A 71,554-nucleotide genomic window follows, 5' to 3' on the forward strand; every position below is an offset into this window, starting at 1 on the left:
TCTTCCGAGCCGCCACCGAGGCCGCTGCTGCTGCTGGCGATGGAGGACAAAGAATGGCATAGGGAGACGGGCGGTCGTCGCCGGACTCACCCGGCGTCTCGGATAGCTTTAGCTGTTCGGGGCCAATTATTGAGCCTTCTCTCCCTGCCATCTTTTGGCGCTTCAAATCCCAAGTCTGTAACCTTTTGTTTTTTTGTTTCCTTGCTTTTTGTAAAGCTTTGGTAGGTAGAGTTTAGGCTATCCTTGTGGGGACGGCCGTCGTCTGTACTCTCCTTGCAATTATTTTCGCAAAGTTTTATCTGTTCGGTCCTCGGCTTGGCCGGGACTTTGATCACGACCCTTTGCTTTTCTTGCGTTATTAATTGAGTGCCTTCGTTTTTACCGTCGCATGGCCGAGGCGGTTAGAATACATATCTCAACCGTGTAACGTCTTTAGCATTTCTTCTAGCGTACGGTCATTGTATCCCGTCGCTCTCGGCTAAGGCCGAGGTAATCGGGGTTATGGCTCGATAGCAATTCTTCTAGCGTATCGGTCATTGTATCCCCGTCGCTCTCGGCTAAGGCCGAGGTAATCGGGGTTATGGCTCGATAGCAATTCTTCTAGCGTATCGGTCCTTGTATCCCCGTCGCTCTCGGCTAAGGCCGAGGTAATCGGGGTTATGGCTCGATAGCAATTCTTCTAGCGTGCACGGTCATTGTATCCCCGTCGCTCTCGGCTAAGGCCGAGGTAATCGGGGTTATGGCTCGATAGCAATTCTTCTAGCGTAACGGTCATTGTATCCCCGTCGCTCTCGGCTAAGGCCGAGGTAATCGGGTTATGGCTCGATAGCAATTCTTCTAGCGTACGGTCATTGTATCCCGTCGCTCTCGGCTAAGGCCGAGGTAATCGGGTTATGGCTCGATAGCAATTCTTCTAGCGTACATCGGTCATTGTATCCCGTCGCTCTCGGCTAAGGCCGAGGTAATCGGGGTTATGGCTCGATAGCAATTCTTCTAGTGACCGCCTTTGTGGCAATTATGGAGAGGACAAACACTTCGATGGAAAACTTGGGTGATTCATTTGCTTGTCATGATCGTGCGTTGGGGTGTCCACAAGGGGTTGGACACCTCCGCCGCTATACAAAGTATTTCCTTAAGTTATCGGTGTTCCAATGGCTCATCAAAGGTACACCTTCCATGTCTGTCGGCCGGTATGTGCCCGCCTCATCTCTTCCACCACTTTGTAGGGACCCTCCCGATTGGCCGTCGACTTACCATGAATATTTCCTTTGTTGGTGGCAACCGACTTTCTTAGGACTAGGTCTCCCACTTTTAGGTCTCTTTTGTGGACTCTTCGGTTGTAGGTTCTTTTCATCCGGTTTTGATATACTTTGCCAAGTTGAGGCGTCTTATCTCGGCTTTCTTCGACCAGTGTCTAAGGAAGCTCTCGTGCCTTCCTCGTTTTCAATCAAGTTAAAGGTAGCCGTTCAATGTTGGAACCGCGCTTCAATCGGTAGGAGGATCGCCGGAACCGTAGACTAAGTGGAAGGGGGTGTACCCCGTTGCTTCTTTCTCCGTGGTCCGAAGGGACCACAGGATACCGGCGCTTCATCGGCCCACCTTCCCTTGAGGTCTTCGACTGTCTTCTTCAAACCGTTTAGGATTGTTTTGTTGCCGCCTCACCCCGTTGCTCGTGGGTGGCGGAGACGGAGGAGTACGCAAACTTGATGCCAAGCTCTTCTAACCAGTTCATTATCAGGTCGCTCCAAAACTCCCGGCCGTGGTCAAATACCATAACTTGGGGTAATCCGAAGCGGGTTATAACATTTTCCCATTACCTTTCGACGGCCGGCCGTGGGTCTTCGGCCGGTATCGCTACGCTTCAACCCATTTGGTGAAGTAATCAACGGCGACGATCAAGAACTTCCTTCCTCCGGAGGCCGTTGGGAACGGCCCTAGCATGTCCATCCCCCACGGTGCGAAAGGAAGGGGACTAAGCACCGGTTGTAGGTCTCTGGAGGGTGCGTGTATCACCGGGGCATGCATCTGACAGTTCGTGCACTTCTTGGTCTTTGTTCTGGAATCTTGAAGCATGGTGGGCCAGAAGTGGCGGCGTGTCCGGCATTATTGGCATCCCGAACTCCGGTTGGATTACTCCGCCGGTGGAGGGCTGCACGACTCCAGAATTGTTGAAAGTGTCATCGTGGTAGAATGCGGTTTCGTCGGTCACGACTGCGTCTTGTTGTTTTGACATCTTAGCTTTTTGGGTGGGTTTTTGTTGTTTTTTTTGTTGTTGTTTGGGAATGAATGTGACTAGCTTCTAGTGTCTTTCCCCACAGACGGCGCCAATTGTTCCGGGTGTAATTCCAGAGCAAGTATAGTTACCACCCGTGGCTTGTTGAATGATGTCTTGAGTTGGATTCTCCTTTGGTCTTAATCGTTCCTCTCGGCCTCTCCTGCAACAATGAACGAACTGAGGGCTTGGCTTTGTGCCAAGCGTACTCACTCCGACGCTCAAGTCAGTAAACTTAAAGGGTAAGTTGTTACTTGGCTGAATGTGTATTGTAGAGAGATAAGGAAGATATTACCAGATGAATAGTGTATTTAGGTTTAGTTGTGTATATCATGGATCCTTTCCTCAATGAAGGTTGAGGAGTATTTATAGGCTTTCACCTTTTGTCACGTAGTGGCCAAGTGGCCAAGTGGCTAGCAGGTGGAAAGACTGATCTACCCCTCGGCCGAGGGACCTATGGCAGGCCGGCGGGCCTTGTTGACCCACCGCCGAGGGGTCTTGGATGTGACTTGTGAGTACGCGGGTATGTGTCCCGGCTGGCAGGTTGTCATGCCGAGACCCAGGCTGACCGGCCGATAGGCTGCATCGGCTAGGCTATCTAAGTCGTTGACTTGCTGTGGATATCTTTGACCTTGTTCAATATGTTGACTTGGTCAGCGGTGCAGAATATGCCCCATCATTGTATTAAAAGGTAGAAAAGAGATTGTTCAACACTTTTACTTCGTATAAGATTGTCGGTTTCACTGAAATTGTTTTATTAACTTTGTTTTAAGAAAACATTGTTTCTAATTATATCACTATATCCACTGAAAGGGTTATATAAACAATTAAAAAAAAGTAATCAAAATTTAAGTTTTCATATAGTATGGAGAAAAGATGGATATTAAGTTAAAGTGTAAAAAAAATATCATAAGTAAGTTTTTTTTAGAAGTAAAATAGTAATAACAATTTATGATACTCTCAACCCGTAGTATGTTTGTATCAAAAGATAGAATAATAGAATTAATTAGAAAATGTTTCCTAAAAAAATGTTCTTGGTCATAATATTTAGTTTTAAAAACAATAATAGTAAAATATTTATATCACATTGTACATATAATTAGTGCAATTTCATGTATGTAACAAAATAAGAATATCCCGTTAATATGTCTATGCAAGTTAAATATGGTCCAGTTGTAGATATGATATTATGAAGCCCATTTATAGCTTAAGTCGAAATTAATCAGGATGGCCCAGTTGTAGAAATGTTGTTATGAAGCCCATTTATAGCCTAATTCATTTAGGCGGGAAAACTTTAGAAATCTCTTATTCTTTTAGTTTAAGGGGATGGATCCACTCTTTCATAGATAAAGATCTATATTTTATACCTTGAATGAAATTTTGGTAATGATTCTGACCCTAAAATTGCATTTAAACCCTTATAGAGATGGCCGCAAAGAAAAAAAATGGTCTCAATTGCGCTTGTGTTTTGTATTGACTTTCGTGAGCTTGCTACGTTCAGGGAATCAAACTACGCCGATATAACTATCCTGAGGTATGGCGCGCGAATCGCGTCATACAACAACTAGTTAGCTAGGCCTGTTCTTTTGATCAAACTAATCGATCTCGAATCGAATCGAACTTATAGGATTTGAACCGAATCGAATCGAACTTATAGGATTTGAATCGAATCGAATCAACTTATAGGATCTCGAATCGAATCGAACTTATAGGATCGAATCGAACTTATAGGATCTCGAATCGAATCGAACTTATAGAATCTGAATCGAATCGAACTTATAGGATCTCGAATCGAACTTATAGGATTCGAATCGAATCGAATCAATTTATAGGATCTCAAGTGAACTTAAATTAAGTGAGGTATAGGATCTCGAATCGAACTTATAGGATCTCGAATCGAATCGAATCAATTTATAGGATCTCAAGTGAACTTAAATTAAGTGAGGTATAGGATCTGAATCAACTTATAGGATCTCGAATCGAATCGAATCGAACTTATAGGATCTCAAGTGAACTTAAATTAAGTGAGGTATAGGATCTCGAATCGAACTTATAGGATCTCGAATCAATCGAATCAACTTATAGGATTCGAACTAAACTTATAAGATCTCGAATCAATCGAACTTATAGGATCGATCTCGAATCAATCAATCAATCAATCAATCAATCAACTTATAGGATCTGAAGTGAACTTAAATTAAGTGACTTTAAGTTCAAAAGAACAGGGCCTAAGACACCCAAAAATAAATTAGACTAATAAATAACCGAGATGGGGAGAGTAACCAACAAGTCAACAACGTTCGTTGAAGCAGGCTACACGCTTGCAGACCTCTTTTGTGCACTCTTGTTTAATTAAAGTTGACTTCTAGCAAAAAGTTCAATAAAGCCTCCTAATTTCGCGACCATACGTCCATACCCTTCTTACGGAGGACCAATTGTATTATATATCTCCGCGCTGCTGCCTTTCGACACCGGCAACCACCTAAGGTACTGCCTTATACGCCTCATTTTTTTTGTTGCTTAATTGAGGTGTACTCAATTTGCCTTTTCAGCTCCATTTTCTTTAATTTAGTTTTTTTTTTTTTTTGTATGATTTCAGTTTATTGGTAGCCATCTCGAATATGTTCACCAAGTGTTTGATGAATTGCCGCAACTAAAACTATGCATGCTTACAACTGTCCCATATAAGTTTGTCTTCTTTTTGTGTGTGTTCGTAGTTTTACTAGCTAAGCAATTGTGTGAAATTGTGATCACTGAAAATCGTGTTGATCATTTCAATGAATCGATGACATTGTTTGAAAAGCAATAAAAAATGAATTAACAATTTAGTTAAGAAACCCCTTGTCGCATTTTCATGTCTTATAGAAAAGATCGGTGTCCATAGTCCATAATAATAGGATATTGTTCGCTTTGGGCCAAGTCTTCACGGATTTACTCTTGGCTCCTTCCCAAAAAGTCTCGTACTCTTATATTTTCTGGAATGAATCGGGTGATTGGAGATATTTACTTATCACAATTGCTTTTACGAATCACAAATTCTCATTATAGACGGATACTATCCGTCTATACGTATAGACGGATAACATTTCCCCTCACAAAATACCCATTTGCCATAAAGTGGGGAGCACATGGGGGTGTCCCACCTTGTCCCCCTACCCATTTTATTAGAAGTCTTTACCCGTCTGTTCGCCCAACCCGTCTATATCAAGACCTATTGTTTACGAATATGCTCGCCAAGTGTTTGATGAATTGCCGCAACTAAAACTGTGCATGTTTACAACTTTCCCATATGAGCCGGTCTTCTTTTTGTGTGTTCATAGTTGTATTAGCTAAGCAATTTTGTGATCATTGAAAATTGTGTTGATCATTTCTCTATTTTTCGGAAGGATATTAACCAGCATCACGCATCAACGATGAGTCGATGATATTGTTTGGAAAGCGACAATAAATGAGTGAGAAATTTAGATTAGAATCCTCTGTCGCATTTTCATGTCTCACCGTGTGTCTTATTACCTTTTCTTCAAACACGTAATCCTTGATCATAGAAAGATCGAGTATCCTTGAGACACAAGATAAAACACAAAAGTGGGACGAAGGATTCACTTTCGTTTTTGCTAGTTATTAATAACTTCAAACTTCAAAGTGTGAACAAGAACAACACACTTCCCATTCATGTCTTTATTATTTGATTCAACAATACATTACCAGCCTGTGGAATGAGGTCGTCGCGTCTGTGTTTCTGGCTCTTATACCCCATTTTTTCGTCATCACCAAAACCCGCGTGACTCTTGATTTTTCTTGAATCAATGGATATTCTGTACTTAGGGTTTTGTTTGGATCCTAGCTTTTTCCTTGTTTCACCATAACATTTAGAAGGGTATTATTACTATCAGGGCCTCGGTTATGTCGGAATGAGGTACTCACTATGTTTGTTTAACTGATTGGATGCGAATTTCATTGTTTTTTTAGCTGATTCTCCTCACAATCGAATAGACCTCACACATTGGCGATGTAATCATAGTTTCAGTTATCATTTTAAGAAATTGAAGTACCAGACTAAGGACTGCTTTTTCTTAATGGGGTTCAGTAGTTTCGAAATAATGCTTACTTGACTGTTTATCTTTTTTTTTAACATTCAAATATTGGTTACTGGTATCTTGGTCTGCTAAAACAGCATATTTACAGGATTCAAGATATCCTTTTATGGTTTGAGCCGTTACGTTAAAAGATTTATTATAGAGATAACTTATGTTAGTGTGGAAATATCAAGGTCATTATATTTGACAAATTGAACGCGACAGTTGCTGGTCTTTAAATTGATAAGAGTTTCATCTGCTAAAATAAACCAAATTGGACTTTGTTGTACATGTTCTGATTTTATTCTGGTTTGCAGATAACACTATGTAAATTCGACATTGAAGCAACTGCTGTATTGGGGGAAGGTTTATGCGTACATGGTCTCAGCATCTTTGGACTTCCCTTAGAGGCCATAGTTGATAGCCGCTGTTAGAGTCACTCAACAAGCACCTTCCCTTTTTTTCTCTTTTACAGTTGTTACATTTCTTTCCTCACTAACCCGACCTCCCTTGAATTCTATGGCTTGGCGCATATTTACTGCCTTTTGCAAGGTTTACCACAAACCCTTGTCTCCCAAAAATGTAACTCTGAGCGGTCCCATTTTCCCTGCCTTCCTGACCTCTTCATATTCTACCTCCTTTCTCATCACTAAAACCCCTAAAAAATTCAAAAAGAAACGTAATAAGCCCAGCGCTCGAACAACCCTTGTTCACCACCAATCCTCTCTAATTGCCCACTTTGAGCGAATCGTGAACCGTGATAACCATTTTCGCTTTCTCATTCGGTCCAAACAGTACCTTACCAAGCAACGTGAACATATCCTCCTCTTGGATAATGCTGGAAAACTCTACCGGGAACTGGGATTTCCCCGTGGCCGCAAGGTTACCAAGTTTGTTGCCAAACATCCTCTCCTCTTTGAAATTTACCGGCACAATGACAACAAGATGTGGTTGGGATTTACTGAGTTCATGGAGGGATTACTTGAGGAAGAACAAAAGATTATGGAGTCCATGGAAATGGAGAGGGTAAAAGTGGTGAAGAAGTTATTGATGATGTCAAAGGAGAAGAAAATGCCTTTGAGCAAGATTTACCATTGTAGATTCTTATTTGGCATTCCTGATAATTTTAGGGACTGGGTTTTGAACTTCCCCGAGGATTTTCGGGTTGTTAACAGTGATGATGGGAGTCGTACTCTTGAATTATTGAAGTGGGATCCTTCATTAGCAGTAAGTGCCCTAGAGAAAGAGTTCATGGTTGATGAGGAAAAAGTGAAGAGGGCATTTAAGTTTCCTTTGAAACATGGGAAATCCTTGGATTTAGATCATGATGAGGTGAACCGATTAAACTTGTTGAATACGTTGCCACTGGTTTCTCCTTATTCAGAAGGGTGGAAGCATGAACTGTTTACATTGGAAGCAGAGAAATACAGAGTTGGCATCATACATGAATTTTTAGGATTGACATTGGAGAAGAAGGCGTCGATACATCATATAGTGGAGTTCAAGGAGGAGTTCAGTCTCACTAAGCATACTTACCAAATGCTTTCGAAGCAGCCAAGGGCATTTTATTTGGCTGGTACTGAGATGAATTGGGTTGTTTTCTTGAAGGATGCTTATGACGAGAATGGGCATTTGATAGAAAAAGATCCTCAAGTGGCCTTTAATGAAAGACTTTATACATACGCTCAGATGCAGCAACCGCCTGAAGAATTGAGTCAGACAAACAGAAATGAAGATTAATGGAGGTAATATCTCAATTTTGTCGTCCCATATGGTACAAAGTACAGTATACTTGTATAACAGTACCGTTTTCATAACATGCAATAATGAGACTACTGTAATATTTAAGTTTACTTGTGTCCTCCGGGAGGACGTCCTCTTTACCCTCAAAGTAGGAGGATCATCCTCCTCATTTCCATTTTGGCCTCCTCCTTTGAGTGTAAGGAGGACGTCCTCCCGGAGGACACAAGTAAATTCCTTATTTTGTTTACTCTAACTAATGCATGCGTGATTACTGTATTCATTATTCTCTTTTGTTCACCCATGAATAATTTGAGCTGCGTTTTTGTTTTACTGTTTTGTTAGCGTGTTACGGTAAAACCTGAGAACCATATGGAATCAATGTCAAAGAAGAGTAGAAGTTGTGAAAGTAATGAGGATAGGTTGAGTGTCATGCCTGATGAAGTGATTCTACATATACTCTCATTAATGCCTACTCTAGATGCTGTTAGAACAATGTTACTCCGCCGATTTGGAGACCTTTGGACTGTGATTCCTGCTCTTACTTTTGATTTTGATAAATACTGTAATAGAATGCCTCACATGGAGGATGAACTACCAATCATTTTTGACGAATTTTTGAGCTATTCCCTCTGTGTCCGAAATGTGCTGATGCTTCACAAACCTATCTCTTGCTACGCTGACATTATCTGGATGTACGATAGAGCATTATGAGTGCCTATCTCAACCCCACATGGGAGTGTTGAGAAAATTATTGCTTAAAGACGTTAGTGGAAGTACTGAGGCTTACAATCAGTTGATATCTGGATGCCCTTCTCTACGAGAATTGGTTATAGTTTGTGCTTTGGATCTTGAAATCTTGAATATTAACGCTCCAAGTCTTTTAAAGATGTTACAAGTCTTTTAAATTGTACCTTTGCCAGTTAGACTGCCCGTGTACCCTTAAATGTCCCAGATTGAAAATGCTGGATATTGGTGTATTGGTAACATCATCACGTTTTCAGCTCAGTGTGATTGGTGTGTTATATCTCTTCAAGAAGTGAATGTGGTTTCCCGATTCCTATTAAAAGACTTGTAACATTGAGCCTTCTTATCTAAATAATGGCAGGGTGACTGTGAGTTACTTTGCCCAGAGTTAACTGCTTGTGTGCTGCCACTACTTAAGACGGTCACCATTCATGGGAATCATGGCTACAAAAAATGGTGTGAAGGTCAGCTCCAAGTAATAGAGTTTTTGCTGAAAAATGGAGTCGTATTGGAGAAATTGGTAATTACCTTTGGGAAGAATAAATTAACAGTCGAGAAGGTTGATTTGGTCAAGCAAGTATCAACATTCAGGAGAGCCTCCTCAGATGCAACTGTGATCTTTGCTTGAAGAACAAAGAAAGGTCACTTAGGAATTCGGATAGCTTGGACAAGGGAAAATGAACTGTTGAAATGACGTATGCAGTTAGTGGCGGATCTTAGGCTTAGTAGGGCTACAGTGAAATACCCGGCCATTTTGATTTTCATATACTGATACTTGTATGAGCAGCAGATATTGCTCGCTTAAATGGTTGTAAAGCTATGCAACTTTTGTATGTAAGAAGTTTCAAGTTCAAATCTCGTTCTTGTATTTTTTGCAGAAATTCCGCCACTGCCCGAACTGCCTTGGGTATCCCGTGATTTGAATTTGATAAAATTGGCATTGCGGCTAATCAGGAGTGATATTCGGCGAAAGCTGGCACTTTTGAAAACCTGTAATCACCACAGCTCTGAACTCATTGCTGCAAATTTGAGCACTTGATTAGTTAATTTGCATGGTGACAATAATGGTGAGATTATGTCGTTAAGTAAAGATGATAAGTTTCACTGAGAAAGCAATGATTATTATTATGGATACGATACTAAAGTTGGTTGAGGTGAGTGATACAATTCCTGATCCTTCTCCAGTTTTAGTTCTTTCGAATTAAAAAGGAAACTTGGGAGTGGTTTACCGATTAATTTGTTGTTGGTATTCATTGAAGAAATCGTATGTAAATGGTACTACGTAACTGTCCTCTATGTCACGCCTTGGTTACTTTGACACTAGAAAACCAAGCTCGTGTGCCACTTAACCCGCAACCTTTGCAAGCTAAGTCAGGCAATTCCTTTGCAGCGGAATATTATAAGTATGGGATATTTTCTCGTGTACCCCCGAACTTTTTCGTTTTCTATGGTGTACCCTCGTTTTTTGCAAAAAAAACTTTGACCGACAATAATTCTCTGTTACGAGTTCAGAAAACGGTAATTTTTTTTTTCAAACCAATTATCTCGTCAAGGCCTTCAATTTGAAAAAAAAAAAATCACCGCTTTTTGAACTCGTAGCCGGTAGTTATGGTTGGTCAAACATTTTTTAACGAATAAACTTTGACCGACCATAATTCCCGACTACAAGTTGAGACGTCGGTGAATTTTTTTTCAAACGGAAGACCTCTTAAAGACAGTCAATTTGGAAAAAAAGTTTATCGTATTTTGAACTTGTAGCCAAGAGTTATTAACGGTCAAAGTTTTTTTTTTGCATGAAAAGAAGGGTATATCATAGAAAATGAAAAAGCTGAGGGGTACACGAGAGAATATCTCTATAAGTATTATGGAGGATAATTGTCGGATAAGAAGGCTAGACACTAAGTGTGGAAAGGTTGCTTATATTACACTTGAATACTTAAGAGAATTACAAGACTTGGATACAATGTTTGGTGTGTGTGTGTTTGGTAGGATGGTTGGCAAATGATCCCCTTACCCCTATTTATACTACTCCTATGGAACTCTCTAGAAGCGGGACCTTCTGGAATGCTCTGGACATCACAACCCCAGAAACTTCCGGAATGTTCCAGACACTACTAGATATCTTTACCCTGTACATGAATGTTCTAGTACCTACTAGAAGATTATGGACCCTTCTAGACAATTCTAGTATGCACTAGAACAATCTAGAATAACCCAGAAGACTGCACACTATTCTAGAATATTCTACACTTCTAGAATATTCTAGTTGACTCTACTATCTTCTACAAACTTCTAGACATTTTTGGATACTTCTCTAATCTTCTAGATTCTTCCTTGAAGATTGATCCTTTGAGCCTTAAAGCGCTCCCAGAACATGAACCCCGGTTGTACGGAAAGTCAACCGTGACATCTAGCTAAGATTTGGTGTATATGAGTATATGACTATAGATTTGGCAAAATTAACCTGAACCTGAAAAAATAATCGAAATGAATTGATAACCAGACGAACACCCGATATGAGTAGTCTGAACTGTACCCGAAACCCTACTCAATCCAAATCGAATCAATATTGGGTTTAATTCAACAACAACCGAATGTTACACGAATCTGATTATATCTAAACGGATAAAAACTTAACCGATTGACATGAATTAGTAATACTTATTTTCTAATAAAAACACTTATATTTTAATTGTTCTTTCATTGATTCTCTATTTAATAAAACTAGGTTTGTGACCCGTGAAATTCACGGGTTTATCTGTTTTAGCTTTACTATTTTATCGTATTGTTAAGATTTGTCCGAGCAATTAGTTGATCCATTTAAAAAGATATAGTCTTAAAATACATGAAAGTTGGTTAGCTAGTGCCTTATTTCTTTGACTACTTTGGTTTATTTTCAAAGTTATATGTTCTACTTTAGTTATTATTTTGATTAATATACTAATAGCATGTGGTTTTTTTTAATAAAAAATAACTTCAATGAGTCCAGTAATTCATGACACCCATGTGAAAACACATTCAAAAAATTCATGAGTAACCCAACCAATTGATCAACATCCGAGCAACATGCCCTAATCAAATAGATATTGTAAATTAAATAAGATGTTAAAGTTGGTTTAAATGATGTTTATGCTACTAAAATTGTTGAAACTACACATACTGTACTGGGCCGTCACATCTCATCTTTTAATAATTTTGCTTTCTCTCTTATAAACTATTTATATTTAAACGTCCGTGAGATGAAAGTTATTTTAACTTGGCTTGAATAAAAACGTGTCAATAACCATTGAAACTTTACATTATTGATCCTACAATTATAATTATTCGGCTTCAAAACCCTCAGCAACATGGGTCCATGAACAATTGAACATGAACAAAATTAATTATAAATAAGTATATTAATGTAGTTTTTTTAATAATTTAAAGTAGTTGTCATGTGGCAAAACAATAAATGTTTACGGTTGCCTTTTAAGTAGATTGTATAGATAGATTGTGTACTAAATTTTCTATGTAAAAGTTTGAACGTCCCTTTGTTATCTAGGTCAATGAAGTTAGTGAAAACGAAAGGACAAATTAATGCATTATGCTGAATTTTTTCTTTGTTTTTTTTTTAGAATGATAAATCTTTCAATATAAGGAGCTTAAAACATATAGAATTAGAGTAATTTTTATCTTCCAAATATTTTAATTCTCATAAATCATTTTTTTTTTATAGTAGCATAGTTATGAAGTGTAATAAATGCTAGTCTTAATATATCATTTATATCAATTTGTCAGACATTCTAAATTTTAATTATTTGCAAAAATGATAAATTGAGTTAAATAGTAGTCTACTACAAATCTCATTGCAATCTCATTATGTGTTATAAGACATATACATTAGATAATATGACACGTGCGCATAAATATTAGATCATAATATACATTTAAGTATTTAACCATTATCAATGTCAATAGGATTTACTTTGTCCAACTTGTTAATAAGATTGAGATCCTCACAATTCAAATTTCACACTATAAGAGCTATTTTTCAAAGGGAAAATGATGAATAAAAAAACAACACAGGCCAAAATAAAAAACTACATTTGAAAGTTTCTGAAATACTAATTTTTTTATGAAACTAAAAATAATTAGTCCTTTAAATTCATGTTGTCAATCTTATGTTAGTTTATAATATTGTATTGAATGGAATGGGGGGAGTATTTATTTAAGCAACTCTAGTTTTTTTTTTTTTTTTTTTTTGCAAGAAATTCATGATCCTTTTTATTCATCCACCAAGAGGTAAGAAAAAAATTATATAATACAAGAGAACAATTATAGTATTTTCCTTCTTCATATAGCTTTCTTTCTCCAATGAACCAACCCTACAAAAAAATCCATTGAGTGATTAATAACAAACAAAATGGTGGAGTTTGATTTATGTAATATTAATCTTATCGTTATTAATTTAAGTTTTTCTTTAAATAATGAAAAAAAGGGCATTTGATTCATAAAGATGTAAGTATATTTACTTTTAAATAACACAACTTCACAAATTTTGATAGCCCCTAAATAAGAGCAAAACAACATACTCCGTATATGTGAAGGATAAATGTGTGATGAGTAATTCATAACCAATGAAACTTAAAAATAATTAAATAAATTATTAATTTAAAACATTAATACATTTACCTTGATACAATGATATGAAAGATTATTGACACATACAATTCTCTTGGTGATGAAGGAAAAAAAATATTGACCTGAATTTTGGCTCACAAATATTGCCTTCCAAATATTTATAGCCAGTTAAGGATGCGTTTTATGACTTTTGGATGTCTTTTTTTTTTAATTATTATCAAATTTAATATATTCATAAATATGTAGAAATGTTTTATGACTTTTAAGCATCTTTTTTATTTATTATAGAAATAAATATAGAGTAGGGAGAAATGAAATGTAAAAGGTTTGCTTTAATTTTTTTTTACTATTTTTTTTTTTTTTACAAAATCCACTTTGCATGAGAGTTGTTTAGGGAGTTATCTTACGAAACTAAAAGATGGTACATACTTTACCTTGCCTTTTATTTATAGATTATATTTATTTATTTTTTGATTAGGCATAGATTATATTTATAGATTTATATACTATATATCTAATATAATGAAATTTAGCAAGTTTATAGCAGTAAGACTTAAGAGGGAATTGCACACATAAACAGTTTAAAATTAGAGTACATGATGAAAATTTTTATTTGGTTTAACCTATTCTATTTTTAAAAATTAAAATGCAAAATTTAAAAAATATTAATTGAACACAAAAAATAAATTAATACAAACTCTTTATTTTCCTCTCATAAATTTGGTTATTAATCTACTTATTTATTTAACTTTTAATTTCTTTTATTTAATAGGATGATTTTTTGGTTTTCTCTCAGCATCACTATAATTTGTAGTTATCATAATTTTTTTTACCTCCCTTTTAATTCACAAAATGGTTCCTCTTCCCTCGAATAAATTTTTCAAATTAATCAATAATTAATAACAAAAAGTATTATGTGATATTGATTTGTTGCTTAAAATACTCTAACAATAAACGTCGAAATTTAAAATTTAGTATGAATTTTGATTTTTAATTGTTTTTTAATTTATCTAGAAATTAGAAAGACCTAAATTTAATGTTTGTTATGCTAATTTATTTTTTATATAAATATTTTTTTAATTTAGGTATCATTTTAAATGGATCATTATACGAACATGAATTACTCTCTTAATTAAACATGTCATACTACATGGAGGATTGGTGACGTGGAATTTTGGTAATGTGATGTGGCATTTAGTAATGCGAGGTGGCATTGTCGTGACTTTTAAGGTTTACCCTTTTAATAATATTTATAGATTATAGATATTATTATGAATAATTACGTTCAAATGGAAGAGTATAAGTTAAATTGAAGTTAATTTCTTGACTCTCATCTCAAGAAAACTATAACCTCAAAATCAATGGAATTGGTATTGACCCAGTCTGTACCGTACCCAATTAAAGATAGAAAAAAAACCGATTAAAATTACTAACCAAAATAAACTCAATCGAAATCGAACTAAAACCCAAAATTAAGTTAGTTCGAGTTAAATCGTACCGATTTGATCGATTTAACCTAATCTGAAACCGAACCGAATGACTAAACAAAAATGAAGAGATGAGTAAATTGGGAGGATCACAAAACCCACAGTTGTCTGCATTCGGAGCTCAAAATTCAGCAATTTATCTAACTAGTTTTATTCCCGTGCAAAAAATGCACGGGTCTTAATAGTAGACACTATCATTAGATACATGAATATATAATTGAGCGTGATTAAGCGTTCAATACCGTGACAATATAAATAGTCCATATTTGGAGATTTGAATATCAGATATTATACAACCGTATTTTGTTAAAATTATATTAAAGGTATTTGACATGTTAAACCCGTTGAATGTATGTAAAATTGTAAATTGCAACATTTATGTAAATTGTGACATTTTAACATAAGCAATTAAGATAGAAATAAGAGAAATTGGTTTGAGGAGAGAAGGTAATTAAATGGTATAGGAGATATGGCGGGGCCCACATTTAGAAACTCAACAGCCAATCAAAAACCAAGAAAAAACTTGGCTTTTATACTATGTAGATTTGTTCATCATAATCTCTCCCTTTAAAACAATCCCTCTTCTCAATCAGGTATTTGTTGCATTTCTCCTCAAATTCATGTCATTTTGTTCGCTTTAACTAATGCTTTAATCACTATATTCATGATTCTCTTCTTTTATTTTGTTCTTAACCAAGTACTATTATTGTTCAACATTGATTATGTTTGTACCGGTTAATTATTTATGTATTTCATTTATGTGTGTTTAGTGTTAGTCAATTGCTACCTTCGTCTAAATCATTTGTTTACCTTTGAATTAAAATACCCCTGACATGAATTGGGACGGAAAGAGTATTTAGGTTGCGTTATTTAGTGGAGTCTCACACAAACCATGTGCAATTTATTTCGTATTTGGTCTTTGTGCCAAAAGCAAACGTAACAATTTAAGATGGGTTTTCTCGGAAATTTGATTTAAGTTTTTGTTTTACAGCTGTTATTAGGATAAAACTTGAGAACCATGGAATCCGTGTCCAAGAAGAGTATAAGTTGTGAAAGTAATGATGGTATCGAGGACCGGTTGAGTGGCTTGCCTGATGAATTGATTGTGCATATACTTTCATTAATGCCTACTCTAGATGCTGTCAGGACAATGTTACTTCGGCCATTCCGAAATCTCTGGACTTTGGTTCCTGCTCTTAGTTTTGAATATTATGGATACTATTGTAGAATAGCTGATAAACCACCCAGCACTCATGTGTCTTACTCGAGTTTCACGTGCTTTGTCCGAAATGCATTGTTGCTTAACAGAAGGTCCACCATTGATAGTTTTCGCCTTTGTATTTGCAACTTGGATAAAAAGTCGACAGATACGAAGATAATTGGTGATGTTCAAATGTTGCTGAGATATGCTATTGAAAGAGAAGTGAAAGATCTATATTTCCATTATAATGCTCATTTTTTCGATCCACCTGGTTGCGTTTTCACAAGTCAATATCTTGTTACGCTTACACTCTTTTGCTGTACGCTCGAGCATTATGAGCATCAGTCTCAACCTCAAATGGTAAATTTAAGAAAATTATCGCTTCTATTTGTTGGTGGAAGTAATAAGGCTTTCAATCAGTTGATATCTGGATGCCCTTGTCTACAAGAATTATTTATTAATACCGCTTTTGGTCTAGAGTTGGTGAGTTTGAATATTAATTCTCCAAGTGTTCGTAAGCTGTATCTTCGCGTGTCTGATGGAAGTTATAATCTTAATTGTCCCAGCCTGAAAATTCTGGATATCGCAATATGTGAAACAGATGTTAAACTGAACATGATTGGTGTCATATCTCTTCAAGAAGTGAATTTCGAGGATTTACCATGGGATTGCGATTCTGGTGAAATTAATGCATATTTTAGCCTAAGTCAAAATGCTGAGCTTATTTCATTCTCATCTGTAGCTTTTAAGGTATGATTTACCTATTTGTTCGAAAGTTACTGAACTTCTATACATTTGATTAATCTGTTTCTTTAAGCTAATTAAGCATCATTCATATATTGATTCCATACTGATCGTGAACTTTTATACATTTGACTGGAACAAACAATGCGCGAATCTGAAAAACACGTAGTAACCCTCTTTCATTACCAGTTTGTTTCCACCGGAAGAGTGTAATGCAGATTAATTATACTCCTAGAACACATTCATGTTTCAATTTGTGTTGTAATTCTGACCCGTCAGTTAATGTACTTTAAACTACGTCTATTTCAATCTAAAGGCTACTGGTAACACAGTAGCAAGATTGTGCCTAGCTTAAACCCTCCCTATTCCACTATTTGCAGGGGCCCTTGAGGCACCGCGTATTATTATTGTTGTTGTATTACTTCATTAATCATTATTATTGTTACTTAAATTCCTTTTTGCCTAGTTTTTCACAATGAATGTATTATACAACTGGTTGTACATACAACCCATTTAATGTAGATGAGCTTTATTATAAAGTTATCGAGCTCTAGTAACAAAATTATCGAGCTATGATCCAAATTTATTGAGATTAACATAATAATTATTAAGCTCAATAACTTCGTAAAATAACTCAATAACTTGTAAAATAGATCAACATCTTTGTGTAAGAGCTCAATAACTTTGAGGCGGTTGTATAATGCTACTATACAACCGGTTGTAGGATAGTATTTGTGAGTTTTTCATACATGTAGATTGTAGACTCCTTGATTGGTTTTTTTAAACTGCAATTCAAATCTCACATTATTCAGCAAGTGCTTACGGAAGTCAATTAGGTGACTAACTCCTGTGGTCAGTGACATGAGTTTTGTGTTTCCGCCAATCGCGCTTTGTTATGTTGTTAGTTTATTGCAAGATTTATTTAGCAAACATATAAATGTTGATGGACATTTGTCGTCTTCTTATTCAGGGAATATCTTTCATAAAGAAAATGGAATTCCCACAAAATAGATGGAAGCGTATAGTTTTGCACCCGCAGTGGAATCATGAAAGATGCCTCGAAGTTATCTGTATGTTGATCAAAAGTTCGATCAACTTGGAAGAGCTCATAATATACGCAGGAGAATCATCGGTAAGTGAGTTTCCTATAATTGGTTCTCCTACTCCAATTAATAGACTTGTAGCATTGAGCCTTGTTATCAAATGTGTGGCAGGGTAATTGTGAGTTATTTAGCCCGGGGCTATCTACTTGTGTGCTGCCACTACTTAGGACGGTCACCATTCATGGGAATCATGGCTATGAAAAATGGTGTGAAGGTCAGCTCCAAGTAATAGAATTTTTGCTGAAAAACGCAGTCATACTAGAGAAATTGGTAATTACCTTTGGGGAGAATAAATTAACAGCGGTTGAGAAGTTTGATTTGGTTAAGCAAGTATCAACATTCAGGAGAGCCTCCGTGAATGCAACTGTGATCTTTACTTGAAAAATGTAGAAAGGCTGCATATGACTTAGGAAATCGAGGCCTCAATGAAAAAAAATGAATGCTCCAAAGGGTTTATGAAATTAGTTGCGGATCTTAAGCTTACTAAGGGCAGGATGAAGCCTCCGGCCATTTTGATTTTCATATATATGATGATGATACTTGTATGGGCAGCAGGTATTGCTTGCTTTAGTGGCTGTGAAGTTATGCAAATTTTGTAGGTAAGAAGTTCCAGGTTCAAAACTCGCTCCTCATATATTTTGCTGTAAGTCCGCCACTGTCCAAAGGTACTGCTTTGGTTATCCTGTGATTTGCCTCTAGTAATATTAGCATTGCCGTTAACGAGTGATGACATTTGATGGAACCTGGTACTAAGGAAAACCTGTAATGACCACAGCACCTGCACCCATGGCTTCGAAGGAGCACCTGAGTTTGTATTTCGATTTGATGACAAGCCAAACAAATGCATTGTGTGCTAAATGGAAATTATATTTTGCTTGAAACCATTTTAATTTCGGCTTATGCAAAAATCTAAAATGAAAATTTATTTTTCCTGTAACAATCTCGGCCAGACTCTTAGTTTTTCTGGGTGTATCAACTCGTGAGTGATACGAATGCAAATTTACCAACTAATCAATATACTGTATTAATCTAGTAGGCAATATCATGAAAATTCGAAAGAACGCCTTCTTAATTAAACTTGAAGTCTATCTGATCGTAGCAGTGTTAACATCGGTCATTCCACTTAACAAGGTGGTGGTGCATGTGGGAGGGTGGCTGGTATCTACCGAGGTTGAGTACCATCAAGGTTCCAGTGGCGCCCTATCAATTAATTTGGTTTTCACAAAAAAAACTATGAAGGCCGTCTTGTCCAAATATTGTAAAACTTTTGATTAGTTATTTTCTAGTCAGTCTTGACATGTGAATTGGTATACACAAATTGTCATTTGAGTCGGTCATTATCTACCTTAAGCTTAAAACGGATCAAATAGCTATCACTTTTATAAATAAAACAAAAACAACACGCTTAGATAATAGGAAAAGACTCCTCCTTTTCTATGAAAAGTGACATGTATTTGACCGTAAGTTTTAGACAGAGTCAAACGAAAAATTTGCAATTTAAATCCTCTGCGTTCATTTACTAAATACTACCTACTCAAATGTATTTATAATCATCCGATCTATTTAGAATTAGATCTTGACCCTTTAAAAATAATGGACCTGTATTTTTTTTTTAAAAAAAAACTAGAGGATCCTTACTCAAGAATTTAATGACCTTTGGGTGTAAATCGTAAAAACATCTTCACAAAATATCATTATAGACGGTATATCTATCTATCACTAAAAACGGATCAATTATAATATTATATTTTCGGAAAATTCACCTGGTACCCTCGAACTTTGCCATTTTGTACTTGATACCCAACTTTTTAAGTTTGTGTACATAATACCCTCCATGTTTAATTTGCATGCACAACATACTCTTTTTGTCGCTATAAAAAAACGCAATTGTTCATAACTCCTAGACCGGAATTCAGAATAGGCCAATTTTTTTCCTAAAATGATTATCTCGTCATAATCTACAATTTGAGGAAAAAAAAATTGCCGACTGACATTTTATAGGGTTTTTTTAACGAAAATCTCAAATCAACCATATTTTCGATCTTAAATTTCCAAATGACAATTTTCGTTTTATCAATTTATAGATCTCGAAAAGGTAATCAATCTGGAAAAAAAATTAGTTAATTATGATTTATGGTCTATGATTTATGCTCATTTGAAAATTTTAACAACGATAAAAAAGGCACGTTGTGCTTTAAAATCAAATCTCAAGAATATCATGTGCACAAACTTAAAAAGTTGGATACTACATGCAAAATGTTAAAGTTCAAGGGTAACACGTGAATTTTCCGTTATATTTTTAATACGACAAACAACCGCTAAAATGGTGGGTTAAAAAATGACACAAGTACAAACTTGGTGAAACACCTTGTACAAATGTACAATCACTCACATTCACACGCCAAACTTTATTCACAAATTTGTTCATCATAATCTCTATCATCAAAACAATCTCTCTATTCAATCAGGTATTTGTTGCATTTCTCCTCAATTCATGTCATCAATACTTCATCACTGCATGTCTGCATTCATGATTCACTGTCTAATTTCAGGTGAAACCTTGGTTTGCATGCACTGCTGGAATTCAGAAATTAGCTAATTTGTTCATCATAATATCTCCCATCAAAACAATCCCTCTTCTTAATCAGGTATCTGTTGAATTTCTCCTTTATTCATGTCTGCAGATTCTTCATCCATTCAATTTGTTAACCCTTAACTAATGCATTTCTTAATCACTGTATTCATCATTCCGTTATCTTATTTTGTTCTTAAACAAGTATTATAGTTCACCCTTTGAACAATTTGATTTGGGTTTTCTCTCAAATTTGATTTAAGTCCTTTGAACAATTTGATTTGGGTTTTCTCTAAAATTTGATTTAAGTCCTTTTAACAATTTTATTTGGGTTTTCTCTAAATTTGATTTAAGTCCTTTTAACAATTTAAGTTCTTAACCATGATTCACTGTCTAATTTTGTTCGTAATCAAGTATTATAGTTCATCCTTTGCTAGTTTGCTGGAGTGATTTCAGGTGAAACCCTGGTTTGCATGTACTGCTGGAGTTCAGAAATTAAGCTAATTTGTTCATCATAATATCTCCTATCAAAACAATCCCTCTTCCTAATCAGGTATTTGTTGCATTTCTCCGTTATTCATGTCTGCAGAAATTCTTCATTCATTCAATTTGTTAACCCTTAACTAATGCATTTCTTAGTCACTGTATTCGTGATTCCGTTATCTAATTTTGTTCTTAATCAAGTATTATAGTTCACCAATTTCCATATTTCCAATGGAGCCAAAAACTCATTACTGTTTGGTTATGGATTATAATGGAATAAATCAAAATGGCTCATTAAAGTTGTTGCCCTTCTTTCTTTTGTGAAGTAGCGGTCCTTCAATGCAGTTCTTGACGCAATTTTCATCTTGGGTCATTCGGAAACAGCCTCTTTGTGTTGCTAACACAAGGGTAAGGCTGCGTGCATCCAACCCCTTACCCCGCAATTTGCGGGAGCCATTGAGGCACTAGGGTAATGTTGTTGTTGTTGCAAGTGTTATAGTTCACCCTTGAACAATTTGATTTGGGTCCTCTCTAAAATTTGATTTAATTCCCTTTTAACAATTTGATTTGGGTTTATCTATGAAATTTGAGTTTTTTTTTTAATATTTTTTTTTTTTACAGTTATTGCTGGGATAAAAGTTAAAGTTTGAGAACCATGGAATCAATGTCCAAGAAGTGTAGAAGTTGTGAAAATAATGATGGTATTCAGGATCGGTTGAGTGGTTTGCCTGATGAAGTGATTGTGCATATACTTACATTAATGCCTACTCTAGATGCTGTTAGAGCAATGTTACTTCGGCGATTCGCAGACCTCTGGACTTTGGTTCCTGCTCTTAATTTTGATTTTGGCGAATACTCTGGTAGAATGACTAGGATTAATGATGAACGACTAAGCAATCATCCGATGTTTTCGAGCTTTGCCCGTTTTGTCCGAAATGTGCTGATGCTTTATCGAAGGTCAACCATTGATACTTTTTACCTTTCTATCAAAGATGTCGAAGTAGAGCTAGTAGATGCAAAGATGATTGGTGATGTTCAAATGTGGCTGAGGTTTGCTATTAGTAAACAAGTCAAAGATCTCTATTTTGATTGTGATCCTCTTCACGATGGTTTATGCCCACCTCATTGTGTTTTTACCAGTCAATCTCTTGCTGTACTTACACTCTCTCACTGTACGCTCGATAATTTTGAGCACCAATCTCAACCCCACATGGGAGCGTTAACAAAATTATCACTTACACGGGTTTGTGGAACTACTAATGCTTACGATAAATTATTACGTGGATGCCCTTCTCTACAAGAACTGTTTATAGATGTTTCTGATGCTCCAGGGTTATTGAGTTTGAATGTCAATGCTCCAAGTGTTAGTAAGTTGTACCTTCACCTGTTCAGCTGCAGGTGTATCCTCAATTGTCCCAGCCTGAAAATTATGGATATCGCTGTATATTCAAAATCATCACCTCTTGTTCCCCTGCGCGCGACTGATTTTATATCTCTTCAAGAAGTGAATGTCAAGATTTTGCCACGGAGATGCTCTTACTATCTGGTTCACTCATTGTTTGGACTAATTGAAAATGCTAAGGTTTTTACGTTGTCATGTGAAGCTTTTAAGGTACAACTTACTCGTTTGTTCGAAATATGTTGTGGTTTTATATATTGGATTTTGCTTCGTTTCTTTCATCTAAACAATATGGAATATTGTTTTGTTTACCACATAGATAGTATAAAACGCTCAATTGAAAAGCATCATTCATTATATACATTTGATGTTTTAACCTTCATGAGGTCATGCTAGACAACCTCGATTTGCGCTGATCTGGTTTGCCAAGGTAAGGGGTTCATTTGTGGATCATCTATTTACCAGATTTTCCATGGGAAGAGTGTAAATGTGTAATGCAAAGTAACTATAGAGCACATTCATTTGTCAATGCTAACCGTTAAAGCTACTGTAATTTGAACTAGGTGTGTATTTCAATCTAAAGGCTACTGGAAAACACAGTGGCAACTTGGCAAGATTGTGTTCATCTGAAACCCCTCTATTCCACTATTTGCAGGGGGGCTTCCTCGGTCGTTAATCACCATTACTGTTATTTTAATTCCTTTTTGTGTAGTTTTTCATACATGTAGACTCCTCAAATGTTATGCACAATCAGATCAAGTTGTGTACAATGCTTGGTTTTTTCTTCTGCAATTCAAAGTCTCACTATTCAGAGTTTCAGACTAAGTGCTTACAAAAGTCAATTAGGTGACTAACTCCTGTCGTCAGTGATATGAAATTATGAATTTTGTATTTTCCGCCAATCGCTCTTTGTTGTGTTGTTACACTTGTTAGTTTATTGCAAACTTTATTCAGCAAATATCTGTATGTTGATGGATGTTTGTTGTCTTCTTATTCAGCATATAACTTCCACCAAGAAAATGGAATTCCCACAAAATAGATGGAAGCGTATAGTTTTGCACCCACAGTGGGATCGTGAAAGATGCCTTCAAGTTATCTGTATGTTGATCGGAAGTTCGATCAACTTGGAAGAGCTCATAATATGCGCAGGAGAATCACCGGTAAGTGAATTACTTATAATTGGTATTCTCCTACTGCAATTAATAGACTTGTAACATTGAACCTTGGCATCTAATGTATGGCAGGGTAAATGTGAGTTAGCTTGCCCAAAGTTTCATACTTGTTTGCTGCCACTACTTAAGACGGTCACCATTCATGGGAATCATGGCTATGAGAAATGGTGCAAAGGTCAGCTCCAAGTAATAGAATTTTTGCTGAGAAACGCTGTCGTACTGGATAAATTGGTAATTACTCTTGGGAAGAGTAAGCTAACAACCGCCGAGGAGCTCGATTTGATTAAGCAAGTATCAACATTCAGAAGAGCCTCCGCAGATGTAACTGTAATCTTTGCTTGAAGAATATAGATTGGCTGCGTATGAATAAGGATAGCGGGGGCCTCCATGGAAAATGAACTCTCCAAAGGGTTATATGAAATTAGTTGCAGATCTTAGGCTTTGTAGGGCCAGGATGAAGCCTCCAGCCATGTTGATTTTCATGTATAATTATATATGATGATGATAATTGTATGAGCAACATGTATTGCTTGCTTTTGTGAAGTTATGCAACTTTTGTATGTAAGAAGTTCCAGGTTCAAACCTTACCCTTTATATATTTTGCTGAAAGTCCGCCACTGTCGGAGGGTACTGCTTTGGTTATCCTGTGATTTGCCTCTAGTAATATTAGCATTGCCATTAATGAGTAATGATATTCAGTGGAAGCTGGTATCGAGGAAAACCTGTACTGACCATACCGCTCCTGCATCCATGGTTTTGAATTTGAGCACTTAATTTTGCATGTCAATTAGATGACAGGTGATAGGCTCGTATTTCTACTATCTATTTAGCTTATTTTATGCATAATAAAGCGGCATTGGGACGTGGTTTCACATGATTTACGTCACATTTACAATATTCTTAATGCCGGGTTAGTAATGGAGTTTTGAGTAATGATCGGAAGTAAAGGCATGTCTTGAAGTCTACCATGGTACAAAGTATCTACAAGCAAGAAGGAAGACTAGCTAAAACATGAAGAAGTGAAAGGATGAAGCAATTGAAGATTTGAAGCGCCGTTTGCATAAGGATCGACTTCAAATGGGTGTATCTTGAGTTCTAGAGTTCGTATTGATGCAAGGCCAAGTGGTGGTGAAAGCTTATGTTCTTAGCTTTCCAACGGTAGGTCACACGCCTCATTTGCCCAAGTAACGATAGAGATATGACCTTTGGAAAAAATGTTGTCCAGCAGGGAACTTGCACCGTGCGAAAAATTTGGGTTTCCGCAATTTTTGTTACGGGTTTGCTTCTAACTTAAAGCCCATTAATCTTTCGCATCTTAGGACTATAAATAGTTGAACACCATTAGGTTTTAGGAATCTTTGGGCATTATTGAAGAATTAGTTTCTAATTTGGAGAATTATTCATCTTTTAATTGGGTTTAGATCTAGCGTGGAGAACTAATCTCCTCTTCGACACTCTAATCTTTCTTTAATTTGTGTTATTGTTATTAATCTCTTATGTTTATTGTATTGAATTTTGGAAACCTTGTTTGATTATGGTGATTAAGTGTGATTTCCTTGTTACTTAATCTTTCCAAGTTCCTTAATTTACACGTTGTTGGTTTTATTAAGTGTGATTTCCTTATAATCCCATCTTGCAACAACTTGTTATTAGACTAATGAATGTGATTTCCTCTTGGTTTAATTGACATTGAGAGATTAATTTATAATTGCTCATTAATTGTGATTTCATTGTGAGTAATTACACCTATTAGATTCCTTTGCTTCATCTTCTTATTATCTACCCTATGTGTGTGATTTCCACTAGGGGAACTAATAAGTTGGGTCAATTACTAAGTGTGATTTCCTTGTGGTTGACTTCTAATTAAGGGAATTTGGAGATTCAATCTCACTAATAGGGCAATAATATTAATTAGAAAGATTGATTGAGTGGTTTTATCAACTAAGGTGGCTCACTTTATTGAGTCGGATTAAGTCTCTCTTAAACTTGATAAATTTCCATCTTATAAATTGATTTCTTGCTTGCTTGTTGTTCACTTTTGTTTGAATTTCGTTTTGTCTTTGAAAACCAACCAAAACCTCCATTTTTATTTACATAATTTTTTGTTAATCATTGAAATTGTTCTATTTACACAATTGAAAACCGAATACAAAACCCGCCTTCTCTTGGGTACGATCCTCTTCTTACTACTTTACTCGTCTTAGAATTAGTTTAAATTAGTATTAAGTGTGGCTTATAAATTGTTAATTTGACCGTCTTAAATAGCGACTTTTAGGCGTGTCAACAGGCCAAACAAATGCATTGTGTACTAAATGAAAAATATATTTCCACAAAATAGATGGAAGCGTATAGTTTTTGCATCCACAGTGGAATCGTGAAAGATGCCTCAAAGTTATCTGTATGTTTATCAAAAGTTCAATCAACTCGGAAGAGCTCATAATATGCGCAGGAGAATAATCGGTAAGTGAATTTCGTATAATTGGTTCTCCTACTCCCATTAATAGACTTGTAACATTGAGCCTTGTATTTGTATGGCAGGGTAAATGTGAGTTATTTTGGCCGGAGTTATATACTTGTGTGCTGCCACTACTTAAGACGGTAACTATTCATGGGAATCATGGCTATGAAAAATGGTGCAAACGTCAGCTACAAGCCTACAAGTAATAGAATTTTTGCTGAGAAACGCAGTCGTACTGGAGAAACTGGTAATTACTCTTGGTAAGAGTAAGCTAACAACCGTTGAGGAGCTTGAATTGATTAAGCAAGTATCATCATTCAGTAGAGCCTCGGCAAATGTAACCGTGATCTTTGCTTGACGAACATAGAAATGCAACCGTGATCAAGTATTGGTACTTATCTTACTAGACGTAGAAAATGGCCGTTTTGAATCAAGTCTTGGCGCGCTTTCTGGAGTGTGTTCGAATTCATTGACTAATTTCGGTCTCATCTATTTCGGATCATATCTTGGGCTTTATATCCAGTTCTAATAGTGGTATCCAATCAGACTATTGAAAATGGGTTCGGTTAATGCACGATCGATATTTATTTTTTATCATAAATTATGGTCGTGAGTCGTGATGGTCATCTTAATACAACTTCATAGAGTAAGAATAAATTTGTGCGCTGGTGCCTTTTGACCCCTATTGTCACGACCTGTAATTTTATCCTTCCATTACTCAATAATAATAATAATAATAATAATAATAATAATAAGGAATTTCTACATTATATTCCTATGTTTTTTCAATTTCTAACATATACGCTAGGTAGCACCAAAACGGACACGGACACGTGACACGGCATAGTATCGTGTCAAAGACAAACGGGAACATTATAGCGAATAAGAGGGAGTATAACTTTCGCTGGCTTAAAAAATTACTCTCCGTCCATAATGACCTTAGCTGTCTTACAAGTTACAAAATTATAATTAGTGTATTATTCATTGCTATCCCAAGTTTTGTTCTTGTATTCTTTGCTTTTCCAGGATTTGTTTCCCAACACTGCAGTCTGTATGGCTGTAAGTTCCTCGATCTTTGCGTATAGACTGCTTAGTGCTTTGCTCAGTTTGAAGTACTGTTTTTTTTTTTTTTTTTTTTTTTTTTTTTTTTTTTTTTTTTTTTTTTTGGAGCCTTTCTTTGATCACAAATGATAATAAAGTCTTTTATGCTTGTTAATGATTGAATCGGAGGTTCGTTATCATCTTGAATCATCCTGTTAAGAGCTCCCATCTGTTGTTTACCCACACGTGATTGTCCCATATTGACAAAATGAGGGGTTCATGACTATCAAAATTGGTTTATGAAAGCTTGTTGGGATTATGAAGAGAGTTCTGACATTTTTTCATATCTGCAATAACGATAGTCTTGTGCTTGGCAATATCTGCAGGCCAGGGCCCCGAAAATGGGTGCATCTGAATGTGATGATGGAGATGTGGAACCTAGACCTGAGAAGGGTCTCGCCAAGGTACCTATGTTTGGTACTTGGGAGGGAGGAGAAGTGGTTCAGTACACGAAATATATTGACAATTCAAAGAAAACAAAGAATTTGCAGTCAGGGTTTGAGCCTCAGATGAATGGAGATGTAGGCCGTGGTCCAACTGTAGCTAGCCGAGAAGGGCAAGAAAGGCCTTCTTCTGTGGCTCAAGCACCAGCCCATCCGAAAGCCAATCTTCAGCCTCGAACTACTGCTCGTCAAGGAAATCAAGGTGTAAGTGTATTTTGTAGATGGTTTCTTTTACCCGCTTGTAAGAAATGAGGACTAACCACAATGTTGGAACCCATAACAATTGCTTTCCATCCTATTACGCTCCCTCACTCAAATGCCCGTTGGGCTTGAAGAGTGGTTAGTTGTGCACCGGCTCCCCCGTAGCGTGTGCTGGGTTTCCACTTCGAGTTTTTGAGGAGTTTTGAGGTTGCCAGGATTTGAACCCGTGACCGAAACCTTCGGTCACACTGGCTCTGATACCATGATAGATGAACCATCTCAACCAAAACCTTAAGGTGATGGTTGAGGCCCAACTATTATAAATAATCCTATTACGTTTCCTACTGAAAATTTAATAATTTTCCAATTTTGTTGGCTGCGATTCTTGCCCTTTCTTCTTTTGAAGACTGCATGGATTCATCAAAGATGCCAAGATCATATATGCTTACTAATCTGACTTTTTGTTTCAGGCAAGCATTCCACACTATGGTCAATGGAATACTGATCCTTCACAGGCTGAGGGTTACACAGTTGCATTTTCAAGGGCAAGAGAAGAGAGGCAAACACCCCAAAACGACACACCACGTAACTATGGTAAGGAGCCATGGATCAGGGACCTTTTTGTTAATTGTGGCCAGCATCGACCGCCAATACATGAGGACGCTTATGGAGGAGGAATTAGAACGAGGTATGATCAAATAGGTAGTGGAGCTAAAATTCCATTGGAGAATGCTAGCCAAGTTAATGTAGCTTCTACACCTCGGAATTTGATGCCTACTATGAGTACTATCTATCAACCTGAACAAAAACCGACAAAACAGGCAAGTATAGAAAGACTACCATCCCAGATTTCTTGCCATTCTATTTTGGTGGTCAATCGATGTGAACTTTGCTAATTAGTTTCTTAATTTAAGTAGACAAAAGAAAAAAGTAATTTGTCAATTGTCAAGTATAATCTACCAAGCAACTATTTTCATAATTATCATACCAGTAAGTCTGTCTTGTAACGGATATATCCATCACAAACTTTAAGCTGGTAACTTCAAATAGCGGCTTTGGTATTTGTAAAGTTCTGTTTTGTTTTCTTTAGAAATTTTACCTACGTCTTAAGCCGTTATTTGAAGTATCGGCTTACCCTCAGATCGATGACCTAGACCCATTGGTGATATTTAGTTTCACATGAGTGCTAAAAGGATAAATAGTTTGCTATATAACCTTAAAACAAAAACAAAAAAATCTTCATATTACCTGTGACGAGTTAAATTACATAAGAGACCATATGGATTAAATAGTAGTGTCTCATTTGCTTATATTATGCAGAATACTTGTTGATTCTTGGTAAGCAAAAGACTAGGTCGCTAATATACTAGAATTAACTACCAAATTAACAATTTATAGCCTAAACTTTGACTCTACTAACTTTCAATAAAAACAATAGTAAAGCGGAAGTAAAGGGTCGAACCCAAGAGAAGGGGTTAAGACTAAAGACTTGAAATGTAAACTATTGACAATTAAGTAGGTCTCTACTTACTAATTAAGAACCTAATGACAATTTAAACTTAACAAAAGAAAATAATCACAAACAATGGCTATTAACAAGGATCAACTAGTGGAAAACATAGATGGAAAAAGATTGGTTTCGAGAAACAAACATGGAAATATGGGTAGAACTTGAATATCTTCCTATTGAGACAATTCTACAAACAACTAGTATGCAAGATTCAATATAAAGGGGGAATACTTGATGTAACTCTCTCTTAGTAACCCAACAATGACAAAGCTTGACTCTTTTATTTCTCTCTTACAATTTTCTACCCAATACTATCATCTCAAGATGTTGATACATGCAAATTAAACCATCCACACATACCCTTCAAGCTTAAGCAACAAATCATTAAACCATGAAAAGAGACTAAGCATGAGCATTAAGAATTTACCAAAAGATGAAGCTAGGATCAATTCCTCATGAGATTAAACCATACAAATGAGCAAAAGACAAGAACTTTCCTATTTGTTGTAAGAATCCTTTAAACCAAATCAACTAACAACAAATTTGCTTCAACAATCCCAACTAAATTAAACCATTTCATTAGGATTTGCACTAGTCAAGTAAATAACATGCAAGGATGGCCAACCCAAACATTCAATTACTCAACAAAAGAAATTAAGCACAAGGAAGGAACTTTAGATAAATAAAGAGAGGTTTAAGAGTCTTACAATTACCAAAGTTGGGTACTTTGATCAAATTACATCAAGTAAGGGAAGAACTAGCCTTCCATAGTTTGCTTACAACCCAAAAACAAAGAAAGATTACAACTTGAATGCCAAATAAATTGTTCTTGCTTACTACAATTTTCTAGAGATTATTCAATGCTTAGGTGATAATTAGGTCTTCAAACATGAGGGGTATATATATGGGTGCACTCCTTCCTAGGTTAAAAGCCTCAAAGCAAGCCCAAAAACACGGAATGTTTCCTTAAGCCCGTGTTTAAAACCAAAATGCGCAGGCACCTCTGACGTAGGCGCAGGCTGCGCAACCTGCGCAGGCTGCGCACTTTCACTGCGCAGGCTGCGCACCATCTCGGGAGTTCTTGCTTCAAATTCTTCAACTTACTTCCTTCTTTTCTTCCAAGTTCCACCCCTACTTCTTCAAGCTGGCTTCTAGGCTACATGGGAGCTTCTTGTGCTTGTCTTAACCTTTGAAGGGTGCTCTATGCCTCTCGGGTTCCGTTCATGAGGATCAATCGTTCAACCGAGGTGAATTACACAAGTTCAACCACATCAACCCCTATGCCAAGTGTTAGGAAAAGCATACTAAAAGACCCATATTAAAAGACACGAGGGTGATAAAATCACCCTCTTAGACCGACACAAAACAATGCTATCAAACTCCCCCACACTTAGACTTTTGCTAGTCCCGAGCAAAATCCGGAGCAAGCAACCGTAAAGTCTACAAGAGGGTGTGGGAGGGAATGATCTCTCTTCCCTTTCCTCTTCCTTCTTATACCTCCCTCAAAACACAACCACCAATTAAAAAGAAAAGACATGACTCAAAGTTTTTGCACACACTCTTCACTCACTCACCCTCCTTATTTCTCCCTCAAACAAGACACGACACACCACCAACTCCGACTCATCAATCAATTCCACCCTTCTTATATCACCAAGGTAGTAATGGTCACTCTTGCCTTATCCCAAGGCAATAGCAAAGTGACCTCTCGTCCTCCTAACAATCACAACTCACCACTACTTATGACACCCCCTTATCACTCCATAAAAATGCAAGATCATGCTACTTGGTTGGCCAAACACCCTTAAGAATCAACAACTCAAGTAGCCAATCGGAAAAAACCACCAATTTGAAGCAAATTTTGTGATACAAAAAGAAATTAAGTCCTAATCTAGCCTCCTTCCAAGACCCTCCTTATCACTCCCTTCTTATCCCTCCATCTTTTTGGTGTTACAATTTTCAATTTTTCAATTTTTTTGGTGACAATCCCTCATTTTGCCTAAGGTGCCCTTTCGGGTTTTCACCTTAGCTTTTTCCTTACCTCTCATTGGTGGCTCGCAACTCGATTCTTCATTTTGCCCGGAATGCCCTTTCGGGTTTTCATTCCGTCCTCGGCCACCTTTCCCTATCTTGCCTAGGTGCCCACCCTTGTGGGTTTTCACCTAGCCGGGATTGTCATTTTTTTTTTTTTTTTTTTTTAACACACATTCAATGGAAAGAAATGTACATATATTACAATTTCAATCATCTTACTCCCCCACACTTAGATTCCACATTGTCCTCAATGTGGAGGAGTACCCTCATCCTCTCAAGGTTGGTAGTTGGAGGGACCCGAGCCTTCCCCTTGCTCATTTGTCCCTTGATCTCTTCTTCTTCTTCCTCTTGCTTGCTTCACTCTCTTGGCCCTTTCATAGGACTCCTCAACTTGAGTCTCGGAGATGGTTGGTTGGTAGGTGGGGTCATTTGGATGGAGGGTCATGCCGAAAAGGCCCCGGATAAGCCCAAAAGAATCCTCATGAGCTTGAGCATCTTCATAAGAGTCTTCAACATATTGGTGGTGCCGCTCATTTTGCACCGCGAATTGTTGAGATGCTTGTTCTCTCCATTCATTTTGGGCCTTCCACATGGCTTGTTGTTCTTCCATGTACTTGGCTTGTTGTTGTTGCCAAGCATAAGCCTCATCTTGCCTCTTAGCCATGTCTTGGAGCATCTTCATTTGGGCTCTTTCGGCCTCCGCGCTCAACTTTTGATGCTCCATACTAGCAACCCTCCATTGATCCAAACTCTCAAGTCGTGACGTTTGTTGTTGTTGCCACGCATAAGAGCTATCAACTCTCCCACTAATTGCCTCCAAAGTTCCCCGGGTCTCCGTGAAGTAATTAAACATTTGTTGTTGCCATGGGGCGATTGGTGGAGTAGAGCTTGTTCCCGCCTCAAACATTGGTGTGTCTTGTATGGGCGGGTCACGCTCTATGTTCCGAATCTCCCTCTCTTCGTCACTATCAACGTGGACAACCGGGGGTGGTTCGACCCTTCTCCTTTGTTCCCTCCTTTGTTCCTCCCTTTGTTCCGGCGTGTCGGGCGGGCAAAAGAAATGAATGGCATGGGTGCCATGAGGAATAGGACCGTTCTTTGGTAGAACCATGTAGGGGATTTTTCCCTCTCCCAACCAATTACATCGAAAATTTTGTTTATCAAGGACTTGGATCATATGTGTCTCCTCAAGTCCATGAGCATTATAAAAATGATTTCCCCAAACGGGGAGTTGATCATCCGACGTTGAACCCACAAATTTCTCCACAAAAAGGGTGATGAGACCCCCACCATTGATATTACCTCTCCTCCTCTTCTTATGTTTTAAGCAAGAATCAACAAAAAGCCGAGCCCAATCCGGCACACCACTCCCTTCCGGGAGCATAGCCCAAATGCACTCCCTCACGGCATCACTCACCTTCGTTGGCTCCCCCATGGAGAAGAACCAACAAGCCAAACATCTAGTCAAAATGCGGATGGCGGGGTTGGTTATGGCGGAGAGTTTGTCATTGTGATCTTGGGCATCCCTTCCCGTGAGGTGACACCACACCTCATTAAGCTTGCCCTTGGGTGGGTTGACCGGGGAGGGTGGTCTTGTGATTCTCAAAATCTCTCTTACTTCATCAAAAGAAATTGAATGCCACACTTTATGAAGACGGAAATTCACTCTCTCATTCACTCCCTCCCCCGTTTTGGAGATGGTGGACAAGAATTCATAGGTAAAAGAGCGGTAGGTGTCATCACAAAGGTCCATGTATTGCTCTAATCCTACCCGACTCAAGAGTTGAAAAGTGAGTTCCTCTAATCCTAGTTCTTGAAGAGTGTCCCGGTGAAGGAATTTGGTGATGGGGGTGGGGTTTTCTTTTTCAAGTTTTGCAAAGATTTTCTTTTGTTCCGCACTAAGACCCTCATTCCCGTTAAACACCTTGGGGTTACTTCCCTCCCCTTGAGCTTTCCTCTTACCGAAAACCATGATTCCTAGCAAGCAAGAGTACCAAAAAGACCAACAAAAGCACTCAAAACAGTTTTTCTCTCGTTGAGGCAATTCAACAAACACCTTCAAGGCACAAATTCAAGAAGGTGGGATTAAGTGATGTTTGTTGAATACCTCTCCCTTTCTCGTAAAAACAAGTTTATCCCAGCAATTAAAGACAACAATCAATCAAAAATATCCGAAAATTCAATGTAAACACACAAAATCCCTGATGGAAGCAAGGTAAGTAAAGAAAAAGATGGGAAAAGTTGTTATACCTCCCCGAATCCACTTAAAATGCTAGTTGATTGAAGTATAATGCTAAAAACCCTTCCAAGAATGCTTCAATCACCCAGAAATCTCTTGAAACGAACTTGTCACCACAATTTACAAGGTTAGGGTTTGGGATAAAATTGGGGAAAATCAGAAATTTGAAAGGGAAAGTGAGTATTTGAGTTGTTGGGTGGGGTTGAGAGGTGATCGTGATGAAAGAAAGGAGTTTGTTGAAGGATTGATGGTGGATTTGGATGAAGGTGATGAAGTTTGAGTTGGGAATATGGAAGTTGAAGGTATAAGGTGTCGAAAAAATATGAAGGATAATGTGTTTGGGGTTGTAAAAAGCCCTTTGAAATCCCGTGGTTTGCTTCCTGCGCAGGCTGCGCTTTTCGACTGCGCAGGCTGCGCCAAATTGCGCAGGCTGCGCACTTCCACTGCGCAGGCTGCGCCCTGGCTCGGGATGTCGAGTAAAAAGCTTGCTATCAACTTTTTCTTTGTGGGGATTTTTGGCCTTCCTTTCGTGCTTTTCCTTCATTTGACTCGTATAGATGGTGTCCCGAGTCATTTCACCTCCCGATACGACTTGGGCACGCTTCCCAAGGAGCTTCATCCTACTACCTTCAAACACTTCAACAAACTTTCAAAAGATTCCATAATGCATGCTTCTAAAATGCGTTAAGAGTAAATAAATTGACAAGAAAACAGTAAATTCTATGCTACAAAGAGGGAATATTTACAAAAGTTGCCGTTATTTAACGTCGATGGCTCGACAAAGTCATTGTTGGAGAATCAATCTTTATAAATTGGATCTTCTAAAAGAAGATCCTCTTCACCTTGTAGTGCGATGCCTTTGTAGTACTTCTTCAACCTTTGTCCATTCACTTTTATCACCTTCCCCGAGGTCGGGTCTTCCACCTCCACCGCTCCGTGGGGAAAAACCTTATTGACTTTGTAAGGTCCAAACCACTTTGACCTTAGCTTGCCGGGAAAATTCTTGAGTCGACTTTGAAAAACCAACACATCTTCTCCCTCTTTGAAAACTCTTCTTGTGACCATCTTGTCATGCCAAGACCGAGCCTTTTCCTTGTAGATGCTAGCATTGTCATAGGCATTGTGCCTAAGCTCTTCCAATTCTTGTATTTGAAGCTTTCGGTGCAATCCCGCCTCATCGACATTTTGATTAAAAGCTTTGATTGCCCAATAGGCTTTGTGCTCCACTTCTACGGGAAGGTGGCATCCCTTCCCATAAATTAGCCTATACGGGGACATGTCGATTGGGGTCTTATAGGCCGTTCTATAAGCCCAAAGAGCATCTTCAAGCCTCTTGCTCCAATCCTTTCGGTCGGGATTGACCGTTCTTTCCAAGATGTGTTTAACCTCCCGGTTAGAGACTTCCGCTTGGCCATTTGTTTGGGGGTGATATGCCGTAGAAACTTTGTGAAGCACACCATACTTTTGAAGCAAGGTTGAGATCACCTTGTTACAAAAATGAGTCCCCCTATCACTCACAATGGCTTTTGGGAAGCCGAATCTTGAAAATATATTGCTTTTGACAAATGCTTGCACCGTCTTTGCATCATCACATTTTGTGGGGATGGCTTCTACCCACTTAGACACGTAGTCGACCGCCAAGAGGATGTAGATGTATCCATAGGAGTTAGGGAATGGCCCCATGAAGTCTATTCCCCAAACATCAAAAATTTCCAAGTAGAGCATCGGTTGTTGGGGCATTTCGTTCCTACGTGATATGTTGCCAAAACGTTGGCACCTATCACAAGTAGTAACGAAAATATGAGCATCTTTAAATAACTTGGGCCAATAGAAACCGCACTCAAGGATTTTACGTGCCGTTCTATGCGGCCCAAAGTGACCCCCACAAGCGTACTCATGGCAATGCTTTAGGATGGACGGGATCTCTACATCCGGCACACAACGGCGGATGACTTGGTCTTGGCACATTTTCCACAAATATGGCTCATCCCATATATAGAACCTAGAATCGGACTTGATCTTGTTCCTTTGGCTAGATGAAAGGGAGGTGGGAAACTTCTTGGTGACTATGTAGTTTACCAAGTTGGCATACCATGGCTCCGTCATCCTCAAACTATAAAGAGATTCATGAGGCAAACTCCCATCCACTACCCCCATTTGTTGCATTTGTTGATCATTAAGTTGTAGTCGACTTAGGTGGTCGGCCACCACATTTGCCAATCCCTTTTTCTCTCTTATCTCTATGTCAAACTCACTAAGTAGGAGAACCCACCTCATTAATCTTGGTTTGGTGTCCTTCTTGCTCACAAGTTGAGTGATGGATTTGTGATCGGTATAGACAATCACCTTGACTCCTAGTAAGTATGAGCGGAACTTCTCTAGAGCATATACCACCGCCAAGAATTCCTTCTCGGTGACGGTGTAGTTTCGTTGAGCATCATTCAAGAGAGAGGAAGCATATTGGATCACATATGAAGCTTTGTCATCCTTTTGTCCCAATACGGCTCCAATGGCAAAATCACTTGCATCGGTCATGATCTCAAAAGGACGATCCCACTTGGGTGCTTGAATGATTGGGGCCGATATAAGTCTCTCCTTCAACAAGTCAAATGCTTCCCTACAATGATCATCAAACACGAACTCCACATCCTTGTGCAAAAGTTTGCACAAGGGGTTAGCTATTTTGGAGAAATCTTTTATAAACCTTCGATAAAAACCCGCGTGTCCCAAGAACGACCTCACGTCTCGAGTATTAGATGGATACGGTAAGGTTTTAATCACACCCACCTTCGCCGTATCCACCTCAATCCCTCTTTTCGACACTATGTGCCCTAACACGATTCCGCTACTCACCAATAAGTGACACTTTTCAGAGTTTAAAACAAGGTGAGAGTCTATGCACCGTGATAGGACCATAGCGAGGTGGTCTAGACACGAGTCAAATGAGTCCCCATGGATGGTGAAGTCATCCATGAAGACTTCCAAAATGCGCTCCACATAGTCCGAGAAAATGCTCATCATGCATCGTTGGAAAGTGCCGGGGGCATTGCACAATCCAAAAGGCATGCGGCGGTAAGCATAAGTACCGAATGGGCAAGTAAAGGTTGTTTTGGATTGATCCTCCGGGTGAATGGGGATTTGAAAATACCCGGAATATCCATCCAAAAAACAATAGTACTCTTTCCCACCTAACCTCTCTAGCATTTGATCTAGAAAGGGTAGGGGGAAATGGTCCTTCCAAGTGACTTGGTTGAGGCGGCGATAATCAATACACACCCTCCATCCCGTTTGCAAACGGGTGGGGATCAATGCCCCTTGAGTGTTTTTGACTACCGTCACCCCTCCCTTCTTTGGCACAACTTGAGTAGGACTTACCCATTGGGAGTCACTAATAGGAAAGATAATACCCATTTGGAGAAGTTTGATAATTTCTTCCTTGACAACTTCCATCATAGGTGGATTGAGCCTCCGTTGTGGTTGCCGGACGGGCTTTGCATCTTTTTCCAATCGAATTTTGTGCATGCAAGTGCTTGGACTTATTCCCTTTATATCCGCGATGCTCCATCCAAAGGCTCCTTTGTATTTATGCAAGACATCCACCAATCTCCTCTCTTGATCACTCTCAAGGCGGTTTGAAATGATGAGAGGTAGAGTGTTGTTTTCCCCAAGAAACACGTACTTCAAGTGGTCGGGGAGTGGTTTTAGATCGGGGGTGGGTGGTTTAATGATTGAGGGAAGTGGTCTTTCAAGGGAAGCCTCTAGAGGAAGAAACTTAGCTTGATAATCATACGAGGAGGAGGAAAAACAATCTTGGGTGGAGCTGAGAACTGCGCAGGCTGCGCTGGTGAGATGCGCAGGCTGCGCCGAACTGCGCAGGCTGCGCTTAGATGCGCAGGCTGCGCCCTGTTTCGGGATGTCCTCCTCATTTTCTCTCATTTCTTCCTCCCCCCTAGATTCTTCTAAGGGCTCTTCCTTTTCCAAAGCTTCTATACTTTCCTGCACATCATGAGACAACAAAAACCGCAACCCTTCCTTCTCGACATTGTTAGTGAGGGCCACCTCAAGTGGGTCCCTATGACACAACATATAAATTTGAGAGGTAATTGGTTCAATGATGTCTAAGAAATAACATGAATGTGAATCGCTAGGTTGTTTCATAGCATCATAGATGTTGTACGTGAGTTTCTTTCCATCAAATTCCATGGTGAGGTTCCCATTAGACACATCAATCTTGGTTTTAGAGGTTTTCATAAAAGGCCTCCCCAAAAGGATTGGAGTGGCCCTCGAGTCGGCTTCCATGTCAAGAACATAGAAGTCGGCCGGGAAGGTTAAATGATCTACCTCTACCAACACATCCTCCACCATCCCCTTTGGGTATATGTTTGAGCGATCCGCAAGTTGGATCACTACATCGGTTTTGTTCAATGGTGGAAGTCCCAAAGTCTCATAGAGGGCATATGGCATAACATTGATTGATGCACCAAGGTCTAACATAGCATGAGTGAAACTCTTGTTCCCAATAGAGCATGGTATGGTGAACATTCCCGGGTCGCCACACTTTTTGGGAAGTGATTTTTTAAAAATTGCGGAGACATGTTCACTTACCCGTACTCTTTGGGTTCCCTTCCTTGGGCTTCTCCTAGGTGTGCAAAGTTCCTTGAGAAACTTTGCATACCTAGGTACACCTTTCAAAAGATTGAGCAAAGGGATATTTACTTCACACTTCCTAAAAGTTTCATAGAGATCCTCATCCCTTGCGACTCTTTTAGAATGTGTGAGAGCACTAGGAAAAGGTACCTCCACAACATATTCTTTCTCGATCTCCTCAACATGATCCTTGGTTTTGTTGCTTTCACTCTTTTCTTTGTCATTCCTCAAGGGACTCTTCTCTTCTTCTCCATTAGTTTTAGAGGGTGTCTCTTTCTCTTTCTCAACCACTAGCTCTTCTTCAATTTGTTCCTCAATGTCAATGACCCTCTCATGTGACTTGGCCTTCCTCTTCTTCTTTGGGGGAGATTCTAGGGTTCTCCCCTTTCTCAAAGTCATGGAGCTTGCATTTTCCTTTGGTGGAAATGTTGTAGATGGAATTGAGTTAGAGTTCCTTTGATTGTTCTTGGCCATTTCTTGTGCAAGTTGGCCAAGTTGGATTTCAAGATTCTTCACCCTAGCATCACTTGAAATTTTGTCCGCATCCATTTTGTCAAACCTCTTGGTATTTTCGGCTTGCCCTTTCATGATCATCTTAAACATCTCATTTGTAGACAAATCTTCATTTCCTTGGGAGGAAGAGCCCCCTCCTTGTTGGAAGTTCTTGTGGTTACCTTGGAAATTCCCTTGGTTTCCTTGGTTTCCAAATTGGAAGGATCCTCCCTTGGATTGTTGATGATTGTTGTTTCTTTGGTAATTGGAGTTTTGTCCTTGAGAGTTGGAGTTCTTCAAGTGGTTGAATTGACCATTTTGGAAGCTCTTGGAGGTATCTCCCCCCCAACTAAGGTTTGGATTGTCCCTTGACCCAATGTTGTAAGTATTGCCACTCGGATCATACTTATAATACCCTCCCCCATTGGGGTTCCTAGAGTTGTATTGACCGTGCATCATGGCACTCACATTCTCCTTGCTTAGTCCTTGCTCTTCCATGATGGGACAAGTTTCCATTGGGTGTGGCCCTTGACAAAAATTACACTCCACATTAGATCCTTGTGCTCCTCCTTGATTGTTCCCCACTAGTTGAGCAACCATTTTTGTGAGATCATCCACGGTTTTCTCAAGCTTGTGGGAGGAAGGAGAGGATGTCTCAATGGAGTTAATATTCTTTGACCCTCGGCTTCTTCCATAGTTCCTTGTGCTAGCGGCCAACCTTTCTAAGATTTCATTTGCCTCCGCCACGGAATAGTTGTCAACTCCACCACCCGTAGCGGAATTAACCATGATTTGGTATTGTTGTGTAAGACCATCACAAAAGTTGACCAAAAGGTCATCACCACTAAGGCCATGGTAAGGACATTGAGCAACTAGCTTCTTGAATCTCTCCCAATACTCATGTAAGCTCTCACTTGCATCTTGCTCCGGAGAAGTGATGGCTTTCTTTGCATGGTTATGTCTTGAGTCGGGGTAGTATTTCTCAAGAAAAGCCGCCTTCATGTCCTTCCAAGTACGGATTGTACCCGGTTGAAGGTAAAACAACCAATCTTTTGCCGCATCTTGAAGGGAAAATGGGAAAGCTCTCAACTTAAATTGATCTTCCGTGACACCATTTGGAATTGCACCCTCACACATCATATGGAATTCGGAAAGATGGCGATTTGGGTCATCCCCCGCATGTCCATGAAACTTTGGGAGGTTGTGAATGAAATAGCCCTTCAATTCAAAGTTGGCATTAGCCCCCATGGGTGGGTAGGCAATGCAAAGAGGTTGAGTGTCATAATTTCTTGCCCGGAGCTCCCTAATAGTTCTAGTATCATTCGCCATTGAAGGGTATTCCACTTCAATTGGCTCCACGTCAATAGGGTCTTCTTCAATAGGGGCTTCTAAGGGTGGTTCTTCCACTATATGGTCTCTTTGGGCCCTTCGGTACCAAGGGTTAGTGAATAGCCAAGAATAGGCCCCAAAAGCGTCTTCTTCCACGGGAGTTGATTCACCGTGTTGTGGGGAACCAAACATATACCTTCGCACTAAGCAAACAAATTAGAACTTCCTAGTACTTCTAACAACAAGAGGAGTAATAAAACAACTAAACATAAATTCACAAACTCAAGTTCTAGCTATGTTGCCCTTCCCCGGCAACGGCGCCAAAATTTGGTAAGCAAAAGACTAGGTCGCTAATATACTAGAATTAACTACCAAATTAACAATTTATAGCCTAAACTTTGACTCTACTAACTTTCAATAAAAACAATAGTAAAGCGGAAGTAAAGGGTCGAACCCAAGAGAAGGGGTTAAGACTAAAGACTTGAAATGTAAACTATTGACAATTAAGTAGGTCTCTACTTACTAATTAAGAACCTAATGACAATTTAAACTTAACAAAAGAAAATAATCACAAACAATGGCTATTAACAAGGATCAACTAGTGGAAAACATAGATGGAAAAAGATTGGTTTCGAGAAACAAACATGGAAATATGGGTAGAACTTGAATATCTTCCTATTGAGACAATTCTACAAACAACTAGTATGCAAGATTCAATATAAAGGGGGAATACTTGATGTAACTCTCTCTTAGTAACCCAACAATGACAAAGCTTGACTCTTTTATTCCTCTCTTACAATTTTCTACCCAATACTATCATCTCAAGATGTTGATACATGCAAATTAAACCATCCACACATACCCTTCAAGCTTAAGCAACAAATCATTAAACCATGAAAAGAGACTAAGCATGAGCATTAAGAATTTACCAAAAGATGAAGCTAGGATCAATTCCTCATGAGATTAAACCATACAAATGAGCAAAAGACAAGAACTTTCCTATTTGTTGTAAGAATCCTTTAAACCAAATCAACTAACAACAAATTTGCTTCAACAATCCCAACTAAATTAAACCATTTCATTAGGATTTGCACTAGTCAAGTAAATAACATGCAAGGATGGCCAACCCAAACATTCAATTACTCAACAAAAGAAATTAAGCACAAGGAAGGAACTTTAGATAAATAAAGAGAGGTTTAAGAGTCTTACAATTACCAAAGTTGGGTACTTTGATCAAATTACATCAAGTAAGGGAAGAACTAGCCTTCCATAGTTTGCTTACAACCCAAAAACAAAGAAAGATTACAACTTGAATGCCAAATAAATTGTTCTTGCTTACTACAATTTTCTAGAGATTATTCAATGCTTAGGTGATAATTAGGTCTTCAAACATGAGGGGTATATATATGGGTGCACTCCTTCCTAGGTTAAAAGCCTCAAAGCAAGCCCAAAAACACGGAATGTTTCCTTAAGCCCGTGTTTAAAACCAAAATGCGCAGGCACCTCTGACGTAGGCGCAGGCTGCGCAACCTGCGCAGGCTGCGCACTTTCACTGCGCAGGCTGCGCACCATCTCGGGAGTTCTTGCTTCAAATTCTTCAACTTACTTCCTTCTTTTCTTCCAAGTTCCACCCCTACTTCTTCAAGCTGGCTTCTAGGCTACATGGGAGCTTCTTGTGCTTGTCTTAACCTTTGAAGGGTGCTCTATGCCTCTCGGGTTCCGTTCATGAGGATCAATCGTTCAACCGAGGTGAATTACACAAGTTCAACCACATCAACCCCTATGCCAAGTGTTAGGAAAAGCATACTAAAAGACCCATATTAAAAGACACGAGGGTGATAAAATCACCCTCTTAGACCGACACAAAACAATGCTATCAATTCTATCCATTAATCTGCTTGTTTTAAACACGGATACTGTTAACATTTGCTTTACGCCTTCCTTTTTTTTTCCAGAAGGGTCGTCGCTTTTATTGGTTTCGACGAAGCAACTGGTTTCGACGAAGCAACGATGAACGTAATGTCGTTCCTTGAAGAAATAATATTAAAGATATATATATATATCCAGAGCTGTGAGGAAATTCTTCCTCTATTTGTCTGATGGAAGTCACTTACAGATTGTATTATAAGTCAATGAATGTGTTCTATGCTATACAATTATACAAAAATCAGTTGTTCAGATAATTTTGTGACAATTATTTGCAACAAAGTATTCTATGTTGTCTCTGGATTTCCCTACAGTGTGTTCTCCCTGGATTTATCTAGTTTTATAATTAAAATGCATTGTATTGTATTTCGAACAAATACTCTTAGAAAAGCGAGAATTGTAGTGTTCCTATTGTACGTCCATGAATGTATTTTAATTATAAAACCATCAGTCATTCTAAAGATTTTGAGACTGTTATTTGCAATGGATTAGAGGATTCTATATTTACATAAGAATGAGTGAACTACACCGTGAAAAATCTGAATAATGATCGGAAGCAAATGTTTATTATTGTATGCAAAAACGGGCAAACGAGGTCCTTTGACGGCCTCTTTAACATCCATATGTCGTTTAAATTGGTGCTAGGTTTAGCATAAGTTGAATTTTACTTTAAAATGGACAGATTTGTTGATGTTTCCATTTCCATTGATTCATGATCTAGAGCATGACGGAGAAAATAATGACTCGCTAAACAACCTGAATTTCTTATATAATGTTAATTACTTGTAGCATTTAGTCGGCAAGCTTTTTAGAGCATCTCCAATGGTTTCCCAAAAGGACTTGCTTGCAAATAAAAAAAATTCCAAGCTACTAGCTTGACCATTGGAACACTTCTATTGAACTAGCTTAAATTGAGCTACTAGCTCCATGGAGCTAGTAGCTTAAATGGTCCTACAAAAAAAATCTACCTACTAAAATAATACATGTGGAAATAGAATTGCATTTTTCAGAAATGCATTTAATGAGGGGAACTACTTGAATTAGTTGAGTATGCAACAACTTCATTAAGTGAAAAATGGCTATATTTGGCAGTATTTTCTTTGGCCAAACTCAAGATACACTACTATATAGTATACAATATTATATACACTTGCAGTATGTCATTATCAGATTGCTAGAGATGCAAGCATTCGGGATAGACAAGTGCATCAACAACTAAAGGCTGATCTAGTGGAGCATATTTGGAAATTTTCTAATGGAGAAAACCATAGTTGATAGATTCTTGCACTAGTCTTTATACAATTATACGTATTGCTATTTTTAGTTATATGAATTTTTAATTTTTATTTTATAGATAAAACAAATAAATGTATTAATTAAATGGGTGATATGAAAGGTAGTTGACATATGGGCCCATCTAAGCTACAATACTAGTAGCTTACCATTGTAGTAGTTTAAATTTCAAAAAATGTTGTAATAAAATCTTATGTGGCAAAGGTAAGCTAGTAGTAACTAGCTTACCATTGTGGATGCTCTTAATAAAGTTCATCTAGAGGCAACCTCTTCGTGTTAAACAAAAAAGGTAAGGTTAGATGTGCTATCTCGAACCTTATCAGAGGAGAAGCTTTTATGGCATTTGGGTAATGGTGGTATTGTATTTACTAAAAAGATTCGATCCAAATGATGCTTGACTATAGATAGGTTACCAAATACGGAGTATAACAATTAAGCGGTAACAAAGAATCTCTGAGTTTTATAACAAAGAATTAAGATGGCATTCATCCGACTTTCTTACTCTTTTATAGGCGGACTCATGGGCATTTGAAGCATTGAGACAAGGTGATGGTGGTTATGAAAACACGAAAGAGAGATTACAAATACAATCTGATTATTTCTAACTTATAGCGCACACATGTTCTTGTTTTTTTCACACAAAATTTACAATTGTTTTCCATTTTTTCCGGAGGTTGGACTGTAAAAGGAATAGACTGCATAGATAGTCTGTGTGGCAGTAAGCATCAACAAAATAAAAGCAGCTACAAGTGAGATGATAGCCCAAGGATTGTTGAAATAGTTGTGTATAAGACTTGCTCTCCATTTGTTTCTTCTTTGATAACAATATGCATTCACTTCTTCAGCTAGCTTTGCATAACGGTTACTATGTGCATCAGTTAGCATTTCCTTGGACACGCTTTTGAACATGTTGACGACTTCACCATCATGGCCAAGGAGATGCTGTATAATTCCATGCCGATGGAGGTAGCTCACATCTTCGGGGGACTTTATCAAGCATTCCATGAAGATAGCATAGGAAGCAATTACAGAATCAGTGATATTCAGGTGACAGTGTTCAAAAGCGGCTAAATTGAGTAGAATCGACATTGTACCATCTTGTATCCATATGGAAGGGATTTCAATAACTCCTTTGTTGAACTTAATGTCCCAAAAATGGTTAGTACTTCGTTTCTTGAACTTTATTCCCGACTCTCTTAGTTCTGTTACCTTGTGTATAACTTGTCTATGCGTTTGTTTTCTTTTTGAATGTATGTTTGATTGATACCATTTCTTAAAACGCCCTGGTAGAAGTTTATCACATATCTGCCACCGAGATTTAAGTGGGAACATAAGATTTTGTTGAGGTTCTTGGTGAAGTAGGCTTTGCCTGAAAACATCAAGGATATGAAGGCACTTTTTGTTCCGAAACGAGGATTTTAGCTCTTCTAACTCAGTTGTGGATATCGGTGTGCCTATTGGAAGCCAAAGTGAAATATGATTCCATGGTACAAATTCAAATCATTCACATTAAGGTTTCTAAAAAATTTATTGAAGGTTCCGAAAAATAAAAGTACTCCTTACATAAAAAGTTTACAGCATTATGTACCTGTTATCCATTCAGGATTGAACAAGTTGAGTGCTAAAGCTGCAGCCTGCTCTCTATGTTGACCATTAGGATTGCCAACATTCATATAGATCATCTCAAGTAATCTATCAAGTATGAAAAGAGGAATTTGATTTTCCATCATTACCATGTCCATCAAAATGTCATCTATCATCGTTCGATTAAAAATGACAGCTTCCAAATCATGACATTTTTCTACCTTGGGGGAACAATGGAATAACTCGAGGATGAAACAACCATCAAGTACCATCATTTCGATGAACTCGTTACTGCTAAGATGAACAAGATCTTGTTGATAACACGCTCTTGCATAGTTTTCGACTTCTTTGATGGCATTAAGGTACATGTTTAAGTCATGACCCGTGCGTTCCAGGGTCCGGTACAGGGCTATCCACTTTTGGCGGTCCATAGACCGGACTTGCTCATCTGCGTGATGGAAAGGACCGATGGAAACCGTCTGAGGTACATAAACCTTGTTATCTTGAGCATCTCTTAAGCGACGAGGCACTCGATATATGCTCCATTTCTCCCATGGTTGATCTGAAGCGTATTCCTGAGCTTTCTTCAGTTTTTCTTTCATTGATATGACCCATTCTGATGGTTGTTGATCTTCCATCACACTTTTTGTGAGCATATTTGCTGGTAATGTTCTTTTGAATTAGAATATGTTCATATATAATCTTCAATCAACAACCAAATTAAATACAGTAGCATTGAATTTTTCTACTTCCTTAATGTCTACTCTATAGACTTGGTAAAGATTTCCTAACCAACGTGAAAGCCACTAGAAAAAGGCTGTCCGAGTAATTGTTCAAGAGAACGGATCCTTGTCCCTCATCATATATTTCAGTTCAATTCAAGTCCAATACATTCAGTTTAGATCGATTCAAAGAGTTTTTAGTCTAAAAGAACGCGGCCTAATTCAGTCACCTAAGAAGAGAACTTAAACAACTACATACCTCAAAGTTGAACTGGCAAATAATTCAGTAAGTAGTTCATACATTCGATGTACTACCACCAGTTTTATAGTTTCTGAGCATTATAATAAAGTTTTTGAGTTTTTTTTTTTAAATTATGAATTTTTCTATAAAATTTCCGAATTTATTACTTGAACAATAAGCTCAAAAAATTACATTAAAACTCAAAAGCGTTACATATAAGCTTAGTGAAATTTGAGTTTTGACGGGGAAAAAATATCTCACTTATAAACTTTAATAAGCTCAGAAAAAATATACATATGCTCGAAAGCAAATAAAGTTTGAGATAATAAGCTCAGTAAAAATAGACATATGCTCAAAAACAAATAATTGCACCCAATATTTGTTTTCTTTTAATCAACCCTGATCAAATGAATCAAACTCGAAAAGTCAAAATTATTTTTTGGGCCCCTTGGAAAGTTTCTTCTTTAAGCTCAAATCACCTTGCCAGCATCACACTATCACAGCATGTCTGATTAAAGCTTCTTCTTCGAGTTCAAGTTGACATGCATGACAAGTACATGCTGAGCATATCAGGCTTATAAAACTACAACTTGTTTGTTCTCATCAAATTTTTGAGTATAATATGTGCTGTCGAGAATAGCTTATAGTCACATTAAATGTTCATAAACTTCTAACAAATCCACCCGAGTGTATCTTGGCTATCCCGGGCTTTGTTTTATGTAGAACTCCGTGGTATTCTTTTCTATTTGAAGACTGCTGTCCGTATGACTGTAAGTTCTCTGTTCTTTTTGTTTATAGACTGCTGAGTGCTCTGTTCAGTTTGAGGTACATATAGCCTTTCTTTGTTATAAATGTTGTCAAGTCTTTAATGTCCCTTATTGATTGAAGAATATTGACTCCTTGAAAACTTTCGCACACGAATTGGATGTTATTTCCTGATCCTAATTCTCCTCTACTCGAGCCTAAGCGCACTCCAAATCGACAAATAATTTTTAAGCCCATCCAAAATAGCCACAGTTTTCAGGTTTTAGCTTTTGGACATTATCTAAAAAAGATTTCAATTCTCCAACAAGTTACTTAAGGAGAAACGATATGCAACTCAGAGAATAGAGTTTCGCATTCGGTCGTGAGCAAAATCCGACTTTTACTAACCTACTTTCTCTCCAATTATCTAAATACTTACTGATTTTATTGACTCAGTTTTTGCTTGAGTTGGTAGCATTACCAAAATCCTGACAAATACGGGAGAAATTACGTGAATTATAATAATACAATTGATAAGTTGTTTAAGCCGAGATGTGGGTCCTACACCTCAGGAGGGTCACGTCAACATACCTAAGTTTGGTGATTGGGAGGGAGGAGAAGCGGTTCAGTACACCGAATATTTGGACAATAATGCAGAGAAAACAAAGAACATGCTGCCAGGACTGAACCCGGTTGTGCCTCAAATGAGCCAGGATGCTGGCCGTGGTCCAGCTGTAGCTAATCAAGAAGGACAAGAAAGACCATCTCTGGTGGCTCAAGCGCCAGCCCATTCGGAAGACAATCTTCAGCCTGGAACTGAAGCTGCTCAACGAAATCAAGCTGTAAGAGTATCTTTTTAGACTGTCTAATTTATCCACTAAATGCTCCTGGCCTTCACAAGAAGACTATTGTAGTATTGTCGAAGAGACCAAGATCATATTTCATAATCTGATTTTTTTATTTCAGGCAAGCATTCCATGCTTTGGTCGATGGAAGAAAGATCATTCTCAGGCAAGCATTCCATACTTGTTGGTTCTCATCAAATTTCTGGGTATCTTCATTAATTTTTAACAAGCTATCCAAGTTTTGTTTACGGAATGCGAAGATGTATTCTTTTTGTTTCAAGAGTTAGGGATGTCAATGGGGCGGGGTGGGTGCGGGGGAGGGGTAACCCGCACCCGCGAACTATAATGCGTATGCACACTCGCCCCATGACTCGCAGCGGGTTGAACTTTTCAAACCCATCCCAGCCCCGTGGGTACCCGTTGACCCGTCAAATTACCTATCTCCTCACAAAACAATTTTTAAAAATATAAATCTTGAATCTAAAACATACTAGTCTCGTACTCTCGTATATCTTACAACTAAGTTTCTGCAAAATGGTCTTAACATTCAATTAACTAGTACACAAGTTCTTCAAAGTTCAAACCACAAAATTGTTTGAGGATTAAGGTTTCCTTTTTGTGGGGGTTTAGCTTGTTTGGTATTTGGGTAGGTAAGAATCAAGAAGTAGATGAAATTTGTCTAAATTTATGAAAAACGATTTAGGCTTTTTATCTAAGCCATAAATTTTATTTTTATTTTTATTTTTATTTTTAGGATAAATTGATAATTTATACCTATTATAACTCAGTTTTTCGAATCTTATACCTAGGATAATTTTCTTTCAGAACTTAGACCGAAAATCCTCATTTCTTTTATACTTACTACCAAATCTCATAAAAAACTTAAATTAACGATTTTGTACTTATTATTTAAGCCACCACCACTCTTCCCTCATAACATTAATCATTACCTCCCTCTCTTATCCACCACATATACCCCACCACCACTACGACTTGTCCCCTCCTCTGCCTGCGCCACCATCGGTGTCGGACTTCCGTCGCCGCATATGCTACCCCTGGCCGACTAGCAAATTAAATACCTACATTCCACAACCCCCCCCCCCCCTCCCCCAAACTCACGACCCCCACCCTACACTACTCCGCTGCCGTCGTCACATCTCCGTCACAATCCCCATCTAAACTACTCCACCGCCGTCACATCACTGTCACAACCCTCACCTGCACCTCATCAACGCCTCACGTTTCGCCTCGTCAAAAACTCACCAAAACTAAAACTCTTGACACCACTACCTACCAAAGAGAAGTACGGCCCGCCACTAAAAAACCCCATTCCCCATCCTCAAAATTCATTCTTTTTTTATTTAATAAATTCTCCAATTGAATACACGTACTCCTTTATGCGATTGATTTTCGACACAGAGGACTCGTCGGATCTGGCTTCATTTGACTTTTCTTTTGAAAAAACAATATTTCAGCGCCGGGATGGATGAGACCTCATACCTGATCCAAATGCTGCTTCTTTTGAATCTTCCTTTGCACGCTTAGATCGGTCATGTTGTTACGAATACCCCGAACGAGCAAAGCTGACTTGACCGACCTTAAGGCTCTTTGACACCGTTTTTTAGTGTGGGGGAACGGATTATTGTAGTGGGGGAGAGTTTTCTGGGGGTAGGGCCGTAGGGGTTGAATTGTGGTTAGGGTAAAAGGGTTCAATTTAATATGGGGTGAATTTGACAGAGATGCCGTCGGGAGGAATTTGGGCACGGACGCCAGCGGAAGGTCACTTGCGGTGGTAGCCAGACAGAGTGGTGCCGGCGGAGGGCGAAAGTGAATGGTGGTGATGGGAGTATGTGGGGTTAATGGGTTAATATGGTGGGCAAAAGTGTGGTGATGAGTAAATAGTAAGGGTAAGATGGCCAAATCGTGATATTTGGTATTGAGTATGAAGGGAATGAGGATTTTCGGTATACGTTAAAAGAAAATTATTCTGGTATAAGATTTGAAAAACTCAGTTATATTAGGCATAAATTATCAATTTACCCTTATTTTTATATAGTACAAATTTGTCTAGGTTTATGAGTAAGGCGGTTACAAACGGAGCGGGGCGGACGGAGCGGGTCTTACACGATACCAGCACCCGCCTCAAGTGGGGCGGGTGGGGGACAAGACCCCCCAAAACCCGCCCCACTGACATCCTTATCCAAGACTACTGTATGTATCACTTTATGGATGCCGTGACGAATTTAGGATTTATGAAATGGGGTGTTTAGTAAAATTTATAACATAAAAAAAACGCCAAAATATAATTACTCGATTAAGCCCCTAACATTTTGGGGGCCTAATGCGATGTTTAAAAGATAGGCCCTTATTAACAAAAACTTATATTTAATGTACTAACTAGTGTGATGCCCGTGCGTTGCACGGATTCTAAAATTATTGTCTAAATAAATGTAAAATGCGTAAGGATGTTTTAGCCTTTATTGTGTAAAAGGGACTATAAATCAATTTTAGTGTTGACATATTTGATTAACGATAAATATTACTTAGATAGTACTTAATGCTAAACTAATCGACACTTATTGGATAACACATTTTTTTTTCTCTTAGATAGTAGTTTGGAGAGGTTTAATTGGTAAAAACAAAACAGAAGAGGACAATCCATTTGTATTTTAATTCGTTTAACATTGCATGTGTTACATACAACATGTACACGCCTCCTCTTTTTTTATCTTTAAATTTAAAGTATGATAGACAACTAATATAGATGCAGTCATCCAATATACCCTTAAGCCTCTTAGATCCCTTCTTTTTTGACCTATCCTCCCCACTTCAACCATGTGTTCATATCTTTATTATTGTCAACGTCTCTTGAAACGTTCTTACAATGAGTTTAATGTGCTCTTTTTTCATCATTAAAATATTCTTGTTACTCAATTTCTTTTTAACCCTATTGTGACTGTTATATCAACTCTTGGTGCTATTCTAAAAGTTTCTCCTTAGGCTTCTCTTATTCTAAAGAGTGTTTTTAGCCGCACCTTACCCTTCTTTTCATGGCCAACCTCAAATGATTATGTTCCACATGTACCAAGCATCGTAATTTTCTTTTCTTGTAGCTTGCTTGGTGGGGGTATACTCCCAGATAACGTTAGTCTCTCCTCTCGAGGTTTGCCTGTTTCGCCTTCTTTAGCATGTGTCACCATCATTCTAAGAGCATCATCCACATTGTGTGGATCTATCCCCCGTTTTGTCAGCTCCCGCTTACTTTCTACTTCTTTAAATTGACCATCATCTTAGAATCTTTTAAAACCTTAATCACTTCAACTCGTCTTGATTTAGTCTGATCTTTGTTTCTTAATATTTTGGTGGTTTTGGTTAACTCAGTGTTAAACCCCTTGACCCGTAGTGACTTTCTTCTATGCATTTTCTTTGCCCTTCTTGGTCTATTGCCAACACTCTTAAAACCTAACCTCGAACACCTGTTAACCCAATCTATTACGCCCCTCCTGATTCCCCATGGCACAAAATGAATATAGCCGTCTGCTCTTTTGGTGTGTATTGGTTGGATTGCCCGAGATCGTTAGAGGCCCCTTTTGAGTGTATTACTTGCCATTCAAGTTGACCTCATGTCCCGTGCAATCGCAGCGTGGTTGTTAAAACTTGAAAGATTTATGAAAAGGTAGTGTAAACTTGTAATTGTTTATGTTAAAATTTCCTTGAAAATGTCATTTGATAATATTTTTAAGATGTTATTCTATTTGATCAAACCGAATAAAAAACTCCAATTGGCTTTACAATTTGAACACATAAACGCATGTGAACATATAAAGAAACGTAATTAAGAAAACATTTATCCACAAACAGGGATAGAAAAATCCGTCCTAGTGGTCATGAAGGCCCAATCTGAATCGAACCTGATGAAATTTTGTGAAATTAGAAGAAATCAATTCACAGTAATAAAAAGGCAACAACTTGAGGTAAAGACCTCATTTGTTTTTAGTAGGGTAATAAAATAATAACTAGTTTTGTGACCCGTGAAAATCACGGGTTTTATTGTTTTTGTTCTTTTATTTTTGAGGTATTGTTCATGAATGCGTTATTCGGCTTGTTTGTCTTCTTGCTTATTATCTTGGAGATATGTTGGTAGGATATCTAAGCAAGGCAATAAAGAAGGTCCTGCCACAGGTCCTGAGGATAAGATATATTATATCTAAGGAGGTTTGGGAATTTATTATATTAGAATAGTTGGAACTTGTTGGAAATCACAAACTCTTTATTGAACAATGACACCAAAACCCATGAATCCCTCATTTTAAAGAACATACGGATGTCCATTATCTGATTTCGAAGGCTGGTATTGCATATAGATTAAATGGGAAATTGTATTGTCTTGTGTTTCATCAGAGCACTTTAAACAACTTATTCTCAACGCCTAGAATCAAAAGTCAACACAAATTATGGAAAAACGTAAAATTGCATTCAAACAGTGGAATATTAAGTTTGCAAACTACTCTTATTTTGCTACGGTCCTCATTGTCTTTGTCTTTTTACTGATTGTTGTCTTGTTGTGTTAATCACTGTCGGTCCCCTTTCTATTTTTGTTCCCTGCTTTGTTTTTTACGGTGTTTAGATTGTCTCTGGATTTCGAGGGCGCTTGACTTTGTCACGGTGGTTATTCAGTTCACTCAACTTTGACGGTTTTTGGTATTCTAGTACTTGATATATTGTTTTTAGTGTTGTTTTGGTGCGTTCTAAGAACATTGGTCCCATTTTTATCCGGCAAAGAAACAAAAGGTTGGACACTTGAACATCTAATTCTATTCCTTATTACCTAATATATTCTAATGAAAAAGGAAATGTAAAATAAAGTAAAAATGTAAAATATATAAATGAATGGATAATAATGATATTTTATAACTGAATTTTACATATTGTCTTTAGTCAATTAGAGACGATATGAATAATGCGTAGAAAGCGTTATGTTAAAATACAACTTATGTTTATCTTACTAATTAGGCTAAAATTACAAGTTTATTTTCTTAAATGCAAAGGGATTTGTTAAACTATTTCAGCAAATAATACATTTATAATACTTGTCGATTTGTCGGTCTTGCAACATCGTCCTTGTAAATTCAATTGATTTCCAACGTATTGAGAAAAATAATATTGAAATGATTTTTGTATAACGAAAGACCTAAGTGATATACTTAAATTATTAGCAAGGAGTTGATGACATGTGACTTATACAAATAAAATTTTAGAATAAATACGCATTCAATATTTTTTAAAATAAATTTTATGTGAGCAATTTTTGCGAGGATACACGAGAAAATATATCTGTTCAACAATGACATCATTGTAATTTCATTTCTATATTTCTTGTCAATTAGAGTCATCTCTATATCTCTTGTTATTGGTGAACTTTTATGTGAGAATTTTAACGCCTATCCCAATGAATTCCAAAGAAATAAGGATGCACAATTTGTATTATTATACTTCCATTTTTTTAATTATCACCTCATTTGATTGTGCGCAATAACTAAGATTAGGAAAAAGTTTGCAATTGGTGGAGTAATGTGAGAATTTTACCCTTAAACGATGGCATTTATTTTATAATTTTTAAAAAAGTTATAAAAAGCATTTGGTAAAAAGCACGTCCCAAAGTAGAAATTAAAGAAAAAAGAGTGATAATATAAAAATAGACAAAAAAGAGAAGTGACGTGATAATTAAAAAAGTTTCTTAACAATTGATTATGAGAAAAGAAAAATATATACAAATCATTATAAAAAAAACAAACATTTCTCGAAAAAATATTGGGAGTGCTAGAAGAAAATATTTGATGGAAAACAAAAAATGATTTAAAGGCTTGAAAGCATTCAAAGTTGAAACAATGAATTGGAGAATGATCATCGGATTCCAATCAAAAACCATGCAAAATATTTACCTTGATCCACATTAAAAGATCTAATTTAGATCCTTGGAGTATATAACTTCAACACTTCCATTAAGACATTTGATTTATAATCTGTTTGTTGACTAAGATATTTGATTTATAACCTGTTTGACAAAATACAAGTTGAAGAGTACACGGAAAACTAATAAAGTGCACGAAAGGGTGTGAGACAATTTAGTACAATTTATTAAATTTGTCAATTAATATTCCAAGGGTTGGAATATATAATGTAACATGCCACTAATAATTAGATATTCTTACTAAAATTTGATATTGCGCATACACCATAATAATAATTAAAAAAAAAGGAAAACTCAACAAAAATAAAAAATATATTCAAGTCAAAAGATAATTGCAAAGAAGTTCTATAACCATTATTTCCAGATTTCATGCCATGGTTTTGATATGCGAGTATGTCATCCTCCTGCAATTTTAATAAAAACACAACAATAATAATTAAATATGATTCTAACTCTTAATTAATTCAAAATATAATAAGAATAAAAAAGTTAAATAATTCAATTGGTTATATATGCATACTTTACCCACCAACTTTTTGGATGAAAATGACAAAAAAGGATTGTTGTAATATTTATATAAGAAATTTTTTGTAATTAATTATCTAATTAATTTCAAAAATTTATTTGAGAGAAGAATGTTGTTTTGTGAACTAAGGGGGAGATAAAAAATTATGGTGAAATAAATACAAAGTATAATAATTGTGAGGAAAAACCAAAAGATCGACCATCTATTAAATAGAAGAAATAAAAATTAAATAAATAGATAGATTAATACCAAATTTATGAGAGGAAAATAAAGAGTTTGTATTAATTTGTTTTTGTGTTTGCAACTAATATTTGTTATTTTGTTTGTATTTTATAAGTATGTAACATATAGTATTAAGAGATTACTTTTAGTTAGATAATCAAGTAATTAATATAATTGAATTATTATTAACCAATAGAAAAATTACACATAAATAATAATTAAATATGATTCTAACTCTTACTTAATTCAAAACATAATAAGAATAAAAAATTTAAATAATTCAATTGGTTATATATGCATACTTTACCTACCAACTTTTTGGATAAAAATGAAAAAGAGGATTGTTGTAATATTTATGTAAGAAAATTTATATAATTAATTATCTAATTAATTTCAAGAATTTATTTGAGAGAAGAAGAATGTTTTGTGAACTAAGGGGGAGATAAAAAATTATGGTGAAATAAATACAAAGTATAATAATTTTGAGGAAAAACCAAAAGACCATTTATTAAATAAAAGAAATAAAAATTAAATGAATAGGTAGATTGATACAAATTTATGAGAAAAAAATAAAGAATTTATATTAATTTGTTTTTGTGTTTGCAATTAATATTTTTTATTTTGTTTGTATTTTATAAGTATGTAACATATGGTATTTAGAGATTACTTTTAGTTAGATAATCAAGTAATTAATATAATTGAATTATTATTAACCAATAGAAAAATTACACGTGGATTAAAATTAAATGCTTTAAGTAGGCTTTTAACTATATTGTATAGATTTTCATTATTAGGAAAATTTAATATAGACATAAATATAGAGTAATGAGAAATGAAATATAAAAGGTCTACTTTTTTTTTTTTTACGAAATACACATTGCATGAGAATTGTTTATAGAGTTATCTTACCAACTAAAAAATGGTAGATATTTTGTCTTCCCTTTTATTTATAAAATCATATTTATAGATTTACATATATATTCAATTTAATGAAATTGAGCAAGTTTATTGCAATAATATTTAAGAAGGAGTTGTAAATATAAATAATTTAAAATTAGAGTGATGTAAATTTTTATTTTTTGTTTAACCAATTGTAGTTTTAAAAATTAAAATGTCAATGTTTAATGTTAAGTATGTTATTATTTGTCCTTAATATTTACAAATTATTTATTATTTCATAAACGGCGTAAAATTAGAATAATGTGATATTTATTTGCTACTTAAAATATTCTAAGAATAAACGTAGAAATTTAAAATTTAGTATTAATTTTGATTCTTAATTGTTTTTTAATTTATCTAGAAATTAAAAAGGCCAAAATTTAATGTTTGTTATGCTAATTTATTTTTTATGTAAATATTTTTTAATTTGTGTATCGTTTTAAATGGATCGTTATACGCACATGAATTACCCTCTTAATTAAACACGTCATACTACATGGAGGATTGGTGACGTGGAATTTTGGTAATGCAAGGTGGCATTTAGTAATATGAGGTGGCATTGTCTACGTGGCTTTTAAGGTTTACCCATTTAATAATATTTATAGATTATACCATATCAATATGGGGTATGTGAAAAGATGATAAAGATGATGATTAATCTATATTTGTCTTACTTTTATTTATTTATTTTCATACTATATGATTATTTTGAGAGATCTCATCAAAAGCATTAAATTCTATATCTATTTACGTTATTTGTTTACTTATTTCATGTCTTTATTATGTAAAAGAGTCGAAGATGAACTAATATGAGATATATGATATGGCCTATGATATTATTTTCCTAAACTATACTACCGATAAGATACATTACTTTACTTGTGTTGTGTAACTATTTGTGCAAATCTTACTAATAAATAATATTTGTTGAACGGAATGTTTTTTGTTGATTATGTTTTCTTTTTTTATATATATTACGTATCGCTATGTTATCTTTGCGTGAATTTGATTTTAGTGTTGAAAATCATTTTATTTCCATTAGCGACACCGATCTTTCACCAAATTTTTTTTTAAGAGTGCGCATTCCTTCTTTCAAATGTTTTTTTATCTACATATTATGTTAGTATTTTAGACCATATTAGACTCATCTTATGACAATAAAACTACTAGCTAATTTTATTAAGTGGTCTAAAACATGCATGCAAAGATTTTAAGACGGAACTTCCTTACATTGAGAAAATGGCAAATTTGGGCACTACTAGGTCTCCTACCTAATTAGTTCTTGAGCTTATATAATGGATGATCCTCCAATATCACCAAACCACCAAGGATATGGTCTCCTTTAAGATGAACCCAAGAATCAACCCAAAACACTACTAAAATTATTAACTAGGTAATTGTAGTAATTAACCTTGTAATATGTAATATTATTACACTAATAACATAAGATAATGTATATTATTATTTGTGAATTTTATTTTGATTATATGATCAACAAATTAATCAAGTTTTGATGAGGAAAAATGAAGAAAATATGACTCTTTTCTTCACTCTAATGAACCGGCCAAATAGAGGTTTTCAGAGAATTTTTTGGTCTAAAATTCAACCCATGCAAATGTTTAAGGTGGGGTATATATAGGCAATCCAAATGTAAACAAATGAATGAAACATTTGTTAGTGGGTAGTGGCCTAATCATATGATGATCTAACATCATCACATGTGGCGGCTCACTAGAATTTGGGTCCATTTCGACTTTCGATATTTGTCCCACAAATGCTTATAAGTCCTATATATTTGATTATCTTATATAATTAAATATTAATTTAATTATTTAACATTTAAATAATACAAATTAACAAATAATATTTACCCAACTTTTAAGTATTATTAGACTATGTTATCAATATAAAATGTGCCCCATAAAATTCTACTAGCTAATTTTACAACTTCTTGTAAGTTTAATTAGCTAATTACCTCCGCCTCACAACTTACACATATACCGTATAAAATTGATTAATTAACTATTAATTAATAAATTTTCATTAATATTTATTAATTAATTATCACATAATTAAATAATAAATCATTTTGACCCGAGTTCGTAACTCGTCATCAAATAATATATTCACGTGACTTATTAAAAGTCAATTAATATAAGTATTTAATTACTTTGTATCTCATGCAAATAATTAATTTTTCCATTTGGGCATCATCCTATAGGTGTAATAAAGAGATCAGATGATCACCGCCGTCACACGACAGTAATGTCAAACTCTAGTCAACCAATCATTACCGATTAACGATGACCAGCTGACAAATAAATAATATAAATCCCTGATATCCCTTTTACGAGATTTAATATGTAAAAGCACTTATTTTGGAGGACACTACTCCAACAATCTCACACTTACCCGATACAAGTGTGCGCTACCAATTCTCTTGTCCAAAAATATCTCTCACTCAATGCAAGATGTCTTCCAGGTCGTTCTTGCACGTGATCATATCATAAAGTGGTTTCCTCGATCAGGAGAATGACTGTCTGACCGGATAATATATAGATCTCATCCGAGCGTGGCCATGCATTTCCAGTCACCTCTCCTCGAGTGGCCTTGAGATAAAAATTGACATGGGTGGACAATCCTATTAACCTATTTTCTTTGTTCGATGACCCAGTAAATGCTCATTAGCCTCCTTTTACGGTACGACCTAAAGCAAAAACCTAAACCACCGGAAAACCGCACCAACTCAGACAAATAGTCGCCAGTCTAAAGAATTGACTCGAAGGAATAAATAGAAATCCTCGCCACGACATAGCAACAAAAAGACTCTATAAACGATCAATGTCCGACAAATCGTCTCACAATCTGCCTATGTAATCGACCAGCCATCACTATGACCAAATGACAGTCGAACTCGTCATCAATTGCCTTACAATCTAGTCACTCCGAGACGCTACCTCATTAAGTAGCTATGGACAAACTACGATGTTAATCCAGTTCACTTTAATACGGTTCGACGTTGTCAATACAACCTATTTGGACAAAACAAAGTATTTAAATTCAGATAAAACTGAAGATAAGAGTTAAACGATAAATACAATTATCATATATGAAATAATAAATACAATATCTTAATTATTACATATCGCATAATTTACAACAGTCCTGGCATTCGTCTCAATCCCATAGAAACTACATGACTATCATGTTTAGCTTGAGACAATGATTTGCTTAAAGGATCAGCGATGTTGTCAGCTGTCCCAACCTTACAAACTGTAATTTCCTTCCTTTCAATTAAATCTCTAATTATATGAAATTTTCTAAGTACGTCTCTAGCCTTGTTACTAGACTTGGACTCTTTTGCTTGAAAAATTGTCCCACTGTTCTCACAATATAAGGTGATAGGAACCTCGACGGTTGGAACTACAGTCCCTCTAAGAATTGCCTAATCCAAACAGCTTCCTTTACAGCTTCAGAGGCTGCAATGTACTCAACTTCCGTTGTAGAATCAACAGTCACAGACTCCTTAAGACTTCTCCAACAAACCGCTCCTCCGTTCATAAAAAATACAAAACCAACCTGGGATTTCAAATCATCCCTATCGATTTGGAAACTGGCATCTGTATAACCTTTTACACGTAATTCAGACTCTCCTCCAAATACCAAGAATGAATCCTTAGTCCTTCTCAAGTACTTAAGAATATTCTTGACGGCTATCCAGTGACTCTCACCTGGATTTTTCTGATAACGACTCGTCATACTCAAAGCATACGAGACGTGAGGACAAGAGCACATCATAGCATACATGATCGATCCAACAGCGGAAGATAGGGAATCGATTTCATGCGTTCAATATCCTTAGGCTAAGTAGGACACTGCGACTTATTCAAAGTAATCCTACTGCCGATAGGCAGAAAACTTCTCTTGGAGTTTTTCATATTGAATCGGTCAAGAATCTTGTCGATATAAGCTTCTTGACCCAAAGCTAATATCCTTTTAGATATATCTCTGTAGATATGGATACCCAAGATGCACTGAGTTTCTCCAGAATATTTCATTTGAATGTGATTTCATAACCACTCCTTGACAGAAGTAAGCATATCTACATCATTCCCAATGAGTAATATGTCGTCCACATATAAAAGTAAGAAAATAACTTTACTCTCACTAAACTTCATGTATAAACATGGTTCCTCAACACTTCGAGAAAAACCATTCTGTTTAATAACATGATCAAAACGATGATTCCAACTTCTTGACGCTGGCTTAAGACCATAAATGAATCTCTTAAGTTTGCATACTTTGTTAGAATTTTTAGGATCCACAAAACCTTCAGGTTGTGTCATATACACTGCCTCTTACAGAAACCCGTTCAGGAATGCGGTCTTGACATCCATTTTCCATATCTCATAATCATGAAATGCAGCAATCGCCAACATTATCCGAACAGATCTAAGCATAGCTACTAGTGCAAAACTTTCCTCATACTGTAAACCATGAACCTGAGTGAAACCTTTTGCCGCCAATCTAGCTTTGTAGACATCTTTATGTCCATCCATGTCGATTTTGATCTTAAAAATCCACTTACACTGAAGAGGTCGAACATCTTTAGGTAAGTCAACCAGGTCCCATACCTGATTATCGTACATAAAATCTATTTCGTATTGCATGGCCTCGAGCCATAACTTAGAGTCAGAACTAGTAATAGCCGCTTTGTAGGTTTTAGGTTCGTCACTTTCTAAAAGTAATACCTCATAGTCACCATCTTCCTCGATAATACCTAGGTATCTATCAGGCTGGCGACTAAACCTCCCTGACCTCCTAGGTTCATAAGGAACGATAACCAAGTCAGACGTAGAAGGAACATCTTCCTGTGCCATCACATCAGTTTGTGTCTCTTGAACTCCTTCAAGTTCAAGTTTTATCCCACTTTGTCTTCTAGAAATAAACTCTTTTTTTAGAAAGACAGCCTCACGAGCCACAAACACTTTGTTCTCGTTACTATTGTAGAAGTAATATCCACAAGTTTCCTTAGGGTAGGCTAGAATGAGGTGAAAGGTTTTTCTTGACATAAGCATCACAACCCCATACTTTCATGTATCGCAAATTCGGGACTTTTCCGTTCCATATCTCATATGGAGTTTTGTCAGTTGCTTTAGTGGGACTTTGATTAAGTGAGCGTATTGCAGATAAAATGGCAAATCTCTAAAATGACTTAGGTAACTCAGTTTGACTCATCATCGATCGGACCATATCTAATAAAGTTCGATTCCTCCTTTCAGCCACGCCATTCAATTATGGTGTGCCAGGAGGAGTTAACTGAGATACAATACCACAATCTTTGAGGTGATCTTTAAATTCATTACTTAAATATTGCCCACCACGATCTGATCGTAACGTTTTAATCTTCTTATTTAATTGGTTCTCTACTTCATTATGAAACTCTTTGAACTTGTCAAAAGTTTCACTTTTATACCTCATTAAGTAGACAAACCCATATCTACTCATGTCATAGGTGAAAGTACTGAAATAGTCATGATTGCCTCTAACAGTGATAGTCATTGGACCACATACATTGTATGTATTAAACCCAACAACTCACTAGTTCGAGATCCCTTTCCTAAAAAAGGTGCACGAGTCATCTTGCCAAGAAGACAAGATTCGCATATGCCAAATGATTTGAAATCAAAAGGGTTAATTTTACCAGTCGACACTAATCTTTTAATGCGTTTCTCGTTGATATGTTCTAATCGACAATGCCATAAATAAGATTGATCGGAATCACCTGTTTTGAGCCTTTTATTATCTAAATGATAAACATCGTTGCAAGTGTCTAGAATATAAATACCATTAATCGAAATATCATGGCTATATACAATCCCATTAAGGGAAAATGTACCACATTTGTATTTTATTACAAAATTAAAACCTTTTGCGTCTAACACATATACTGATATTATATTTCCAGACAATGTTGGTACAAAATAACAATTATTTAAAAACAACTGCAAACCCGAAGCTAATTTTAGTACATATGTTCCTACAGAAACAGCAGCTACTTTAGACCCGTTACCCATCCACAGATCCACATAACCCTTGTTTAGCTTTGAAGAGTTTAGGATCCCGAAGTACCTAAGAGGGGGAGGGGGTGAATTAGGTACCTTTTAAAATTTTAACTTAACTTAATTGATTTAAGTTAGTTAAATGAAATGATATCTCAAATACCTAACACAACCTCTTTTAAATGGAGATTAAAAGAAGTGTCGTTGGTTATGATGAAGGCAACAAAGTAAACGGATCAGTAACTTGTTGTCTTTGTATAAACTCAAACAACGGACCAACGTGACAAAGATAGTAGACTTTGAAGATAATAAAAACGACAAACTAAGAATTGTAGCGGAAATAAATAAACGAAATAAGTTTAACACAATCAGTTTTGAATTGGTTCGGCCTACACTCTATAGGCCTACGTCCAATCTACTTCTCATTAATAATTTGATAATGTAATTAACTCTAACTACAATTATTCTATTACAATGAGATCCCCACAATCTACTCCGATTGTGCTATTCAAGAAACTACTCCGTTTCTAAAGCTCATCTAATTCTCAAGTAGTTACAAGATCAAATGTCTCTAATTTGTTCACTTAAGAACGGGAGAGACTCAATGTCGATCTAACTAAGAGAAAGAAGATATTGAGCTATGTCATACTAGATGAATAAACCAATTTGAGACTCATAAGAAATAAGAAAAATTTGCAACTAAAAGATTTTAGACACTTGAAAATATTAAGAGCTTTTGCAAATGTTTTCTATCTCTTTCTCAGATTTTGACAAAGTGAAAAGTGCGTACCTTCTCAAGGAGTGAAGCACTCCTTTTATAGAGAAAAAAGGAGGAGTCTTTTAATATAAAAAATCAAGTTTGAAAGTCAATCCAAAGACAAGTAGTATGTGACAAAACATTTCAGTTGGAGTTTTCTTTCTTGCACCAAAATGGTTAATCTGAAAACCATCTTTTGAAAAGATAAGTTTCCTTTCCTAGCCAAGAGTCACACATGTGACTTGGACAAGAAATGAAGGTTGTAAAAGTGCTTTCAAAAAATCAACCTTAAAATATTTAACCAATTTGGGCAAAGCTTACATGATACCAACTGCTCAGAATAGTTGGTTGGAATTTTTCACAAACTTGTTTAACAATTTAAAAGACATCTTTGGGAAAGCATGGTTTATTCGTCTAGAACAGCAACAGTGGGCGACACTGTTGCCTTGGCATAGCAAACTCAATATTTTCTATCTCAATTCTAATGACCCAAATTAAATACAAGGCGGTCTTCATCCAATGCTTCAATCGTCTTGAATCAACAAGTCGACAATTCCTATTAAGTAAACTCAAGAGAAAACGTTAGTAACATTTGGTTTGTCATCATCAACACAATAAGCTCAACAAATTCCCCCTTTGATGATGACAAGCCAAATATAATGTGTCTTTCCCTTTTTGGTTCCCCCTTAACAAGATAATCAAAATCAACTAGTCATTAGAAGTAGTGAGCAATGAGATAAGATCATATTAGAAATTAAAGAGAGTAAACACAAGAATAAAATTACTAATATTAAACACCTATAAATACTAGCAAGAGTATGACAATACCATCCGTACACATTATAAATTCACTTCCCCCTCTTGACATCATCAAGAGAGTGACGGCAAAAAAGGACCACCACAACAAAGCACCAAGGTTAGGATATAGAAGTTTTTAAACATACACAGACGAGTTTAAAGCAAACCATCCTAAAATGCGTAGAATAAAACAAGGCAAAAGGTAAAAAGAGAAGGGTGGCAGTTTTGAAGGTTTCAAGGGGATGGATTTAACGGGGAGGGGAGTCATCGCAATCCGAGTCACTGGAAGGGGAAGGCAGGGGAAGTCCTCCGATAGAGTTCAGACGGCTCATAAGAGATTTAAAGTGAAGGCGCATTTCCCCAAGTAGACGAGTGGTAATTCCTGTTAAAGCAGTGTCAACCTCCTCACGAATTATCTGACGGAGAGAGTCCATTTGCGAGCTAGAGGAAGACCCATGACTCATAAAACCAGAGCCCAATAAACCTGCACCCATTACCGTTTCAGACCGAGGCAGAGAGGAAATGCCGTCCTCAGGCGCACCCATACCCAAAGGCTTGTTAACAGAGAAAGGTTTTGCCTTAGTGGAAATTAATCGACCCGACTCATCGATAGCAAGATGCATCCGTTTAAGATTTTCAGAGGTTCGCATCGAGTCGGTCAATTTATCAACACCAACACTGTGACTAGACAAAAGATTTTTCTCCGTGAAAATCTTAGATAACCACATGCCAAAGGAGAGCCGAGACTTGGAGGTATAAGAATTATCCACAATTGTTTGACGGATTTCAGCAAAGGTATGGAACATTATGGCCGGAAGATTAATCGGAAGGCGTTTTTCAAGGTGATAGATGAGGATAATGTCCGAGATAGTGCATTTGGACCGATCTTGTGTTGGGGTGAGGGTCTTTTGAATCAAATTGTGAAGTAAATGTTGTTCATTTGAGAGGACATCGAGTTCAAAAGTGGCGGGTTGAGTGGCATTTGGAAGAAAGTGTTGGACAATTTTTAGGGCGGACGGGTTCTGCAAAGCAGGTCATTCTCGATTGGGTAGCAGGTCATACCCAACGGAGGGAATACCAAGGAGGGTCCCGCACTCGGCTGTAGTGAGAGTAAAGGGGGTACTGTTAATTGAGGCCGACAGACTCTGAAAATCAGCAGAGACTGATACGGTGGCATAAAACTGAGCCACCTCAAGGGGAAGAACGGCCGTTTGATAGGACAACAGGGAACCCCAACCTTGAGAATTAATGATATCCTTAAAAAAAGAAAAAGCAGGGGATGAGTTGTACCAGGATGGTTCAAACCGTCGACCGGAACGGAATCCTATACCCCGAATAAGACGAGAGCACTCATTCCGGATCGAGGTAGGAACGGCTAGCTTGGAGACCGAGTTTTGAAGAAGAACCACATCCCATTTAGGGATAACCCGGGCCTGAGTTAGAATGGACTCGGAAACAATGTTGGGTACCGTGTTATCAGATAGAGGACTTTTACCCTTTTTCGGGTGAGTTTCTTTTTCTTTTTCACCATCACCCGATTCTTTTCCGTCACTGGTCGTTACGGTGGCCTCACTGTCAACTACTTCCTTTTCATTTTCCTCAATGCGATGACTCTTACGCTTTCGCCGCCGACCATCATCGGCGCATGCACTGCCAATTTCCGGTTTATTTTGAGTTCCGGATGAGGTAGGGTGTGCCAGCAAGTGAGCAATCTCTATATCAAGGTCATCCATGGGAATGTCTTCCGTAGGGGAGGAAGCCGGAGTCATCTCGGTTTCCACCGAGGTTGGAGGGGGGGCCCGCTTGGGAAACCGGTTAGCATACCGAGCAAGAACTTTGGGGGGAACATTGATGACGGATTTCCCCTTCCTACCGCGACCCCGACCTTTGCCAGGAGGAGCAATGGTGGATTTTGGAGCAATGGTGGTTATCGGAGCAATGGTGATTGTCTTGGTGGTTTCATCAGAATCAGAGGAGAGTCCGGGAGTGGATTTGCGTTTTCGAGACTCGGATTTAGGAGGTGAGGCTGAAGGGGTGCGTTCAGGGGATGTGGGATCTGAAGAGGGGTTAGTGGTAGGTTGTATGAGAGACGACGGGAAGGACGATTTGGGTGCCATTGACGAGGGTTGAGGGAAATTGGGAGAGATGGAGGGACGGTGGATTTGAAAGTGAGGAGTTAATTGGAATTGAATGTGGGAGGTGAGTAAAGGGGGTTAATTATAGAAGGTAGGTGGAGGTTTACCGGTTTTTTTTTTTTTTTTTTTTTTTTTTTTTTTTTTTGGGAGGGATTTGCCTTATTAAATTGTACGCAAAACACGGAATGGTAAGACAATAAGTCGACTAAGTGATATTAAAAAGACGTTCATCAACCAGGTTTCTTAAAATGCCTTATTAGGTGACCGAAATTGCACTTAATCACTCTAAATAGTCAATCATGCGAGATAACGTAAATAAATAATGCGTTTACATGTTATTAATCAAGCCAATCTCCAACCTAAGTTTTTCGAATTGTGCTCTTGCAAGTGGTTTAGTGAAAATATCCGCAATTTGATCCTCGGTTTTACAAAATTTAAGATTAATATTACCTTTTTCTACATGATCACGAAGAAAATGATGTCGGATTTCAATATGCTTAGTTCGTGAGTGTTGGATGGGATTTTTTGAAATGTTTATAGCACTTGTATTATCACACATAATGGGAACGGAATCGTAAAACATACCAAAGTCGGAAAGTTGTTGTCTCACCCATAAGAGTTGAGAGCAACAGTGCGCTGCACTGACATATTCGCTTTCGGCCGTAGAAAGAGCGACCGTATTTTGCTTCTTCGAAGCCCAAGAAACAAGACATGGGCCCAAGAAAGTAGCAACACCGGATGTACTTTTACGATCCACCGTACACCCCGCATAGTCCACATCGGAATAACCTATAAGATCAAAGGGACAATATAAGGGATACCATAGGTAAAGATTTTGTGTTCCAATCAAATACCGAAGAATTCGTTTGACCGCTTTGAAATGGGATTCTTTCGGATTTGCTTGGAATCTAGCACATAAGCAAACACTAAAGAGAATATCGGGACGACTAGCGGTTAGGTAAAGTAGCGATCCAATCATACCTCTATACACCTTTTCACTAACATTCTTACCATGTTCATCTTTGTCCAATTTGGATCCGGGTACCATAGGTGTATCGTGAGAGTTACCTTGAGTCATCCCAAATTTCTTTAGCATTTCTTTAATGTACTTTTGTTGATGGATCATGATTCCATCCTTAGATTGCTTGATTTGGAGCCCAAGAAAGAATCCTAACTCACCCATCATGCTCATTTCAAATTCCGATTTCATTAGTTCCGAAAAATAGACACAAAGAAGTTCATTAGTTGCACCAAATATAATATCATCAACATATACTTGGACAATCAACAGTTCAGCAGACCGTGTCTTTAAAAACAATGTTTTATCAACGGAACCTCTTCTAAAACCGTTTTCAATGAGAAATTTAGACAACCTATCATACCAACACCTAGGTGCTTGTTTTAAACCATAAAGAGCCTTGTCTAATTTGAAAACATGTTTAGGAAAATCATTGTCTAAGAAACCCGGAGGTTGCTCCACAAAGACATCTTCTTCCAAATATCCATTTAAGAAAGCGGTTTTGACATCCATTTGGAAGAGTTTAATGCCTTTGTGAGCCGCAAAAGCAATGAGTAATCGTATGGCTTCAAGCCGGGCTACCGGTGCATAGGTTTCATCATAATCGATTCCTTCTTGTTGATTATAACCTTGCACCACTAGCCTAGCTTTATTCCTTACAATTTCACCCGAATCATCAAGCTTATTGCGAAAGACCCACCTAGTACCAATGACGGTATGGTTGGGTGGTCTAGGGACTAAGTGCCATACCTCGTTCCTTTTGAATTGATTTAGTTCCTCTTGCATAGCAACTAGCCAATCATCATCGGCTAAGGCGATAGTCACATTTGAAGGCTCGATTTGGGATAAGAAGGCATTATGAGCACAAAAGTTTTGTAAGGATGCCCTTGTTCTTATTCCGGTATTTAGATCACTTGTCAAGTTGGAAAGAGGGTGAGAGCTTTGATGCTTCCATTTTCTTAGGACGAAAGGGGTTTCTTCCCCCTCAGAGGCAACAGTCTCTGAGACTGTTGTCTGTTGATTAGAGGAAGGATCTGGAACAGTGTCTGAGGATTCTCCTGAGGCAACAGTGTCCGAGACTGTTCTGTTCTGGAAGTGGAGGCAACATCGTGGGAACTGTTCTTTGAATGAGATGTTGAATCGAGGCAACAGTGTCCCCGTTTGTTCCCCCGAATCTGGTGCTTGCATCAGAAGGAAACAGTGTCTGTGACTGTTGCCCAACGTCATTGTTTGGAGCTTCTTCATCCTCAAACACAAAGTCTTTTCTTACAAGACCTATCTCAAATTCATCATCTTCATCATCTTCATTATCTTCTCCATCATTTTGTACCTGTCCAAGAATGCTAGATTCATCAAATATGACATGGACACTTTCTTCAATTCGCATGGTTCGTTTGTTATAAACTTTATAAGCCTTGCTATGGTCGGAATAACCAATAAAAACCGCTTCATCACTACGTGGATCGAATTTTCCCAAGTTGTCTTTACCATTGTTGTGAACAAAACATTTGCTTCCAAAGCATCTAAAATATGAGATATTGGGTTTTCTACCACGTAAAATTTCATAGGGTGTTTTATTGATTATGCTTCTTATCATGACTCGATTATGAATATAGCAAGCGGTGTTTACCGCTTCGGCCCAAAAGTCTTTAGGCAATTTACTATACAACAACATGGTTCTAGCCATACTTTCAAGGGTCCTATTCATTCGTTCGACCACTCCATTTTGTTGTGGTGTTCTAGGAGCCGAAAAATTATGGTCTACACCATTGTCATTACAATAAGCGCTAAATGATGAATTTTCGAATTCGGTTCCATGATCGGTTCTTATGGAAACAAGTTTGAGATCAAGTTTGTTTTGAATCTTTTTCAACCAAATTAAAAATTCATCAAATGCCTCACTCTTGGAACTCAAGAAAAGTGCCCAAACAAACCTAGAATAATCATCAACAATGACACACACATAACGACTACCTCCTCTACTTCTAGTTCTCATTGGTCCACATAAGTCGATATGCAAAAGTTGTAATGGGCGAAGAGTACTCACAATTCTTTTAGACCTAAAGGAACTTCTAACATGTTTACATCTAGCACATTCATCACATACTTTATCAAAGTCAAATTTCATGTTAGGAAATCCTTCTACCAAGTCAAGTCTTTTAAGAGTATTAAGAGTTTTAGCACTAACATGTCCAAACCTTTTGTGCCACAACCAAGGATCATTTTTCATTACACTCATGCATGACATGGTATGACCGGATAACGTGTTTAAGTCGGTTAGGTAAACATCTTTGACACGTCTCCCTTCGAGAATAATTTCATGAGTTGTGGCATCAATTATTCGACACAAATTAGCACTAAATTCCACAATATTACCTTTGTCACAAAGTTGAGAAATGCTAAGGAGATTATGTTTCAAACCTTTGACAAGCCGCACATTGTCGACACAAAGTAACGATGACTTACCGACCTTTCCCATGCCTATTATTTCACCTTTCTTGTCGTCGCCAAAAGTTACCTTGCCACCATCATAAGCTTCTAGTGAGAGGAATTGGCTTCTATCTCCCGTCATGTGACGAGAACATCCACTATCCAAGTACCAATTGCGGCCGCCTCTCACCAAGCCCTACACAAAATTAGACTTTGAGTTTAGGAACCCAAATGAATTTGGGTCCCCTCTTGTCCTTCACATTTCGCAACAAATCTTTTCGAATCCAAATTTGTTTTACAACCTTAATATTTTTGTTAATGTCACTATGTCTTTTCTTGCAAGCATTAAAGACATGACCGGTTTTACCACAATAGTTGCAAATGATGTACTCGGGAAGGCCAACATATTTCCTTCTTCTAAAGTCGGTTTGAGTTGGGTCCGGTTTTTTGAGGCAACAGTCGGACTGACTGTTCCATTTGAAACCAAGACCGGCAGTTTTATCACATCTCTTGGACTGATTAGTGAGGAAATTTAAGACATTTTGACTTCCTTCCCAATTTTTAGACACATTCTTAGCCTCAACAAGTTCTCTCTTTAGTTCCTCGACTTTAAAGGTGAGATACTTGTTCCTTTCTTTAGAATTTTCTAACTCCTTCTTCATTAGAACATACTCGGATTTCAAATCTATGAAACTTTCAGATTTTTGTTGAGCATTAAGCTTAAGACTCGATATGCGACTATCTAAATGAACAATTTTGGATCTAGATGAACTACATTCGGGAGATTCATTTTGAATTTTGACAAGTTTTTCATGAAGCATTCTAATCTCCCTTTTGTAGGCATCTAAGTTGACTTTGAGACACTCATTCTCTTTAGATAAATTAGTAACTAGTTCATTTGACACTTCCTTGACATTGTCAGAGGCAACAGTCCGAGACACTGTTGTTTTAAGTTCGTCTATCTCATCAACTAAGTCATTAATTACACCTTTAGATATGGATTGTTCATTTAGAAGTTCATCACGTTCCTTAGTTATCATGGACATCTGTAAGATCAGAGTGGTATTGACATTTTCAAGATCAGAAACATCATTGGGGTTCGACCTAAGACACTCTAGTTCGTTAGACAACTCCTTGTTCAATTTGTTTACTCTTTTCACCTCATCAGAGGCAACAAATGACTGTTCTGTTGCCTTAAGTTCACTTTTAAGATGATAGTTTTCTTGAGCAATTTCCTCTATTTCATTTTGCATGAGATCCAACTTTTCAGTTTGTGAACGACACTTATCAAAGAGTTTGTCAAGAAGCTTACATACTTTTTCTTTGGAGTAAGTCCTAGCTTTGGCCTTTAGAAGTTTTACCTCATTGTCGGAATCGGAGTCGGAATCATCGGGGTGAGCCATAAGACATCTAAGATGTTCGGTTTTAGAGGGTTTTGAGACTTTGTCCTTGAGACGACTTGTAATACACATTTTAGCCTCTAATTCCTCCTCGATGATTTCATCGTCCTCGGAGTCGGACATTCCCCATATGGCGGACATGACTCGGTTTTTGTAGTCCTTTTTAGCCTTATCTCGCTTATCTTTAGACTTAATATCATCCTACTTAGGACATTCTTTAATTTGATGTGATTTGTCACCACATTTAAAGCATCCAATAGTGGTGGAGGGTCTTTTCTTTGGAAAGCGTTTTTTCGTGTAGTTATTATTGAACCTTTTATGACCATGGCCATTCACCATTCCAACTAAGTTCTTAGAGAACAAAGCAAACTCATCCTCTTCTTCATCCTCATCATCAATTGAAGAGGATGCTAAAGCAAGACTCTTTCCCCTTGAGGATTCACTAGAATGCTTATCGAGATTGAACTCGTGAGCCATTAGTGATCCCATTAGTTCATGAAGAGATAGAGTGGATAGATCTTTGGCTTCCTCTATGGCGGTAACCTTAGGTTGCCATTTAGTGGTAAGACTACGAAGAATTTTTCGAATGATGTCCTCGGACTCGAAATTTCTTCCTAGGCTTTTTAGTTCATTTATAATACACGAAAAGCGAGATGAAAAGCTATTTATGGACTCGTCCTTTGACATGTGAAACATCTCATATTGTTGCATGAGAAGGTCAATACGGTGTTTTCTAACTTGAGACGTCCCTTCATAGGCAAGCACAAGGGAATCCCAAATTAATTTAGCCGTAGGACATCCAGAAATCCGACTCACTTCGGCCTCACCGACACACCGTTGAAGAATCGACATCGCTTTTGAGTTTTTCTCGGCCAATTTAAAATCGTTTTCATTGTAATCTCTCTCATCTTTGACCTTAGTAAAACCCGTAAGGATGTCGGTTTCCTCAATAGTAAGAGGTCCGTTTTCGATGATTTTCCAACATTGATAATCAATACTTTTAATGTAATGCTCCATTTTGAGCTTCCACCATCCAAAATTCTCACCGGTAAAGACCGGGATCTTGGAGTGTTTTGAGGGATCCATTTCCCAAGATTCAAACTCTAAGGTGATAAACCTCGATCAAGAGCACGAGGCTCTGATACCAATTGAAGAGTTTAGGATCCCGAAGTACCTAAGAGGGGGAGGGGGTGAATTAGGTACCTTTTAAAATTTTAACTTAACTTAATTGATTTAAGTTAGTTAAATGAAATGATATCTCAAATACCTAACACAACCTCTTTTAAATGGAGATTAAAAGAAGTGTCGTTGGTTATGATGAAGGCAACGATTAAAGTAACGGATCGTAACTTGTTGTCTTTGTATAAACTCGTAAACAACGGACCAACGTGACAAGATAGTAGATCTTGTCAAGATAATAAAAACGACAAACTAAGAATTGTAGCGGAAATAAATAAACGAAATAAGTTTAACACAATCAGTTTTGAATTGGTTCGGCCTACACTCTATAGGCCTACGTCCAATCTACTTCTCATTAATAATTTGATAATGTAATTAACTCTAACTACAATTATTCTATTACAATGAGATCCCCACAATCTACTCCGATTGTGCTATTCAAGAAACTACTCCGTTTCTAAAGCTCATCTAATTCTCAAGTAGTTACAAGATCAAATGTCTCTAATTTGTTCACTTAAGAACGGGAGAGACTCAATGTCGATCTAACTAAGAGAAAGAAGATATTGAGCTATGTCATACTAGATGAATAAACCAATTTGAGACTCATAAGAAATAAGAAAAATTTGCAACTAAAAGATTTTAGACACTTGAAAATATTAAGAGCTTTTGCAAATGTTTTCTATCTCTTTCTC

General features: G+C 37.2%; 6 protein-coding genes across 12 annotated transcripts; 5 read left to right on the forward strand and 1 right to left on the reverse strand.

Moving 5' to 3' along the window:
- The first annotated feature begins 4,500 nt into the window (after positions 1–4,500).
- Positions 4,501–9,782, forward strand: LOC141596445 (protein WHAT'S THIS FACTOR 1 homolog, chloroplastic). Of its 3 annotated transcripts, none has more exons than XM_074416612.1 (4): positions 4,501–4,561; positions 4,702–4,759; positions 6,666–8,093; positions 9,197–9,703. In XM_074416612.1, the coding sequence occupies exon 3, from the start codon at positions 6,868–6,870 to the stop codon at positions 8,086–8,088; it is 1,221 nt and encodes a 406-aa protein (XP_074272713.1). In that variant the 5' UTR covers positions 4,501–4,561; positions 4,702–4,759; positions 6,666–6,867; the 3' UTR covers positions 8,089–8,093; positions 9,197–9,703. The 3 variants fall into 3 exon arrangements, 2 of the variants coding, with proteins under 2 accessions (XP_074272713.1, XP_074272712.1); XR_012522487.1 differs by lacking the exon at positions 4,501–4,561 and adding an exon at positions 8,434–9,024 and having other exon boundaries at positions 4,576–4,759; positions 9,093–9,703; XM_074416611.1 differs by lacking the exons at positions 4,501–4,561; positions 9,197–9,703 and adding an exon at positions 9,714–9,782 and having other exon boundaries at positions 4,576–4,759.
- Positions 9,783–15,032: 5,250 nt separating this feature from the next.
- LOC141596449 (F-box/FBD/LRR-repeat protein At5g56420-like) lies at positions 15,033–18,705 on the forward strand. Its single transcript, XM_074416620.1, has 5 exons — positions 15,033–15,085; positions 15,486–15,535; positions 15,934–16,893; positions 17,858–18,019; positions 18,102–18,705. The coding sequence occupies exons 3-5, from the start codon at positions 15,961–15,963 to the stop codon at positions 18,369–18,371; spliced, it is 1,365 nt and encodes a 454-aa protein (XP_074272721.1). The 5' UTR covers positions 15,033–15,085; positions 15,486–15,535; positions 15,934–15,960; the 3' UTR covers positions 18,372–18,705.
- Positions 18,706–20,332: 1,627 nt separating this feature from the next.
- On the forward strand, positions 20,333–24,258 carry LOC141596446 (F-box/LRR-repeat protein At3g26922-like). Of its 5 annotated transcripts, none has more exons than XM_074416614.1 (6): positions 20,333–20,458; positions 20,543–20,638; positions 21,000–21,115; positions 21,667–22,657; positions 23,443–23,604; positions 23,689–24,258. In XM_074416614.1, exons 4-6 carry the CDS (start codon positions 21,701–21,703, stop codon positions 23,956–23,958), a joined length of 1,389 nt encoding a protein of 462 aa, XP_074272715.1. In that variant the 5' UTR covers positions 20,333–20,458; positions 20,543–20,638; positions 21,000–21,115; positions 21,667–21,700; the 3' UTR covers positions 23,959–24,258. The 5 variants fall into 5 exon arrangements, with proteins under 5 accessions (XP_074272715.1, XP_074272714.1, XP_074272718.1 ...); XM_074416613.1 differs by having other exon boundaries at positions 21,019–21,115; XM_074416617.1 differs by lacking the exon at positions 21,000–21,115.
- A 2,665-nt stretch (positions 24,259–26,923) lies between these two features.
- LOC141596450 (uncharacterized) lies at positions 26,924–28,845 on the forward strand. Its single transcript, XM_074416621.1, has 3 exons — positions 26,924–27,133; positions 27,502–27,822; positions 28,290–28,845. The coding sequence occupies exons 1-3, from the start codon at positions 27,128–27,130 to the stop codon at positions 28,713–28,715; spliced, it is 753 nt and encodes a 250-aa protein (XP_074272722.1). The 5' UTR covers positions 26,924–27,127; the 3' UTR covers positions 28,716–28,845.
- Positions 28,846–43,864: 15,019 nt separating this feature from the next.
- LOC141594150 (UPF0481 protein At3g47200-like) lies at positions 43,865–45,609 on the reverse strand. The gene is made up of 2 exons (XM_074414334.1): positions 44,878–45,609; positions 43,865–44,743 (listed from the first exon to the last, which is right to left on the reverse strand). Exons 1-2 carry the CDS (start codon positions 45,527–45,529, stop codon positions 43,935–43,937), a joined length of 1,461 nt encoding a protein of 486 aa, XP_074270435.1. The 5' UTR covers positions 45,530–45,609; the 3' UTR covers positions 43,865–43,934.
- A 595-nt stretch (positions 45,610–46,204) lies between these two features.
- On the forward strand, positions 46,205–48,509 carry LOC141594151 (uncharacterized). The gene is made up of 3 exons (XM_074414336.1): positions 46,205–46,606; positions 47,153–47,422; positions 47,547–48,509. Exons 1-3 carry the CDS (start codon positions 46,601–46,603, stop codon positions 47,649–47,651), a joined length of 381 nt encoding a protein of 126 aa, XP_074270437.1. The 5' UTR covers positions 46,205–46,600; the 3' UTR covers positions 47,652–48,509.
- Positions 48,510–71,554: the final 23,045 nt, after the last annotated feature.

The sequence above is a fragment of the Silene latifolia genome, chromosome 8 (genome assembly GCF_048544455.1).
Source record: "Silene latifolia isolate original U9 population chromosome 8, ASM4854445v1, whole genome shotgun sequence".
Classification (NCBI taxonomy): Eukaryota; Viridiplantae; Streptophyta; class Magnoliopsida; order Caryophyllales; family Caryophyllaceae; genus Silene; species Silene latifolia.

Coding starts and splice junctions, on each gene's coding strand:
- LOC141596445 (XM_074416612.1), top strand. CDS start 6,868: ATGGCTTGGCGCATATTTACTGCCTTTTGCAAGGTTTACCACAAACCC.
- LOC141596449 (XM_074416620.1), top strand. CDS start 15,961: ATGGAATCCGTGTCCAAGAAGAGTATAAGTTGTGAAAGTAATGATGGT. Junction 16,894..17,857: donor TCTCATCTGTAGCTTTTAAG/GTATGATTTACC, acceptor CTTCTTATTCAG/GGAATATCTTTCATAAAGAA. Junction 18,020..18,101: donor TATACGCAGGAGAATCATCG/GTAAGTGAGTTT, acceptor AATGTGTGGCAG/GGTAATTGTGAGTTATTTAG.
- LOC141596446 (XM_074416614.1), top strand. CDS start 21,701: ATGGAATCAATGTCCAAGAAGTGTAGAAGTTGTGAAAATAATGATGGT. Junction 22,658..23,442: donor TGTCATGTGAAGCTTTTAAG/GTACAACTTACT, acceptor CTTCTTATTCAG/CATATAACTTCCACCAAGAA. Junction 23,605..23,688: donor TATGCGCAGGAGAATCACCG/GTAAGTGAATTA, acceptor AATGTATGGCAG/GGTAAATGTGAGTTAGCTTG.
- LOC141596450 (XM_074416621.1), top strand. Junction 27,823..28,289: donor CTCGTCAAGGAAATCAAGGT/GTAAGTGTATTT, acceptor TTTTTGTTTCAG/GCAAGCATTCCACACTATGG.
- LOC141594150 (XM_074414334.1), bottom strand. CDS start 45,529: ATGCTCACAAAAAGTGTGATGGAAGATCAACAACCATCAGAATGGGTC. Junction 44,744..44,877: donor CAATCCTGAATGGATAACAG/GTACATAATGCT, acceptor GGCTTCCAATAG/GCACACCGATATCCACAACT.
- LOC141594151 (XM_074414336.1), top strand. Junction 47,423..47,546: donor CTGCTCAACGAAATCAAGCT/GTAAGAGTATCT, acceptor TTTTTATTTCAG/GCAAGCATTCCATGCTTTGG.